At 30.2% G+C, this 72,089-nt stretch overlaps 2 protein-coding genes across 3 annotated transcripts in view; one reads left to right on the top strand and one right to left on the bottom strand.

Annotated features, from left to right (window-relative positions):
• Positions 1–31,517, top strand: part of LOC129915744 (structural maintenance of chromosomes protein 2) — a 34,181-nt gene extending 2,664 nt beyond the window's left edge. The window contains exons 3-10 of the mRNA XM_055995410.1: positions 5,779–6,508; positions 6,570–6,745; positions 15,628–15,879; positions 15,938–16,084; positions 21,814–21,936; positions 24,227–24,420; positions 28,922–29,070; positions 30,031–31,517. Coding sequence (XP_055851385.1) covers positions 5,779–6,508; positions 6,570–6,745; positions 15,628–15,879; positions 15,938–16,084; positions 21,814–21,936; positions 24,227–24,420; positions 28,922–29,070; positions 30,031–31,319 — 3,060 coding nt within the window. The 3' untranslated portion in view covers positions 31,320–31,517. The remainder of the gene's footprint in view (positions 1–5,778; positions 6,509–6,569; positions 6,746–15,627; positions 15,880–15,937; positions 16,085–21,813; positions 21,937–24,226; positions 24,421–28,921; positions 29,071–30,030) is intronic.
• Positions 31,518–39,048: 7,531 nt separating this feature from the next.
• On the bottom strand, positions 39,049–70,321 carry LOC129916309 (zinc finger protein ZFP2-like). Of its 2 annotated transcripts, none has more exons than XM_055996175.1 (7): positions 70,187–70,321; positions 69,772–70,127; positions 54,929–55,311; positions 54,747–54,860; positions 39,913–40,163; positions 39,301–39,848; positions 39,049–39,250 (listed from the first exon to the last, which is right to left on the bottom strand). In XM_055996175.1, exons 1-7 carry the CDS (start codon positions 70,191–70,193, stop codon positions 39,191–39,193), a joined length of 1,719 nt encoding a protein of 572 aa, XP_055852150.1. In that variant the 5' UTR covers positions 70,194–70,321; the 3' UTR covers positions 39,049–39,190. The 2 variants fall into 2 exon arrangements, with proteins under 2 accessions (XP_055852150.1, XP_055852157.1); XM_055996182.1 differs by having other exon boundaries at positions 69,772–70,124; positions 70,187–70,315.
• Positions 70,322–72,089: the final 1,768 nt, after the last annotated feature.

The following is a 72,089-nucleotide window of genomic DNA, read 5'->3' as shown; positions in this document are numbered from 1 at the left end:
TATCAGGGCAAGGATTCTTATGTGAATACATATTTTTTTCCGCATTATAGAAGTATTGGAATTAGACAGTTTTTCGAATCAAGTAATTTCCTTTAAAATGGCATTTATTTGTTAGTGCATATTTTTGCATATTTTGCTTTAAATACATATAAACGCATATTTCGGTTTTTAGTGCATATTTTAATGATAATCACATATTTTTGCGTCATATTTTTGAAAAAGGGAAGAATATTTTTCGTTTCACTTAATTTTTAATTTGATTCAAGGGTGTAGGTACGCAACTTAATCATTTTGATTTCATCATCCATGAAAGAACGCATTTTGCAGCACTTAACATAATTCCAACCATCACAGTTTCTAGTTTTACTGCAGTAAAAAACCTACTATGCAAATAATTTTGAAAATTTTGAAGAAGTTTTCAGTTATGACTTTATAAAAAAAACTAAAAAAAAATGTAAAACAATGCTGAAAAATTGTTTGGTCAAAACCTGACGATAAAGAGGTTTTGGTAAACTTTTCGGGTAGAGAGATACTTGTGTTCCTTTTCCATGTTCAAAAGTTATGTCAGGCCAAATAGGCAGACTTTTATCATTCAAAATTTCAGGAAATTTATTCAAATGATTTGTTTGCATGTGCACATGTTATTTAAATTTATTTTTTTTTGTTTTTTACTCTTAATACAGTAAAATAAGGTGAAAAAAGGGGTAAATCTCGGAATGAATGCTAATAGAAATTTTTTTGCTCAATATATTCGTTTTGGCATTCTTTAACATACCTCAAAAGTCTAGAAAAATCTAATGTCCGCAAGTCGAGATTTTCAAGGTCAAAGCGCGAAAGGAGATTTTCAAAATTAGAAATAATAGACAATGGTATTATATACACATATGATACATGTCTTCGAGGTATTTTTTAATGCTGATGCCAAAAAATCTTAAATCAAGATTATCTGACGTCTCTGAAAAAAAGTTATACCAGTTTTTCATATGCAACCCATATTATTATAACAGTTGCAAACTTACTACCGAAAAACCCCTAAAAGTTATGGTAGAGGAACCAAATTTTGCATGAAGGTTTTCATATCCATTATTATTAAGAATAAAAAAAATGCAATGAAAAAACATTCATATCTATGAAAAATTGGTATTTTTAAAAAAAAGGGGAAATTTTGGGATATGCACTAAAAAACATCCTGGTACAATCTTGGAATTAGTGCTAATAGGCTAATTTTTTTGTTTCTATTTTTGTTTGGATATTCTATAACTTACATATGTCAAAAATCTAAAAAAATCTCATGTCCGGTTTTTCGGTAGTAAGTTTGCAACTGTTATAATAATATGGGTTGACAGATGAAAAATTGGTATAACTTTTTTCAGAGACGTCAGATAATCTTGATTTAAGATTTTTTGGCATCAGCATTAAAAAATACCTCGAAGACATGTATCATATGTGTATATAATACCATTGTCTATTATTGCTAATATTAAAAATGTCCTTTCGGGCTTTGACCTTGAAAATCGCGACTTGCGGACATTAGATTTTTCTAGACTTTTGAGGTATGTTATAGAATTCCAAAACGAAGATATTGAGCAAAAAAAATTCTATTAGCATTCATTCCGAGGTGAAACCCTTATTTGACTGGATTATCTAGAAGATTTTATATTTTCTATTTATATTGTTATTTTGTTTAAATTTTGACGGAATTCAGTTAATTTTTTGGTTTTTAATGTGGTTTTTTAATGCATATTTTCATTGTCTTAAGCGCATATTTTCAGATTTAAGGTGCATATTTTATGTACATATTTTGGGTTTTTAAGTGCATAATAATCGAATCCGTAACAAAAGTGTGAAAACAAAAAGTATTCACGACTTTTAGTATTAGGTAGGAAAGTATGAACAGATAAAAGTATTCAAGGAAAAAAGTATGCGCGACAAAAGTTCGAAAAATGGAAAACTATTATTTTGACTGGGTTTTGATCTGGCAATAGTTACAAAGAGAAATGAGAATTTGCGAAAACAAATGTGGCGATGGACAATTCTGATTGGTCAAGAAAGAATAAATAGACGAATTTATTGTTAGATAGGGCTGGGGTCTCAGAAAAAAGAGAGTATACAGAAATATTTATTCATGAGGATAGGATAGGAGGTCTAAATTTAATTTTCAGTCTCGCAGCTGCGATGAGCGAGACAAGGTTAAGAGTGCGCTCGATTATTTTTTTTATCCGTAACAAAAGTGTGAAAACAAAAAGTATTCTCGATTTTTAGTATTAGGTAGGAAAGTATGAACAGATAAAAGTATTCAAGGAAAAAAGTATGCGCGGCAAAAGTTCGAAAAATGGAAAATTATTATTTTGACTGGGTTTTGTAAGAGTTAGAATAAATAGACGAATTTATTGTTAGATAGGGCTGGGGTCTCAGAAAAAAAGAGAGTATACAGAAATATTTATTCATAAGGATAGGAGGTCTAAATTTAATTTTCAGTCTCGCAGCTGCGATGAGCGAGTGCGAAGTGTTGGAGTGCGCGAGATTATTAGTCCTTTGAAATATTGCAAAATTTTGACCGAACCTTGCATTTTAGGTAGGACAAGATTTTTTTGTTTTGATGTGTAGAGTAGGTTAATGGGAGTATACAATCTAGTTTTCGGGGTTGAAAACCCCGTTTAAACTGTTTTTTAATAATATCTTGCGAACCGTTAGTCCCACAAAAAAATGTTTAAGATGGTTTTTGTAGATAATTTAGTTCTCTACAATTTTGATTAAGGTACTTTTTTCTGTAAAATTGGAAATAAGAAAGTTGTACTTGAAAATAGATGTACATTTTCAAGAAAAAATACTTTGAAGGGCCACAACTTTTTTTCTACAACTTTTATTGAAAAAATTCTTTTGACAATTTTTAAAGATCATTTAATTTCCAAAAATTTGATGTGCTTATTTTACAGATTTCGTTTACATAAAGGTGCTGCAATGGTTCTACAAAAAAAGGTAACAATTTATTTTGGTACTTTTATAACATATATTTTATTTTTTTTACTTCAATACGAATGATTTCGAAGGAATATGTAAGCTGGGTCAAAGCAGGAAGAAAATCGTATAGTATAGGGGATTTCAGGTCCTGGGGGACCAGGGCAATTTTCTAAAAAATATTTTACTTTTGAAAAAAAAAAATTGTTTAAAACCAACGATTATTTTATTTTTAACGATTATTCTATTTTTAATTAAACCTGTTTTATAAAATAGTTAATGAAAAAATAATTTTCAAAATCAAGTCTTTGAAGAAAAATTACGAAAAAAATATTTCGAACTAATTTTGTTCGAACGATTAACCTTGAATTAATAAAACTATCAATTTAAGGGCTGCAAATTATTGCTTTATTTATTTAAAAAAAAAACTTAAAAAATTTTTAAAAATATTAAAAATTTAAAATAATTGAAAATTTAAAAAAATTAAAATTTTAAAATTAAAAAATTAAAAAATTAATATTTAATACTTAAAATTTAAAATTATATACAAATTTACTCCTCATATCTATGTTAATATAAACTTTTGTCTAATATTTTGTGTAATATTTATTTATTTAATTTATTATTTCAAATTTATTGTAAATCTTTTTGATACATCTTCTCTTTATATAATTTTATTTATTATACTGAAATGTCATTTCCGGCAGACGGCAGCATTGTCATGTCCGTATTTCCAATAGAAAAAAAAAAATTGTAATTTATCTAATGAATAAAGGAAGAATCTAATCTCTCTAATCTCATAAATAAAAAATGTCTTGTGCACACATTAAATTCAATCTTTATCTGAGTTGAAATTTCACGAAAATATCTTATAAAGGATATTCTGTACGAATGAAACACAGTATTTAAAACCATCAACTTTAACCATTTTTCCCCCCACTAAAAATGAGTTGAGATAAATACTTTGGAGCAATAAAATCTCAGTTTTTTAAATGAAAACAACACAAAATATGTAAGCAAGCAGTTGATAATAATGAAAAGAATTTTAAACCATGTTTTCTGATCCTTAAGTTTCAAGAAAATTATTTCTTCCATTTGAATATCCTTATCCAGTCACAAAAAAAACAAAAAATAATGGGGTTTCTTAGTAGTTTCTTAATAGATTTTTTCTTTTAATTTCTCGAAAATGACAAAACTCTTTTGCATTCGGTTTTTTGTTTTTGTTTGAAAACACATAACAGCATTGAACTTTGAAAACTAAATTATCACTTAATTACATAACATTTTGAACAAAATTAGTTCGAAATATTTTTTTCGTAATTTTTCTTCAAAGTCTTGATTTTGAAAATTATTTTTTCATTAACTATTTTATAAAACAGGTTTAATTTAAAATAGAATAATCGTTAAAAATAAAATAATCGTTGGTTTTAAACAATTTTTTTTTTTCAAAAGTAAAATATTTTTTAGAAAATTGCCCTGGTCCCCCAGGACCTGAAATCCCCTATACTATACGATTTTCTTCCTGCTTTGACCCAGCTTACATATTCCTTCGAAATCATTCGTATTGAAGTAAAAAAAATAAAATATATGTTATAAAAGTACCAAAATAAATTGTTACCTTTTTTTGTAGAACCATTGCAGCACCTTTATGTAAACGAAATCTGTAAAATAAGCACATCAAATTTTTGGAAATTAAATGATCTTTAAAAATTGTCAAAAGAATTTTTTCAATAAAAGTTGTAGAAAAAAAGTTGTGGCCCTTCAAAGTATTTTTTCTTGAAAATGTACATCTATTTTCAAGTACAACTTTCTTATTTCCAATTTTACAGAAAAAAGTACCTTAATCAAAATTGTAGAGAACTAAATTATCTACAAAAACCATCTTAAACATTTTTTTGTGGGACTAACGGTTCGCAAGATATTATTAAAAAACAGTTTAAACGGGGTTTTCAACCCCGAAAACTAGATTGTATACTCCCATTAACCTACTCTACACATCAAAACAAAAAAATCTTGTCCTACCTAAAATGCAAGGTTCGGTCAAAATTTTGCAATATTTCAAAGGACTAATACTCTCGCGCACTCCAACACTCCGCACTCGCTCATCGCAGCTGCGAGACTGAAAATTAAATTTAGACCTCCTATCCTTATGAATAAATATTTCTGTATACTATACTCTCTTTTTTCTGAGACCCCAGCCGTATCTAACAATAAATTCGTCTATTTATTCTCATTCTTAACCTTGCCTCGCTCATCGCAGCTGCGAGACTGAAAATTAAATTTAGACCTCCTATCCTTATGAATAAATATTTCTGTGTACTATACTCTCTTTTTTTCTGAGATCCCAGTATCTAACAATAAATTCGTCTATTTATTCTCACTCTTAACCTTGCCTCGCTCATCGCAGCTGCGAGACTGAAAATTAAATTAAGACCTCTTATCCTATCCTTATGAATAAATATTTCTGTATACTCTCTTTTTTCTGAGACCCCAGCCCTATCTAGCAATAAATTCGTCTATTTATTCTTTCTTGACCAATCAGAACTGTCCATCGCCACATTTGTTTTCGCAAATTCTCATTTCTCTTTGTAACTATTGCCAGATCAAAACCCAGTCAAAATAATAGTTTTCCATTTTTCGAACTTTTGTCGCGCATACTTTTTTCCTTGAATACTTTTATCTGTTCATACTTTCCTACCTAATACTAAAAGTCGTGAATACTTTTTGTTTTCACACTTTTGACGGGTTCCCATAATAATCCTTGCCCTGATAATTATATTTTACTTAAATACAATGCCTATATGAAACCTTTCTCACCAGATTCTGTCTATGATTGAAGAGGCTGCAGGAACTAGCATGTACGAAACAAAAAGAGAAGCCACAACAAAGCTGATTGAAAAAAAAGACGCTAAAGTGCGGGAAACTAACACGCTTTTGCAAGAAGAAGTCGAACCCAAGCTAGAAAAATTACGGCAAGAGCGAGCAGCATATCTTGAATTCCAAAAAATTTGTCGTGATATTGAGTATCTTACACGTATTCACATTTCGTTTAGATATCTTAAGCAAAAAGAAGCTCTTAAAAGTACCGAAAAGAATATTGAAACTCTTTCAAATCGTATTGAGTTTTGTAAGAAAACAATTTCAGACAACGATCAGGAAATAAAAAATTTAGAGCAAATTGCTAAAGAAATTCAACACAAAATCGACAATGAAAGCGGCGGAGAGTTGAAGGTGTTAGAAGAAGAACTCTCTGCAAAAATGAAAGCCGAAGCCCAATCCACCGGTAACATCAAAGCTGCACAAGGAGCTATTGATCAAGAAATAAAAAAAGTAAAGGCTTTGGAAAAAAACATCAAAGACGACAAAAATGCACTCAATCAAAAAGAAGAGCAGATGAAAAAGGTTGAAGGTCTTTTTCAAAGTTTAAAAGAAGCTGATCAACAAGATTCTAAGCTATATGAAAATGCTCAAAAACGGTACGAAGCTGTAACCCAAGGTTTATCCACTAACGAAGACGGTGAGGCTTCTTCGTTGCAAGATCAATTAATAAGTATGTATAAATTCTTTGTTCAAAAGTCTTTTTATCTAATTTTCTTACCATATTTTAATAGATGCTAAAAAAAATGCTAGTGAGGCGCAAACTACTATTAAAACTTCTGAAATGGAATTAAAACACTGTAAAACCTTACTTAAACAGAAAGAAAACGAGACGCAGACCAATGATGCTTCATATGCAAAAGATAAACAAATGCACGATAAAATTAATGCAGAAATTAATAATTTGCAGGTATTTGTGAATGAAGTATAATTGTTTAAGATAAGTCTGGGAAGTTTAAATTTAAATTTCTTCTATAACACAGCCACACAAAAAAAAAATAAAATTTCTGACCTGTGGTTGCGACTAGGTTTTTCATATAGTTTTTGGGTCGCGGAAACCGAATCCAAAGTCCGTTTTGCTCCATCACATCATGTTTTCGAGATAACCAAAACCAAAAAAACAAAATTTCTTATCTGGGGTTGCGTCTAGGTTTTTCATATAGCTTTAGCCGTATCACGTCAGGTTTTTGAGATATCCTCAAAAAATGTCAGATGAGTTTAGACATTTTTTGAGGATATTTAAAAAAACTGACGTGATACGGCAAAATAGACTTCGGATTCGGTTTTAGCGACCCAAAAAGTATATGAAAAACCTAGTCGCAACCCCAGATAAGATCTTTTGTTTTTTTGGTTTTGACATTTTTTTGAGGATATCTCAGAAACCTGACGTGATAGGGCGAAATTGACTTCGAATCTGGATTCAGCGATCCAACAACTATATGATTAACATATTCGCACATCCAGATCAGAGAATTTTTTTTTTGTTTTCGTGACATTTTTTGAGGTTATCTCGAAAAACTGACGTGATGGAGCAAAACGTACTTCGGATTCGGTTTCCGCGACCCAAAAACTATATGAAAAACCTGGTCGCAACCCCAGGTCAGAACTTTTATATTTTTTTGTGTGGCTGTGTAATTTATAAGTATTGTATGTAAGATCTTAATATTATCGTTATTATTACATTTTTTTTTTCGAGCCAACTCTAGGCTTTAAGATCATTTTAGACAGAAACCGCAATAAGAAGTAAGCATATATGATAAATTTATACAGATGTCTTATAGACCAGTGCCAATAATTTTTGAAAATAAAAAAATTATTAGCAGCATATGGGTGGTGGGAAAATTTAGGATAAATGGTATATGAAAGGGGAAAAATGAATTGCCCACAAAAAAATTGGGGGAAAGGGGGTGGGTGGGCGAAAAAGTGGGGTGGGTGTCAAAAAAAACTTTTTGACTAGTGCATTCGAACAGGGAAGAAAAAATCGAATGCCTTGTTCGAATTCACTAATCAAAAAGTTTTATTTTATAGAAATCAAAGTATATTTTTCTAATAGTTTTTTATGCGCTGAGCTCGAATCCGAAGTCAGAAAAATTTTATCACTTCACGTTTTTGACATATTACCATGCCAAAAATCAGAAAAATAGTGTTTTGGACGTTCAAAATTCAATATCTCAAAAACTTTGCACGTAAGAGCTGTTCTAGTGCTTGATTCAAATTTAAAAGGTTAATGACCATTAGAAAAGTATAATTTGGTTTCTATGGAAAATTATTTCTCGCCAATATTACTGTCATTTACGGAAAAATCAATCTTAAAAATCGTTTTTTTGTCTTTTTCAATTTTTCTCAATATTTTCTAAAACAAAGGTATAGTTTTTCCACACAATCTTTAAAAACCTGTTTTAAGCTAAATAATTACATTCCAAAATTTTCAAAAATCAAAAATTTTTTCGGTAACTTTTTTGATTGAAAAATAGGCTATTTTTTCAAATTAAATTCGTCAAAAATCCAAAAATTCACTTTTTACTCAAAAAACATTTTTAATAGATAGAAAACATAACAAAGTAGTTTTTAACCAAGTTTTGTTAAAATCCAACCATTTTGGTAAAAGATAAAAATAAAAAATAAAAAAATCGTATTTTTGCATTTTTTCCAATATTTTTGAGGTTATAGAAAAAAATTGTTTGAGTAAAAGTTGTAGACATTTATATTACCTACAACTTTTGCATTTGACTTTTTTCGATTGGACGTCTAGTTTTGACAGAAATCGTAAAAAACCATGATTTTTGACACCCACCCCACTTTTTCGCCCACCCACCCACTTTCCCCCAATTTTTTTGTGGGCAATTTATTTTTCCCCTTTCATATACCATTTATACAAAATTTTCCCACCACCCTTATGCTGCTAATAATTTGTTCAACTTTTGTCCTCTGAAAACCGGATTGGCACTGGTCTATTATCCTTATGGCGAGAAATGATAAATATATGAAACTGGAATCAACAAAATAAAAAAGCTTTTTCAAAAGCTTTAACACATTCAATTAATGCACACTAAAAAACTAATGTAAAGAAAAAAGTAAAATTATTTTTTTATTTTATTTTTCTCAAATATTCCCACTCACATTCGAAAATGTGGAGTTTCCGCATGAATTTGGACATCTGTATCCACATCCGCAATAATCAATGCCGATTTTAATGTGGCTAAAAAGAAGTTGTGAAAAGAAATAAATTGGACGGAGCGGGCGAATGACGCGTTCCAATGGGAGTCACACCGACTCTTTAAGGATAAACACAGAAAAAATGCTAAGAGTCTTAATTTTAATAGAGATCTTTCATTCCGGACAAAAAAAAGAGCCAATGTAGATAAAAACCCTCTTCATCGAGAAGACTTTTGCTGACTTTACATTGATTTGCTTGCAGAAACGTAATGGAGGAAAGATATATACATACTTATGTATGAAAAAGAGGCATGATGCAGACGAACATGCTAGTCATCGCCATAATCTGCCTATAATCTGCATTGAAGATCTCTTCATTTTCATCTATTCCCTCTGTCCTACATCTGTGTTTCTTAAATACTGTGTCCCCTTTCAATGCAGACGTATGTAAATCCACCATTTAACTTCAATTTGTTCTCACTCCACAAGGCAGTGTTCCTAAGGAATAGTTATTTAATAGCGCAGGCTTAATGTATCAACGTCTGTGTAACAGACTTGATGCTGAAAAGGTAGTGGTATTACTTTTTTTTACTTGCGATATAGGTACTATATATCAAGTTATGCATTCGTAAAAAAAAAGTTGAGATAACATTTTTCCATGACATAACGATGGTAGAGAATGCCAAAAACGTGGGTCTCGGAAGTCCGTCTGTCTGTCTGTAAACGAATCTAAAGCCTAAACGGATAGACCGATTGCTGTCAAACTTGGTATGTAGAGTTACTTGGCGACTCTCCAGAGGGGTTTTTGGAATTAATTTTTTTGGACCAAAAATAACGGTACTTGTCATATACTGATTTTAGCAAAGTTGAAATAGCTCAAAAACGGCTCCAACGATTTTGTTTAAAAAATTCAAATGCAAGTTTTAAAACAAGGTCTATCTTTGACTGAAAATTGAATTACATATTGAAAATCATTTTTAACGGTACCTGCCATAGAACCGTTTTTTTTTCAAATCCGATTATCTCTGAAACTGCTTATTCGATTTCAACGAAAATTTTTGTAAAGAAGCATTTATATAATTTTAATATAAGCCAAAAATAAAATTTCGAAAAAAATAATTTTTGCATTTTTAAAAAAATTTTGAAAATTTTTTTTTGAAAAATCAAATTTTCGAAAACGGGATATTGAATTTTTTTGAAATTTTGGTCTTATATGTTGATTAGTGATTTCTACAAAATGGCATACCACTTTTATTTTAAAACTTTTTTGCCAAAAAATTATTTATAAAAAATTAGTTTTTTTAAAAAACGGCTATAACGATTTTGAAATTTCTTTTTCTAGAAATGCATCTTAATATATCAATCAAAACTGCATATTTGTTTTGGAGGGCAATTTGATTTCAGATTTTATTTTATATTTTTAAAAAAACGAATTTTATTTTTTTTTGTACCTACATACAGGGTGTCCCAAAAGTTAACGTCGAAACGAAAGCTGTAGATAGGGTAGGTGGTGACAGTTATCAGAAAAATAATAAAAAAAATCGCAGCCATTTATTTTGTGAGTTATGGTTATTTGAAAAAAGTCCAAAAACTGGTCACCCTGTGACGGTTTTTCATGTGCCGTGACTACAAATCTTAATTTTTCTCAGTTTTTTCTTTTGTTACGGAACCTTGAATAAGCCTGCTACCAAATGTATAACCGATAATAACCGAGATAAAATGTATTTTCTTAAGAAATCCGACTATTTTATTAGGTAATTTTTCCATATTATTTAAGTTTTGTACCCTTTCAGAACCTTTCAGAATACAAAAATTTAAATAATATGGAAAAATTACCTAATAAAAAAGTCGGATTTCTTAAGAACATAAATTTCATCTCGGTTATTTATGGAATATTCTCAACAATGTTATACCATTTTGAAAAGAGAATTGTACACACCAACTTTTACGGTAACTTGCCAAAACATCGTAGTGCATTTTTTTTACACTACGGTTCATTGAATTAGAGTCATGTAACATTTTTTAGTACTTAGTTGGGCAAAAAGTAAGATTTGCTCTATAACTGATGCAGCTGAGTTAAAATTTTTGAAAACATTTGGTAGCAGGGTTATTCAAGGTTCCGTAACAAAAGAAAAAACTGAGAAAAATTAAGATTTGTAGTCACTGCACATGAAAAACTGGGTAACCATTTTTTTGACTTTTTTTCAAATGCCCATAACTCACAAAATATATCGCTGCGATTTTTGTATTATGATAACTGTCACCACCTACCCTATCTACCATTTTCGTTTCGACGTTAACTTTTGGGACACCCTGTATAATAGTAGGTACCTACATTTTCCAAATTTCTATATAAAAAGTCTTAAAAATTTAAGCAATTTTAACTCTAAGAGCAAGTTCGAGCGACCCAGTCGTGCATTTTATTTAAAGTCTAATGCACCTATTACGATAATGGAGAAGTCCGATAAAGTGGATCTCGCGTGCAATACTTCGATGTAGTAAATATAATTCTATTGTAAATATGTTAAATACTTTGATGTGGATGTTTGTTAAACAGCGTATTTATTTCAATGTTTTCTTTTTTGTGATTAAAATCAAAAATAGTTTATTACCAACATACTTGTCAAAATATATTCATAACGTCAGAGATGTTCAACCATATATGTTAAGAAATAGAGAGGATATACAACTGCAAGCTTTTAGATATGCAAGATTTCAAAACAGTCTGATTTATAAAGGGTTTAAACTTTTCAATGATCTACAAAATAATGTTAAACAACTAAGTAATAAGTATGAATTTAAAAAAGAAGTAATAAGTTTTGTTAAACAATCTATTTAAATGCCAATGCAATTGTAAATAACATATTATATTTTTATATGCCTATTATAATATTTTTTGTAATTACACTGTGCAAGTTTTTTGAAAAAAATTTTTGAGACAGGCGCGCGATTAACTGTTTCGCCCTATTTCGGACCCGAGAAATCCATTGGCATCATTAGTTTTTCGATTTATCGGTACGACTTCGAACAAAATTTTTTTTGAAAGTTTTTTCAATTATTTTGAGAATTTTCCACTGTTTTTAGTCATTTTTCAATCAAAAACATTGCTTATATTGCTAATAATTCTGCTCAAACGTTATTTGCTACCAGTAGAAAGACATTTTTAACAATTTTGAACAATTTATTTGAAAGTTTAGTGATTTTTTTTGAAAAAAATAAAAAAAAATCGAAATTTTTTACATTGTTATCGTTTTTTCGCTGTTTTTGTTCTCTTTTGCACAAATACATAGCATGTTTTCCATTAAAAATTAATTTAACTGTTAATTTAGTGTTGGTTAAACTTTGACATACTATCGATAGCATCGATAACAAAAAAATATCGAGTATATCGATACTTCACAAAACTATCGATAGTTTCAATACTTCCAAATTATTATACCACAAGGCTACCGATATTATCGATAGTTTTTTCTTAAAACTATCGATACAATCGACAATGGAAATTATCGATATATACCAAACACTATGTTAATTCGTTGTTTACATCCAATGTCAAACGAAAACTTAACTTGTAGTTCAAATTGTGTTTAATTAATTTCAAAGCTATCGATAATATCGGTAGCCTTGTGGTAAAATAATTTGGAAGTATTGAAACTATCGATAGTTTTGTGAAGTATCGATATACTCGATATTTTTTTGTTATCGATGCTATCGATAGTATGTCAAAGTTTAACCAACACTAAATTAACAGTTAAATTAATTTTTAATGGAAAACATGCTATGTATTTGTGCAAAAGAGAACAAAAACAGCGAAAAAACGATAACAATGTAAAAAATTTCGATTTTTTTTTAATTTTTTCAAAAAAATCACTAAACTTTCAAATAAATTGTTCAAAATTGTTAACAATGTCTTTCTACTGGTAGCAAATAACGTTTGAGCAGAATTATTAGCAATATAAACAATGTTTTTGATTGAAAAATGACTAAAAACAGTGGAATATTCTCAAAATAATTGAAAAAACTTTAAAAAAAAAATTTGTTCGAAGTCGTACCGATAAATCGAAAAACTAATGATGCCAATGGATTTCTCGGGTCCGAAATATGGCGAAACAGTTATTCGCACGCCTGTCAAGAATTTCGACTTGCACAGTGTTATTAATAGCAAATTTAGCTAAATAAATTGGGAGAATTCTCTCGTTAATTAATTCCGTCTGTATGTCCATCTGTACACATTTCCACAGCCTAAACGGGTAGACGGATTTTCTTCAAATTCTTTTTATAGAATTCTGAAAGTTGTTTTTTTTTTATATCTTGCTTAGAAAGTTTACCGCCCATACAAATTTTTCAAGTTATAGCAAATTACTCGAAAACAGCTAATACGATTTTGATAATTTTGCAGACGTAATAAAATTTTCTCAAAAAAGTCAAATAAAAAAAATTTTCATTTAACAAAATTTTGCCCTAAATGTCGGCTCTTCCACAACATCAAAAAAATTTCTTTAAATTTATATGGAGCCAGCTCTTAAAATCTACAAGTCTGCGGATGTGAAGAAATCCACATCCGCAACATCCCTAATAGGTACACACGCACACGCACGTGTAAAAGTACTTAAGTAAAAATTTTCAAACATATTTCTGGATGGAAAACTTAAAAAAAGTTAATTTTTTGATCTACAAAACAATTTATATACTCTTTTTCACATTAAACTTGCGCTAGCGAGACAAAAATTACAAATGGAAAGAATAATTTCACATAAGGGTGCCCGGCGGTTGCAGCGCCTTACCATCACCAAACAAAAATAAATACACCCCTGTTTGTGAGATTTTCAATTTGACAGCTGTATTGAAAAAATCCAAGAAAAAAGGACACTTATTTTAACAAATTTTATTATTTTTATGACTTAATTCTACCAGAAAACAATTCTAAATTATTCTACGATAATCTATTTATATGAATAAATTCACTTTACATACATTTATGTTGCAAATAAAGTGTACTCACATGCGAAAGGAAAGGGTCTCTGAATGGTTATAAAAATATCTTTTGCACAATTTTACACAGCAATACATAATTGTTTTTATTGTTTTATTTGTTTTTTATTAACTAAGACTTATTTTCTCACTATTTAATTCTAGAAAAGTTTTTGCAATTGTGTTAAAGAATGATTTTAAAGGGTTTTTGAATTTGAATTACACTTTTGGTTTTTATTCTATCACACAGCAGAATGGCTTGAATGACAGCGTTGGATTTATTTTTGACGTTTTTTTTTCACGCTATCCTACACTATAAAAGTGATATACACCCATTCCTCTACTTCTAATTCTTAGTTCTGATGCTACATACCTGATGTAAGCTACATACCTAGCATACGTTACTAGGTGACAAAACTGAAAATATATGTCAAAAAACTCATATTTTAGAAGCAAGGTACAAAAATTCGCAATTTTTTGAATTTTTACCAAATAATTTTTTTTTTTCTTTTTGGAAGACTACTTAAACAAAAAACAAAACAAGTAGTTATATAAAGGAGCATATTATCTGCCAGTTTTTCAAAGACATTTTTTTCGAAAGGACTCATCGTTTAAGAGTAATAGGCAAAAAACCGATATTTTCGACATTTGATACATTTTAAAACCAGGATATCTTAAAAATATCTCGTAGAAAAAAAAGTGTCATAACATTTTTTTTTAGGGAATTACAAAACCTACAAGTCATACTTTTACTTTTTTTTTGATAGCTTCTCCCGTTTCAAAGTTATATATGAAAACTTACAGTTTCGGCATTAAAAATTGAATAATTTTTTATGCGCACATGGGACTTTTAGGGATTTTTGACGATTTACTTTAATCGAAATTTAAATGCTCTGTACCAATTTTCAGCTCTATGCGAATTATTTCTGGGTTGAATGTCTACGGACTAAAAGTATCTTAGTAGATCGTGTGAAAATTTATGCCGATCGATTCAGCCGTTCCCGAGAAATTTTCCTCACCGACTTTGAAAACTGTTTCGAGAAAAACGGGTTTAAAAGCTTAGACGTCTTTACAAATGACCGAAACAATGTGATATTTTTGGATAATATTCTTAAGCTGCGTATTAAATTAAATTTAAAGGCGCCTAGGAATATTTGTGGAATAGCAAAAACTACCAATGCCGCGGGCGGCTGCCGCGTTAGACAAAAATTAGTTTAAAATTGATATGTGCTGTAGCAGGAATTGTTTTCGTGTACCTATATGTATAACATAAGTTACACAGTTACAATTTTATTAGTTTGTTAAAAACTAGTCTTTAGTTCTTGAATCTGGTAGGAGGTGGATTTTTTCTAGACTTTTAATGTAAGTTATAGAATGTCAACATAAAGATATTTACAAACTTCTTACATTCTTTTATTCCCAGACTTAGCCTTCTTTTCACATAAATTTATTGTACTATTAGCCGGGAATCTATTAATATACAAATAAGAACGATTATTTTATTATTTCAAAATAAAGATATTTACAAACTTCTTACATTCTTTTATTCCCAGACTTAGCCCTCTTTTCACCTAAATTTACTGTACTATTAGTCGGGAACCTATAAATATACAAATAAGAACGATTATTTTGTGTAATGAATTACTGATATGATAATATTTTCAGTTGCAACTAAACAACATGAACTACAAAGAAGGTTGCTTTGAGGAACTGCAAGAAAGAAAAAATACATTAGTTCGGCAAACACGGACATTGAAAAATCACCTAGACGGAAAAAATTCTTATAAATATGACCTACAATACCGTGATCCTGAGCCTAGTTTTGATCGACGTAAAGTAAAAGGTATGGTAGGGAAATTATTTTCTGTACGCGATGAAAAAAACTGTCTCGCTCTGATGATGTGTGCTGGAGGAAGTGTACGTATTAAACACGTATATTTTTTATTTGTTGACTAAAATAATTTTATATTCACAGTTATATAGCCACGTAACAGATGATGATGTTACTAGCAAACAGATTTTACAGAAAGGCCAGCTGCAACAAAGAGTCACAATTATTCCTATAAATAAAATATCATCACGGCCAATTGATCCGAAAGTTGTGAAGTTTGCGCAAAACTTGGCAAGTATTTTTGAATGATATACTTTTAGTTTTTTTTTTGACATTATATACCTACTCCTTTTTTTATTACACTCATTTTTTTTATATACAGGGTGTCCCAAAAGTTAACGTCGAAACGAAAACGGTAGATAGGGTAGGTGGTGATAGTTATCAGAAAAATAATTAAAAAAATCGCAGCCATGTATTTTGTGAGTTATGGGCATTCGAAAAAAATTCGAAAAAATGGTTACCCTGTGACGGTTTTTCATGTGCCGTGACTACAAATCTTAATTTTTCTTTTGTTACGGAACCTTGAATAACCCTGCTACCAAATGCATTCAAAAATCTTAACTCAGCTGCATCAGTTTATTACTTTTTTGCCCAACTAAGTACTAAAAAATTGTATATGACTAATTCAATGAACCGTAGTGTAAAAAAAATGCACTACGATGTTTCGGCAAGTTACCTTAAAAGTTGGTGTGTTCAATTCTCTTTTCAAAATGGTATAACATTGTTGAGAATATTCCATAAATAACCGAGATAAAATTTTTTTTCTTAAGAATTCTGACTTTTTTATTAGGTAATTTTTCCATATTATTAAGTTTTGTACCCTTTCAGAACCTTTCAAAATACAAAAAACTTAAATAATATGGAAAAATTACCTAATAAAAAAGTCGGTGTTCGTAAGAAAAAAAAAATGTATCTTGGTTATTAATGGAATATTCTCAACAATGTTATACCATTTTGAAAAGAGAATTGAACACACCAACTTTTAAGGTAACTCACAAAATATATGGCTGCGAATTTTTTTTAATATTTTTCTGATAAATGTCACCACCTACCCTATCTACCGTTTTCGTTTCGACGTCAACTTTTGGGATACCCTGTATGGGGACACCCTGTATGGTGCATGGAACAAGAAGTTCAAAGACAACTTTTTCGGTACGAGCGATCCGTTAAATGATATTGTGACTCTAAAAATGTAAATAAAAAAACTACTGTTTTTGAAATACAGTCAAAATCGGACTAATCTTTATGTCCCAATAGATGATAATTCAAATAGTTGCGATTGGTTGCAACGAAAAAGCGGATTAAACGAAGGAATCATAACCGGTTTTTACTGTATAATGACTCTTAAATTTGTATAAACTCTTAACTGATACGGGAGTATGGAAAAAAGGTTCTATGGAACTTCTAGCAGGCAATATTTTTGTCTATTAAAATGGCAAACAAAAATACGCTTTTTCGACTTGTGACGAATTTGTAAAAACAATGATATTTAGAATGTCAAATAATATAGTAATTTTATAAAAATCTTTTTGCTCAAATTTACCGTTAAAGAATGTGAAAACATACATTTTTAACGCTTTCTTTTATCGCGCCTTAAGGCGGTTACAATCCATCGTGGATTTGGTCATCAGTCAACAAGCTTCTCCAGCAAGCTCTATCCTTAGCTAGCTGCTTCCAGTTTCGCAAAAAGAAGGTCCTTGGAGTTGAAAACTTTCCGTTGTCCATGGGCTCCACATGCATGACCTACCCTTACCAGGCGCTACACTTTTCACGTACAGTTCGCTGTTGTATATTCTTTTCGAATCACCATCAATGCCTTAGTGCTCATGAGAGAGCTTTGCTTGTCAATTGCCTTTTCCCACCTCAAAGTAATAGCTGTCATGGTGACGTTTTGTTCAATACGTCGGTGTTGAGTGTCCTTTTTTGACGGCAACATACAAACTCGGTTTTGTCCGTTTTTTTTCGCTTCCGCTTCGATACTAACAATAGCTTGCAAGCAGCTGGACGGACTATTGAAAGTTGGTACCTGTGGTATTGACGTTAGACTGTATATGATCAATCAATTGGTGGTAGTATTTAAGGGGTAATAACACCTTGTAAACCATGAAATCGAGCGTCATTTTCATCAGCGTATAAAACAAAGAAGAAATATTATTTTCTTTTGGTGTTTGTTTAGTTTAATTAAGTATATTAATAGGTAACAGAATAGGCCAATGTTAAATTTTTTAATGATGTGAAATTTTTTAAATGGCGGTGTAGTTCAGGAGGGTAGTAAAATCCTGTGCTCCCATCGGGCGACCAACTAACTCCTACAGTTTTTAACCGATTGGGCTGAAATTTTGTGTGGAGCTTGAAAATACTATTTTCTAGTGAAGTACGTAGGATTTTTTTGAAATATTAAAATTTAACGATTTTATGGTCTTTTTTCAACGAATTTTGTTTTTTGGAATGAAATAATTTTTTTCAAACTAATGCCATTTCTTTAAAAATTAATATTTCAAAAAAATCCTACGTACTTCACTAGAGAATAGTATTTTTAAGCTCCACACAAAATTTCAGCCCAATCGGTTAAAAACTGTAGGAGTTAGTTGGTCGCCCGATGGGAGCACAGCAATCCTGAACTACACCGCCATTTAAAAAAATTCACATCATTAAAAAATTTAACATTAGCCTATTCTGTTACCTATTATTATACTTAATTAAACTAAACAAACACCAAAAGAAAATAATATTTCTTCTTTGTTTTATACGCTAATGAAAATGACGCTCGATTTCATTATTTACAAGGTGATATTACCCCTTAAGTTGTACTGTATTTGCTCATTAATTTTTGTTTTTTTTTTTAATGCTTTCTAAACATATTAAAATATATATATATATATATATATAGTTTACAACACTATGAAAACTCTAAAAATTGAAAACTCTATTAAAAAAAAAAAAAAAAATAATAATAATAATAATAATATGTAATAATAATCCAATCTTTTTTTCTCTATATCTATCTCTGTATATATATATATACAGTGATGGACAAAACAATAAGACCACTTCGCCTTACTTTAAAAACAAATCATAAAACACACATTTTTCATTGTTTTTAAAAGAAAAAAAATTATTTATATTAAATTTACAGTATCAGGAACTTAAATCAATTCATTATCTAACAAGATTTTTTGTTCAAATAAAAAAAATAAATAAATACGAAAATAAATTGATTTCTAAAGCGGTCAAAACAATAGGACCACTACTCAAAAAATGGAAATTATTTCATATTTCAATTCTTTTTGCTGTCAAAACCAATATATTTTCGAAAAGCCCTTATTTGCCATCACCGCACATACTTTTGGAGGCTTTAATTCGACTAATTTGCGAGAAGTGCGTCTCGGTATTACATACCAAGCCTCTTGAAGTTTTTGTCACAACTCATCCTTATTTCTCGACTTTTTTGCACCCAATGACTTCTTTACGATAGCCCACAAATTTTCAATTGGACTTGGGTCCGGCGATCGGGCAAACCAAGACATAACATTAATTCTATGCTCCTTAAGCCATATTTTAACTGGGCCCAATGTATATTTACGGTCATTATAATGCATAAACTGCCATTTTAAGGACATTTTGCACTCCGTATATGGAAGAAAAACTTCTTCTAAGAAATTGGGATACAAATGCTGGTCCATGTTTTCCTTAATCCAAAAAATTATACCTACTACGTGCCAAGAAAAATACCTCCACACGATGATGTTTCTACCACCGTGTTTAAGCGCTTCCGCTTCGATACTAACAATAGCGTGCAAGCAGCTGGACGGACTATTGAAAGTTGGTACCTGTGGTATTGACGTTAGACTGTATATGATCAATCAATTGGTGGTAGTATTTAAGTTGTACTGTATTTGCTCATTAATTTTTGTTTTTTTTTTTAATGCTTTCTAAACATATTAAAATATATATATATATATATATATAGTTTACAACACTATGAAAACTCTAAAAATTGAAAACTCTATTAAAAAAAAAAAAAAAATAATAATAATAATAATAATATGTAATAATAATCCAATCTTTTTTTCTCTATATCTATCTCTGTATATATATATATACAGTGATGGACAAAACAATAAGACCACTTCGCCTTACTTTAAAAACAAATCATAAAACACACATTTTTCATTGTTTTTAAAAGAAAAAAAATTATTTATATTAAATTTACAGTATCAGGAACTTAAATCAATTCATTATCTAACAAGATTTTTTGTTCAAATAAAAAAAATAAATAAATACGAAAATAAATTGATTTCTAAAGCGGTCAAAACAATAGGACCACTACTCAAAAAATGGAAATTATTTCATATTTCAATTCTTTTTGCTGTCAAAACCAATATATTTTCGAAAAGCCCTTATTTGCCATCACCGCACATACTTTTGGAGGCTTTAATTCGACTAATTTGCGAGAAGTGCGTCTCGGTATTACATACCAAGCCTCTTGAAGTTTTTGTCACAACTCATCCTTATTTCTCGACTTTTTTGCACCCAATGACTTCTTTACGATAGCCCACAAATTTTCAATTGGACTTGGGTCCGGCGATCGGGCAAACCAAGACATAACATTAATTCTATGCTCCTTAAGCCATATTTTAACTGGGCCCAATGTATATTTACGGTCATTATAATGCATAAACTGCCATTTTAAGGACATTTTGCACTCCGTATATGGAAGAAAAACTTCTTCTAAGAAATTGGGATACAAATGCTGGTCCATGTTTTCCTTAATCCAAAAAATTATACCTACTACGTGCCAAGAAAAATACCTCCACACGATGATGTTTCTACCACCGTGTTTAAGCGTTTGTCTTGTGTATTGCGGTTTGAATTCTGCGTTCTCTGGACGCCTTATCCATCTTTTGCCATCTGATCCCACTTATTTGACTCTACTTTCGTCGGGCTACAGAACATTGCGCCATTTTTCTTCATTTTCTGGACCAATCCAATTAAAATGGTTTTTGGCAAAATTGATTCGGTTTTTGCGATGCCTCTTGCTGAGGAGTGAAACTTCCCTGGGGACTCTTTGGAAGAGTTACTTTTCTTATGGTGTTCTTCTGAGTGTTTTTTCACTTATTAGCAAGTTTAGCTCTAATTTCATGTGCGAAGATGACCTGAAAGTGTCTTTTTATGACAATCGCATTATTTCTAAGACGTGTTTTTTTGAAGTTTTTCGCTTTGTTCCTATTTTAAAATGTTCTTTTGAAAGCTCTAGAGCTTTGAATAGAAACGTTTTTAATTAACCAATAGTTTCGGCAATTTCCCGTTTTGATTTGCCTTCTCTTGTCAGTTAATGCATCAATTCTTTCACGGTTGAAGAACAATGGACTCGACGACCCATTTTAATGTTTTCCTAAACTTTTTTTTGCTCCACTAATATTAAATGATCTCACAAGAGTATTCTGTTTAAAATATTGTTTAAAATTTGAATCCTAGGTAATCAAAAAATAAATTAATTCACTTGGTCCTATTTTTTTGTCCACACGATTTGAGGGTTCTTTTTAGTTTATAATTTTTTTTTTTGCATCAAACTATCTGTGCATGTTCTTTTTCTTTTATTTCATAATAGTTTCGTTATTTAAAGCAGAATATAGTAAAAGGAGCCGTTTTATTTCATTGGAATAAGAGATAGGGAGCATGTTTTCAAAGTGATAGAGGTGGTCTTATTGTTTTGTCCGTCACTGTATATATATACATATATATATACATATATATATATATATATATATATATATATATATATATATATATATATATATATATATATATATTTTTAATTACATATATATATATATATTTACTATAAATAGTAGATAGCCCTGGCAGCTAATTCTAGTTTAAGCAATTATTGAATTTGTAATTTACTTACTATTTAATAAAATTAATAATAATAATAATTAAATATATATGTTTTTTAGGTGGGCGAAGAAAACGTTAATTCAGCTCTTGCACTGATTGAATATGACCGATATTTTGATCCAGTTATGAAATTCGTTTTTGGACAAACCCTCATTTGTAAAGATCTGAACATTGCTAAACAAGTAAGTACAGTTTCAGTCTATAATTGATTTATATAATCCTTGGGCGGCGGGCGCCCCAGAGATAGTAAAAAAAATTCTCAGGTAAGTTTTCAGGTGTTAACATTGAAAAAAGTTAATCAATAAAGAATCCAATACTGTATCACTTTATTGTATCCTTATTTAAGTCTGAATGTTTAAAAAATAATCGACGAATGGTTAATGTTTCATAAATTAATTTATCAACAAGTCCAGCTACGTAAAAACAGAAAATATAGACGTTTTTTAGGAAAAAGTAGTTTTGGTTTTTTGTTTGTAAAAATAAATAAGAGCATCCAATTTTAAAAACTAAATTAGTACTTAATTACATAAAATTTTGAAAAAAAAATTAGTTTGAAATTTTTTTTCAATTTTTTTTTTCAAAATTTAGCTTTTAAAAATTAATTTTTCAAAAACTGTGCCATACAGTGGCTTTGTTTGAATTTTTTTATAAAAGACTAGGACTTTCTCTTTAAAAAAAGGTATAGCACGTTATTGTAGGTGTTATCGTTGATTTTAAATATTTTTTTTTCCAAATTAAGTCAATTTTTTTTTTAAATTGCCCCTCCCCGCTAAACGAGGTGGAATAGACCCCCCCCCTCCTAAGCGATGTTTTTCTTGTCTCGACCCAACCTAAACGCTCTAGCTTTTTGGCACATTACTCCTGAATCTCCCTGTATATATCTCTGTCAAAACAAACAATAATTTTCCTGTTCCCGACCTCTTTACAACGGTGCTCCCCAAGGATCTCCTCTTTCTGTGATATTATTTATATTAGCATTGAATAATTATATGTATATAGAAGTGACACCGATAGTTTCTAGCGCCACACAATTTTGTTTTTTTTTTCGGCAATCAGATGTCCTAACAAATCCCCAGAGACAATGGAGCTTGTCCTAGACTATTCCCATTTGAATTTTCTAAACAGTAGAAGCTGTATATTTCTATTTAATGTGATTAAAAACAAAGAACCAGTATATCCGTTTGAACAAATAAATATTGCTGCATCTAGTAGAAAAACAATATTATTTTACCATCTTTCAATTATTTGGAAAGCAAGAAGCTATTTTTCTTTCCTTCAATAGACAATAGAGCTATTACCTTTATCCGACACATGAAAGTTTCAAAAAATCTATATATAAATATGTTCAAATTAATAACAATAACACTGTGCAACAAAATAAAAAAAAAAATATACACCCGAAAAATTACATAGTGTAGGCTGTTTGTATGGTCGCATAATGCATACAAATATTTTTGTTATATTTTTGGAACCCTCCATTTTTTTTTAATTTACAAAAAACCATTTTTACAGACTTTACGATGTAATCTATTAGCTGCGTTCCTTTGGAAATATTTATCTACTTTTCAGTACTTAAAACTACTTTGCTATACTGAAAAAGTAGTTCAAAGCAGTTTTAAGTACTAAAAAGTAGATAAATATTTCCAAAGGAACGCAGCTATTAATATCTCAGTCATTTTTCTAACAACTCTCAATATGTTATATGTTTTTGGAAAGAGGATTTCCAGACATTTTGAATGATCTATAGTTTAAACAAATTAAGTGTAAGTTTTTATCCCATAAATCTTAAAAAAGTGATTTTTCCTCAATTTTTTCAACTTCATCCATTTTTTTTTTGCACAATAAAACAAACAAAACAATAAAGTAAGGTTATATTCTGAAAGAATATACATTTAGGCACAAAATGACGTATTTTCTATTTCGAAAAAGGAGCATAGATTCCGCAGTTTTGGTCAAATTCAATAAAAAAAAAATACGTCAATTTGTGCCTAAATGTTTATTCTTTCAGAATATAACCTTATTTTATTTTTTTGTTTGGTTTATTTTGCAAAAAAAATTGAGTAAAATTGAAAAAATTGAGAAAAAATCACTTTTTCAAGATTTATGGGATAAAAACATAATCTGTTTAAACAATAGACTTTTCTATACATCATTCAAAATGTCTGGAAATCCTCTTTCCAAAAACATATAACATATTGAGAGTTGTTAGAAAAATGACTGAGATATTGATAGATTACATCGTAAAGTCTGTAAAAATGGTTTTTTGTAAATAAAAAAAAAATGAAGGGTTCCAAAAATATAACAAAAATATTTTTATGCATTATTCCACCATACGAACAGCCTACACTATGTAATTCGTCGCCGTCGGGTGTATTTTCAGTGTCGCACCGTGTAATAGTTTTGTTTGCGTAGCTTTTAAATTTTTACGTTTTTAAACTTACTTTTACGTTGTTTTTTACTTTTAATTAATAGGTTACATATCATCGCCAAATATACTGCCGTTCAGTCACATTAGAAGGAGATGTAGTAGATCCTGAAGGTACATTATCTGGAGGGTCAAAACCAAAAGGAGGAAATATTCTTCAAGAATTGGCCGAAATCAAGCGTTTAGAAAAGGATATTCAGAACTACAAAACCGATTTGCAAACAGTGGATCAAGAATTGGCGTGAGTGTTTTTGTCTCTTTTTTTAATAGCAGTTAATAAGCAAAATAATATATATTATTCGCCTCGTGTATGTATGTATTGCAGTTTTCATATCAAAAGCATCCACCGGGTGTTCATCAATAAATGTTCTTAGGCCGTGTGTGAATTGCGTTAAATAGTAAACCCCGTGTAAAATTTTTGACACTATTGAGGTGAATAAAAAATTTTCAGCAGTTAAAAATTTAATGGGCTCTGGGACCTGGTTAAATTAGGTTAACATTTTTTTTGCAGATGGTTTTGTTTTTTTATTAAAAAGGAGTTTCATGGCAGAAAAGAGGCAGAGAAAAATATTAAACAACAAGCCATACAGCTTTATTCACCTCAGACAATTTTAAGCTTCATTTTGTGTTTTGGAAATTTTTTTACTTGCTCTATAAGGCAAGTATTGGTTTCGTGTAGAAAAAAAATTTCAGTTTTTAATCAGAAGAAACATTACGATGGTGGAGAAGATCAAAAAAGTGGTTTTCGTCATGCCGTCCGTCGAGCTGTGCGTGTGTGCGTTTGTGCGTCCATCTGTACATCGAGCTAGGGCCTAAACGGATGGATTGATTTGCTTGAAACTTGGTACAGATGGTTTTTGCGTAATTTCCTAGGTCCGTTTTTTTTTTTTATTTTTTTAATATCTCCTTTTTAGCGCATATCTCCCATATAACGTTTTCGAGGTATTGCAATTTTCTTGAAAACGGTTCTAATGATTTTGATTAAATTTTGTATACGTAAATTTTTTTAAAAACATTTTTGAAAAAAATTTTTTAATTTAATTTTTAAACTTTCGATTTTTTTTTTCTCGACACTAAACAAAATCTTAAATTTCCAATAGATATTTAAGATAAAGATACTGAGAACTAAAAGAGCAATTACGTCCGACCCAGTCGTGCATTTTATTTTATAAACAGTTTTATTGTTCTATTAATGCTGAATTAAGAAAGCTTTTAGTCATTAAAAACTGTTAGAATTTGTGGAAGTTATGGTTTGAAAGAATGGAAAGAAATTTCAATTTATTGCAAAAAAAAAAAACAATTTTCATGATTTTTTGTAATTTTATAAACATTTTTAAGGTGTTTGGGCAAAATTGATTTCAGATTCGGATTCAGCTCGTCAAAATACATAAAGATAGGCAGGTCCGGTCAAAAATATTGACACTTCTTTTTTGGCTAGTTTTATCATGGGCAAGAAAAAATGAACAGTATTTAAAATATATATCTGAGCAACCAAAATCGATACCAAAATTTTTTAAACGTAGTTACTTTTTTTATTCAGCATAAATAGAACAATAAAATTGTTTATAAACAAAATTTTTCAAAACACAAAATGAACTTAAAACAGTCTCCGAACTCTAAAAAACGGTGAAAAAATGTTGTACTTTGAGATTCAGCCCATTTAGGTGCATAATAAAAAAAAAGTTTTCAAAAAGAACAAGTACACCTGTTTAGAACTGTAAAAAAATCTGAAATTGACCGAAAAATGTCTGAGTAAAAAATTGTTGAAATCTGAAAACATTGAAGAACGGTTTTTACGATAACTTGAAATTTTGAGGGTCTACGAAAAATTTCAAGTGCCGAAATATGATGTACTCAGTAATAACTACACCCTCTGCTAGGTCATTTTCAAAGTTATTGACATGATTTTTATTTTGTAACACAGTGTAATTGCATTTACCTTTTTCAAACAATTTTAAATGGGTGAACGTAACGTCAAAAACCTAAAATAAAAGGAACTAAGAATGAAAAAAAACGTAAGCAATGAAAAAATTAAAATTTGTGTTCATTTTTATGGACTGCGTTTAATTTATTTCATTCGATTATATGTGAAAGTTATTCCTCCAATTTGTTAATTTTGAGCCGTTTATGTCATGTTATACTCGGCCTTAACAAAACCATGTCGATTTTCACATATAAAATAATAGTCAGGACAATGAAGGTTTTTCTTTCGAAGTCTTCAGATATAGTGGTGCCAGCACGTTAATTTATACAATCGAGTTAACTCTATACAATCGGGTTAGCTTTATACAATCGAGCACCTATTTTGGAACAATCTAGCATTTGCCACTGAAAACCTTCGGTTGAACCAAACTCGATTGTATCAAGTTAGGGATTGGGGTCCCAGCCCAGCTCCGAATTCGATGATTATTTTTTTTAATTGTTTCTTTTTTTCTTAGTGTTTATTAGAATCAGAAATAGACAATATAATATACTAGCCTAAACCCATGCAAATTAGTAAATCAAATCGCTTTTTTGCGGTACAACATTTTTTTCATGAATTGTGTTGGGGTGTATGTCCTTATCATAAAAGTCAATTTGTTGGGATGATAGGATTTCGGAAGCAGCCGCCATGTTGGAAAAGAGGTTTGCACCGTTTTTATTTAATAGCTCCATTTTTGTTTATATTATCTAAAAATGACCAAAGGTAGACTTATTATAGACTATATAAATGATATACAAACGTGAGTTAATTAAATTCAATTTTATCACATATAATATAGTAAATAGTAACTATAGTATCTATGATTTTAAAATTTGTCAATGGTGGGGCTTTGTCTAGCAAGGGTGGAGCAAGAAAACATTTAAAGCTGAAAAAATAAAGACAAAACATTTCGACATCCGGTTTTTTGTGATTGATCACAAATTAATAAGAGGATTGAATTTAAAAATAAAAAATAATACTTCGTAAAATTTTGAAAAAAAAAATGTTTAAAACAAACATTTTTTTTTTCAAAGTTTTGATTTTGAAAACTAATTTAAAAATTATTTACTCGAATATTAAATATATTCTCGTCTAAGAGGAATATTTTTAAGAAAGCTGGTCACCTATGTTCCTATAGATTTATTTTATACCACAGGTGTTTAACTTTTTTAACATTTTGTATCGAAAAACGAAAAGAAAAGGTGAAATAGCTATGAAATTTTTAAACTGTTTATGTACTTATCCAATTACTGTAGAAAGTTATAAAAAAAAAGAAAAAAATAAAATTCATTCATTCGTGGTTGTAGTGAACGAAAACATATAAGCTAAAAAATAATGAAATCTAAGGAAATTTTTTTTCAGAAAAGGGTTGATTATGACGATTACAACTCAACTTCAACCTTTTGAATCGTTATACCTAAAAACGGTGGGTCTTAGGAAAAAAAGTGCCATGACATTTTTTATAGATTATATTCTGGTCTTATCAAAAAATTTCAATACAAAAATTGTTTTTTGTATTGAAATTTTTTTGATAAGACTTACCGTTTTGCCGAAAATCATGAAAAACCCGTTTTTGTGACCTTTGACCCCAAGTAAACCTTTTTCCAGGTCTCGGGTTCTACCAATTTTCAGCTTGCTGGGAATTCATGTAACTCTACCCCTTTAATTTATTCTAATTTGACCGACTATAAGAAATAATTACTGTATCTTAATCATTCTTTCAAATATTCATTTTTAGTAAAAACAAATATTTCTTTTTAAATAATTACTCGATATTTTTTAACAATATTTAAATACTTTTAACAAAGGAATATCGTTTTGAGCTCGCTGACCTATAAAACTAAGATTTCACTGAGATAACTTATTAGAAACGCGAAAGAAAAACTTACCAAAAAAATATTTTTACTCGTTTTTTACATAACGATCTTCATTTTTCGTCCTCCCATAGATGTTCGATAAAATTTATGTCAGGATTTGACGATTTTCAAAAAGGCGATGTTTTGATTTTTCGCGGTATACCTTGGGTTATTAACTTGTTGAAATGAACGAATTACCGGCATATTTCCTTCGGAACACGGTAGCATTATGATCCTCAACGTATTTTTCTTTGTCCAACGCCATTCCAAGAAAAACATTTCCAAAACACAGAAAGACACAACACCACGTTTCACTATCAGTGGTATGCATTATTTTAATATTTCGTCATCATGGAAATAAACGAGATACAAAATTAAAAAATGAAAATCATCGAATACTATACTTTTCATGACGGCGAATTTTCATACAAAATTAAATGCCTCAATCAATTCCTTATTAAAGCTTAGTGCACTGCTTGTAGAAACCAAATTTTCAGTTGGTCTCTACCATGACAACGAAATGCTTGCGAAATCTCAGCGGAAAAATATTTATTTAGAGTATCACAAATAGCAAAATAAAAATAATAAAATAAATCCAAACACAATTCTCTTCCTAATAAATGCAATGAAAAAAAAACAAAAAATCAAAAACAACGGCACACAGTTAATATCCCACGCAATTATTTACGTCCGAAAAAGGTGGAGACTTCTCCAGATAATCTAGCAGTGTACTGCAGGACGAAGTTTCTCCTTTTCGATTTCTATCAGCAGCGTACTAGGCTTAAACACAGAAAAACATATCTTTCTATTTCTTCTACTTTTTCAGAAAACTTAAAATATAGAATTTTAAGAATTAAATCATAAATAAATTAATAAATATAAATTTTAAGTTATGTTTATGTATCATTTTTTTTAAATTTTAGTGCTACTGAGAAGCTTGCTAAGGCGAATAGAGCTATAAAAGAACGCATGGAACTGCGTCAACATGAACTGCATGCGTGTACTCAACGTTTAGCACAAACAACATTCCATCAGCACCAGGAGGAAATTAAAACTCTCAAGGAAAAAATTGGTAAATATCTACATTTCGATAGTCACTGTGTTCAAATAACTATTTCTTGTTAACGTATTTTTGAAAAATTTATATAAAAAATTTTATCTCCCAGCCTTATATGAGGCTTTGAGAACAATAGTGGCGTAATCCATAAAATTAAGTTTTGAGCTACGAGAGATTTAAGATACAGGGTTTTTTAAAACAACACTTTTTTTTAGTGTCATCTGTGCCCTTAATTATGAAAGTGGACTAAGTCACTCCTAAAAATGCCATCAAATCTAGCCTAAAAATAATTATTATTTAAAAGATAAAGTTTATTTGAAAGTGAAATTGCATTAAATAAACTTTTTTATTGCTCCTTAGTGATTTCATTTAGGAAATATAATTAAATCTTTATAAGAAAATTATTATGTAATTTTTCTTTTAACAATGCAAAAAGTGACTTAGTCCACTTTCATAATCATGGGCACATGATGACACTAAAAAAAGTGTTGTTTTAAAAAACCCTGTATCTTAAATCTCTCGTAGCTCAAAACTTAATTTTATGGCTTACGCCACTATTATTCTCAAAGCCTCATATAAGGCTGCGAGATAAAACTTTTTATAGTTTTGAGTCTAGTTAGCTGCATAAATCTATTTTTGTATTAAAATAGATATATTAAGAGACCCTTTTTTATGAAAAACTCATTTTTGAAAAAAGTGGGTTACGCCATAATTGTTCTCATAACCTCTTATGGTTTTCGGGAAATTAAATATCGCGAGTTTTCCAAATAATGTGAGTAGGTTAAATTTACACAAATGCATATTCTGAATATAAACACTGATGGCCTGACATTTCCCTAAATTTCCCTGCAAAATGTACTGCCGTTACCAATAAATTAAACGTGGGTAACATCCCCAGAGAAATTTTTATTAATGATAGCCCCCATTAAATTTTCAATTTGGCATCAATTTGATTAATTTGAAATTTATTTTCAGATATGCTAGAAGAGAATCTTAAAAAAGCTGTTGAAACTCTAAAAATTTCTTCCGCTAAAGTTAAAGATATAGAAGAAAAATTGGCAGATGCTAAAGGCTTTCGTGAACGTGAACTTAAAAAGGCCACTGAGGACATGAAGCTTGCAAAAATTAAAAGCGAGCAAAGTCGTAATGATTGGAAAAAGCATGAACAACAATTCGAAACATTACAGTTAGAAATTGAGGAATTAAGAAAAAGTACTGAAAATTCACGTCAACATCAAGAAGAATTGAACTTGACCCTTGAAAAACTCAAACAGAATTTAGAATCACTCAGAAGCGAATCCTCTGGTCTTTTTGAAGCCGTTAAGGAAATTAAGCAAAAAATAAAAGAACAGAAAGAAAAAATCAATTCGCAAAATAAGGAATTGAAACTTGTTTACAGTAAAAAGGTAACATTGGACAAACAAACCCAAGACATGGCACTTGAAATAAAAAAAAAAGATAATGAGGTGAACAAGGTGCGAAACGAGAACAAAGATAGCTTTAATAAAATCGAAGCTATGGAAGAGAAATACGGTTGGATAAAGGAAGACAGAGATTTTTTCGGGACTAAAAATACACGCTACGATTATTCAAAAGAAGACCCAGTTGAAGCTGGCGTCAAATTAAATGTTATGCGAGATCAAAAAGACAAAATGGAACGAAATATCAACTTAAAAGCAATGATGCTTCTTGATCGCGAAGAAGAGCAATATCAAGAAACTCTACGACGAAAAAAGATTGTTGAACAGGACAAACAAAAAATTCAGCATATAATATGTAAAATGGACGAAAAGAAAAAAGAAAAGGTTGAAAAAGCTTGGAAAGTTGTCGATGATAATTTTAGTAGTATTTTTAGCACATTGCTGCAAGGTGCGCAGGCCCGTCTTAATCCTGTCATGCAAAACAATAGTCTTCTTGGTTTAGAAATAAAAGTAGGTTTCAACGGTGTGTGGAAAGATTCGTTGGGTGAGTTAAGTGGTGGCCAACGCTCGCTTGTTGCATTGTCGCTTGTTCTTGCCATGCTTAAGTTTTCTCCAGCACCGCTATATATTTTGGATGAAGTCGATGCAGCGTTGGATATGTCTCATACTCAGAACATCGGAAATATGTTAAAAGCGCACTTCACTAGCTCTCAGTTTATAATAGTTTCTCTCAAAGATGGAATGTTTAATAATGCAAATGTATTATTCAGGACGAAGTTTGAAGAAGGTGTATCTGCTGTTACAAGAACAGTCAATCAGAAAACAGCAAAGATTTCTAAGTAGAAACTAATTTTTTAATTATCTAATCATAGTTAAAATTTGAAAATAAAATTTGTTTATAAATAAACAACACATGTATATTTACCTGACATCTATGGAAAAAAAAATAACTAATGTCGTTTTCGATTGGAAACACTCAAGGATTCACTCATTCTGAAATCCAATTAAACAGTTTAAATCGCTTCCACTCAATTCATTTTTTTTTTTGTGTTTGTGTGTTTTTCTTTGAAATTTCAAATGTCAAATAATTCATATTAATTTATTTTTCTTTCAAAAAGAATCTTTAAAATTGTTCAAAAACGTTAATGCTCAAGAAATTAATGGTGAAGTTGGCTTCCAAAATATTTTAAGTAAATTTGAAAATTAATTAAAAAATTTATTTCGGACACAATAATTTATTTCAAAAAATAAAACCAAAACATTGATTGAGTGATTCATTTGACTTTCAAATATTCATGTGTTAGTGCTTTTTGAATGAATTCCGATTTTAAATCGAGAATTTCTCTTCTGAGAAGCGTTCTGTCTGTCAGTTTTGTGCGAATAAAACACTTTCAGAAGGCTTCTGAATGATTCCGGAGAGCCAATCGAAAACGCCATAAAAAAGCTCTTTTGTTTTTTGAAGTTTTAAATTTCAAATAAAAAAAAAATTTGAAAAAGTAAACAAAATACAGTCGACTCTATCTAATGTCGTTTTCGATTGGTTTCACTCAAGAATTCATTCATTCTGAAATCGAATGGAACAGGTCAAGTCGTTTCCACTCAATTATGTTTTTTTATTTTGTGTTTGTGAAATTTTAAATGTCAAATATTGATATTATTTTTTTTTTTTTTCAAACGAAAAAATTATAAAAATTATAAATTTGAAGACGACCAAAGAAGAAAATGTTAAAAAAATCATTCCACTGCATTAAGGTACCCATTTTAATCTTTTTATTAATTTTAATTTCATTTAAATTTTTGAATGACAACAAAAAAAGAATGATTGAGTATTTTTTTGTTGACGTTTTAGTGTTCATGTATTAGTGCTTCTGATTTTAAATCGAGAAGAGAATTCTTCTGAGAAGCGTTCTGTCAGTTTTGTGCGAATAAAACAATTTCAGAAGGCTTCTGAATGATTCCGGACGCTTCCGGAGAGCCAATCGAAAACGCCATAAGTCGAATTTTCACAGGACACGAAAATTGGTTCGAGTTTATTTGTCAAAAGAGCTTTTCTTCGAAAATGACAGGACAGAGCTACCTTACGGAAAGGATATAAAATATTGTTTGAGTGTATTTGTTTTTGAAACTTTGTGAAAATTGAAAGCTTGGTCATGTTCAAGCTTTTTGACTCGAATACTTTTTTAAAATGAAAGAGAGATATACAAATAAGTTACTAGGGGGAACAAGAAAAAACATTGTGTTTACTTTTTTGTACTTTTCTGACTTTGTGTTTTAATGTAGTTCAGGCTTTACACAATCATATAAAAAGCATTTCAGTAAATGCTCAGCTATAAAAGTATGAGCTTATGTCAAAATCAAACGAACTACTTTGCCATATTTCCAAAAGCATGGCATGGCGAATGTCAAAAAAACTGGTTTTTGCCCCTTACTCCAGATTTTGGCAGTGAGACTCAATGAGTTTTTAAAAACCTAATCTGTGCAACTAGCTGTACAAAACGTGATAGGTCTCCGTTTTCGAGCTTTTATTTGTCAACAAATTCGCGCAAAACTTTCTGTCACGTTTTAACATTTTTATTTTCTATCACTCTACACGAGTTTTTGTTTATCGATCTCTATATATTAAGTGAAAATTATATTTACTCTGCCTCCCTTGCATCCAAAAAAAAAAAATATGAAAAAAAAAACATTTCATACCAATTTTGAAAATTCTTAATTTTTCTTTGGTTTACTATCTAAAAACGATATTTATTTACAAAATGCTAGAAAAAATTTTTATTTGGCTCAAGTTATGGTGACTGCAAAAAATGGTGTTTTATTTCAAAAGTTTGATCGCTCAGTAGTAGAGTAACCAAAGCTTAAGGGAACCCGGCCAAACAGCTCTGATTTGGATGATCTTTTTTCAAACGTCGGTAATTAAAAATACTTTAAGGTTTTGATTTTTGAAATTTAACTGAAGATTTTTGTTAACAAAATACATTTTTTTCAAAAATTTTATTTTTTTTATAAATTTACTAATGCCAAAAGATTATCTAGAAGCGTATTCATATTTGTTAAATTAAAATTAAGTAAATTGAGAAAAGGGTTTTTGAAAAAATGGTAATAAAACTCAGATTTTTGAAAAAAAAAAAATTATTGAAAAAATTTTAACATGTCCTTTTTAAAACTTTTTGGTAATATGCATTTATTTTACAAATTTTGTTGGCCACATTTAATATGACTTGAAATTATAGGAAGAAATGTCAATATGTAGATATTACAGTTTATGAAAAAAATTAAAAAGTATTTCATTTGTGAAGAACTTTTTTTAATAGCAGTTTTGAAAAAAAAATTAACTTATATTTTTTTAAGTTCAACATTTAAATATAGACTTATTTTTTTCATTCAATAGAACTTATTGTTGAAAGTTAAATAGCAAAAGTTTAAAGTTCTTATTTGCCAAAGTCTTCGAGAAAATCAATTATTTCAATGCAACAATTCATTTTTTATCAAAAAATCCAATGAAATTGAAGTAATTTTTAATTTTTTTTTTTTTCAAAACTATAAGAAATATTACCTTTTCCTCTTCCGAATTCATTTGATAATATTCATGGCCAAACATTTTTTAAAATGAAATCATATTTTACTACGAAAAAGTTTGAAAAACAGGGGCCCTATTTTGTAAAACGATTATCGTTGAAACTGCTTCGTTTTTGTTAAAATGCCATTAGGTATTACGATAATCGTTTTATTTCAACGTTAATGCTTACGACTGTCATTAGCCTATCGTTTGACTTTCGTTCTCGTTTGGCTTGCTTCGGAAAAAAATTTGCTAAACTTCGAAGCCAATTTTTTTTCTCCACTGATTGCAATAAACATACAAAAATATAAACATACTCAAGTATTAAAACGAACAAGCAAATTTTTTATTATTATTAAAGCACCACAACAAAACAAAAGAATTAAACAAACAATTGATCTTAATCTTCATGGCCAATTGGTAATGGCAGAGATAAAGTTCTCGGAAAGATGATTTTCTTCTTTAAACTCATAAAATAAATAGTCGAAGTCACAAAATATGTCCATAAGTTCAATTTTATTATGTTTTTGAATAGAAAATATTATTAAATGGCACAAGAAAAGTGAAAAAAAAAATACCTTCCCACTCAAGATGTTGTTTTTTATCAATTTTTTGACAGCTATTAATAGGCGTGAAGTTGGATGCGCTTGAAAAAAAATTGTTTTTTCATTTTTATCTGGCAATATTTTCAACCATGCATTATCGTTTTATTTAATCGCTCTATGTCGTGACTATCGTTGTCCTGGGTATCGTTGTTTTGCCTTTCGTTTCGTAATACAAAATAGGGCCCAGTCATTTAAAAATTTTTAATAACGTTTTATTTTTTCAAAAATTCTGAGTTGAGGACCATTCTTTCAAAAACTCTTGATTAAATTTAGTGGATTTAAATTTTACAGATAGAAATAAGGTTCTTTTAAAACTATTGCCTGTTTATAATGCATAAAATAACATAAAACTAAACTCAAAAGTAAAAGCCCGCTGCGCATTTCCATGAAAATCAATAATTTCTCGTAAAAAGAGCTCCTACTTTAACATCAAATATCTCTGATATTTTAAAAAGTATAATTCTAAAAAACACTTCTGTGAACTCTACTTACCTCCGCCCATAGGTGATAATTTGTGGTTATTTTTATTTTCACTTAATACGAAGAAAAAAAAACTATATCCATGATTAACCACTAAAACTGGATGAAATCAATAGTATTAAACTTTGCACTTTGATACTTTACTTTTTCACCTGAAATGGCTGTCAGGAAAACGAATGACACACTTAGACCACTTATTGGTCCGTTGTGATACCATGATTTTGCAAGGAAATTCCCACCTAATTAAACCAGTTGGAGCTTTTAATGAAGCGGTGAAGGTTGAAGATGTCAGTATTAAGAAATATTTGTCCAAGTATTTTGTAAGTCTACTGAAAGGGGCAGGACATGAGCAGAAAAGATGTATTGTTTCTTCTTCTTCCTCATCAAGGCAATTTCTACAGAAGTCGTTAGAGACTACGCCAAGCCTTATGGCGTATCTAAGCAATCTGCTTAGTGACAACACCTTTTTTGAACGTTTTGGATCTAGCCTAGGCCAGATCTGCTTGGTCGTTTGGCATGTTATAATGTTTGACCATCTTATGTTTGTTGCCCCTATAGCTTCTTGCTTAAGCATGAGTTTGCACGTTGCGATTGGTATTACCAAAGCAAATGCTTTGTTGGGTAAAATTGGTATCAGAGTTCCATTTCTGGCGAGTTCATATGCTTCGCAGTTTCCCAAAATATCTGTGACCCGGCAGCCGGCACCCAAAATAGGTGAATGTTAAACAGTTCTGACATCTCCATGAGAGATGATCGACAGTCGCGGGCAGTTACGGAGTTTGTGGAAACAGAAGCTGACGAATTAAGGGCGGCCTGGCGGATATCCGATGTAGATATCACGTTTTCTTTGAGCCAAGTCAATACCTCTTTAATCGCTATTATTTCCGCTTGGAACACGCTGCAATGATTAGAGAGACGGAAGGATAGACTGAGATTAAGTCTTTCTGAGTAAACCCCGCCACCTACTCCGTCATTGATTTTAGAACTATATGTGTAGAAATGAATTGAATCATCTCAGAATTCAGAATATTTGTATTGCCAATAGAGTTATTGGTCCATTGAGAGATGGCTTCGAGACGAATAGCAGTGCTCGCGGCCACTTATTTGCTGAATATATCTGTGGGTGGAAGATTGAGTAATATATCTAGAGCCGCGGAAGGTGTCGTACGGAGAGCTCCGCTGATACACATGCAGGCTGAACGTTGAACTTTGCTTAGCTTGTCGCGATATGTTACTTTTTCCAGAGCAGTCCACAAAACTGCGACTTCGTGAGTGAAAATAGGTCTGATGACCGCAGTGTATAGCCAGTGAGTTATTTTAGGAAACAGTCCCCATTTGTTCCCTATAGCTTTTTTGCAAGAGAAGAGTGCCACTGTGGCTTTTCTTATTCTTTCTTGTATGTTGGTTTTCCAGTTCAATTTACTATCCAAAATAAGACCCATGTATTTGGCTTCGCTTGCGAAAGTAAGTGGAACACCATTAATAGAGGAGGGTTTAGTTGTGGAATTTTATATTTCTTTGTAAAAAGGACAAGTTCTGTTTTTTGAGGATTTACCCCCAATTCACAGTTTGTTGCCTATTTTAGTAGCTAATTGAGAGCAGTTTGCATTAGTTCTATTATAGTGTAATGTTTTATTCCGGGTTCACAATAAAACTTATTTCGTTTATTTTATTTCCACTCATCTTTCCGTTCAAATAAGAACACACTTTATTTCAACTCAATTTACCTTTATTATTCGCTCAAACAACTAACAATTTCCAACACTTTATTTCACCTTGCACTGTATTCTTTCACTTTCAAAATGCTGATGACTCAGAAGGGTTTAAAAAGTAATCAAAATCAGTTAATATCTTCTCCCTCCAATTTGAGCTTGAAACTTGAAAAAAAAAAATTAAAAAACTGTATTTTTAGAAAAACAAATTTGACCATCTTAACGCCTTAATTTTTTAATATAATAGCTTTAGACAACTCTTTTATGAGCTAAATATTAAGTAGAAAAAAAGTTGTTCAAATTGGGTAAGCGATTCCAGACTTCTGGCGCTGAAGCATATTAGTATGAGAATTACGAAAAATCTTGAAACTTTTATTTTTTCAAATGGCGGATAGAATGAGTGTTAATAGAATTTTCTTTTCCAAAACTGTACATAATCTAGAAATTTTACTAAATGAATGTAAAATAGACGTTTGCTCTTGGATTTATGTAGAACTGTTCATATTCAAAGAAAAAAATTTTAAAAATTAAAACAAAGACCACAAAGTACCATATTAGTAAAACACAATTATGGCCTTTTTTTATGCTATTTCTTGGATTTTTTGTTTATTAGTAGAAGTTAGTAGTTATTTTTGCAAGAGAAGAGTGCCACTGTGGCTTTTCTTATTCTTTCTTGTTTAATTTACTATCCAAAATAAGACCCAGGTACCTACTTGGCTTCGCTTGCTAAAATAAAGAGAGAGGGTCTAGTTGCGGACTCATATGAAGGGTCCAAGAGAAAAACAGCACAAGTCCATTCCAACTCATTTCGAGAAAAACGCATTCTAAAATTTTGTTCTCCATACAACGTAGTACTGAAAGCACACAATTTATTTATTTTTTCAGCAAGGCATTAATTTGTTTTATAAAAGTAAGGATGCCATCAGATTTGTGCTCAGTAAATAATACAAGACCCCATCATTAGTTTATTTTTGACAAAAAGTGAACATGTGTCATTTTTCCCCTGGACCCTTCATATGTATAAGACTTGAAAGGCTTTTTCTTGAAAAACTTGTCTACACCTCTGATCTCTATAACACATATATATAGAGATCAGTGATTGAACCCCTCTATCAATTCTCTAAAGGTATGTTAGTGTTATTTTAACACAACGCACAGTGGGTCACCTCCCATACAAAGTGCGGTCAAAAATATAATGACCATTTTTTTTTAATGAAACACCTGTATTATCATTTTATATGATTTATTATTGCAAAAAAATGCATCAAGTCAGTTTTTTAAAATTTTGGTTATTTTCAAGAAAAATAAAAAAAGGTAAAAAAATTTTTTTTTTTGAAAATATAAAAAAAATGGTTAATGCCGGAAATGGACCTGCCTATCAGTCGAGCACTTTACCCTTACCCTCTAAATCAGTCTTTTATAAAAATAATAGTGCCAAAAAGGATTTTTTTTAGTTTTACGTTGTAATTTTTTTTTCTCCGTGTATCGTCATTTAAACTTGTATTACTCGAAAAGGGGAAAAAAAGGGGAAAAAACGGCGCTATTATTTCGAAAGGTAGGACGGTATTCTTCATTTGAGAACTTAAATTGGAGAGGGCACTCGAAGGCAAACCAACTAAATCTCTAATTTAATGAAAATTGAGCTAAATAAAAATGGTTAAAATTGCTTCGCTAACGAGCCCCATTACAATTAGCCTTAATGTTATTTAACAATATAATTTATGTTTTTAGAAAGTATTAACCTTCTCGTTTAATATCCATAACAATTTAATACTGTTCACAATTTTTAACACCCGCTATCACTATCGCAAGTTCACACCTTATAACTGCAGCGATTAAAAAACTGTACCTTTTTTTATATACCGACTTTGAATGGCTTTTAAGAAATGAAAAAAAGGGTAACCGTCAAATTTTTTTTGGTTTTGGTTCGATGGGAGATTATAGAACGTTGTTTAATCATTGGATTTTAAAAAATTGACATTTACTTTTTTTATTTTTGACCTATGGCGGGACCCACTGTGCAACGGGTATCTTTAAGATACTACTCTTTGAAATACTCTTTGCAGTTGGAGATGTGTTTATTTCCATTCAGAGAAAATTGTCACATTTCGCTCGGATGCAAATATTTTTTTTTTTTAATATCTTCACGTCCCGGCTCCCTGTTTTCTTATACTTTGCGTGCCTTTCCAACACAAAGTATGTACATCAAAAGAAACGCATTTGCCAACAATAGATTTTTTTGATTTTAGTATGTAAAAAAAATACCAACAACAAATTGAATTATTTTCATTTTAAATCTAGTACTGTAATGAATGGTTCAGTAAGTTAAAAATATGTGACATCTTTCATACAAGAAAAATTTCATTTCTGTATTAACCAATCCGTTACAATCTCTTCAGGTTGAAAATTATCAATAATTATCTGTAAAATAAACTTCGTATGAATGTTTTATTTTTCACAACATCATTTACCTCTTCCCCTGGTAATATAGCTTGCGTAGAAACTTCATCTTCATTCTTACAATAATTCGTAGTATCTGGTGATTCTCCGTCGTTGGTAGAATTTTGATATTCAAGTAAATCTTTAGAGTGTTGCTCTTTCATATGAAAACGTAGGGCAAACATACGAGCATATACCGCGCCACAAGTATCACAGCGATGCTTCAAATTTTCGTTAGATTTATTTGCTTTGTTGTGGGTTTTCATATGCATTTTAACAGCGTATAAACTTGAAAACGGTCTATTGCATTCTGGGCAGTTGTATGGTTTAGTATGACTGTTTTTATGGCCGCACAGTTGAACTGAAGTTCGAAAAGATTTTGGACACATAGGACATTTGTATGGACGATCTTCAGAATGAGTGTTTAAGTGGTGTGAATACACAGCGTAGGACTTAAACCTCTTGTTACACTGAGCACAAACAAAGGGTCGGATATCAGTGTGTGTACGCAAATGCAGGGTGAGGGAATATGATACCCTAAATGATTTTCCACATACTTCACACTCATGAGGTTTTTCTCCTTAAATTAAAAGCCAACCAAAAATTAAAATTTGATCATGTAAAAAAGGTAAAAAAGCAATTACCAGTATGAATACGCTCGTGTTTTACTTTCTCATGAGGCCTCAAAAACTCCTTCCCGCAGTAGTTACACGCAAATTTTGCTCCAGGCTTCGTTCCTTGGGCCGATCTTTCTTTTGTGGGCTGATCAGCATGCAATTGCATATGCATATCATAGCTTACTTGATTTTCGAACTGGCGATTACATATGCTGCAGTTATGTTCTTCAATATTTTGATGCATGTTCTGATGAACAAGAAGGAGTGAGTGATTAAAGCTAAAAAAGATTAAAAATAATATATTTATTTATTCCTCTTGCCTTCTGGTTGATACAAAACCCATTTCAGGTTAACGCAACTAACTAATGACCTGGGAACGGATTTTCCTAACTTCGCTTTTTTTTCTGCGTTAGAAAGTACAGACTTTATACAAACACTATTCATGTCCCTTAATTCCAAATATACAGGGTGTCCCGGGATGAAATAAGAAGATTTTATGGGATGATTCTTGGGTATATTCTCAGAAAAAAATTGTTCTACAGCAACTCTCTATCTGCAAAGTTTATACCCTTTAGAAATGATTTAAGAAAACGCTTACTTTGGTATGCCTTTACTCGTGTTAATGGTAATAACTCCGTTAATACTGATGAGATAGTCAGATAGATATATAATTTTATTTTCAAAAAAGATATTACAAAATCATATAGTATGCTGGTATAAAATTAATTATGACAATAACTTTAAGTTGCCTGTCAGGTTGAAAAAGTAAATTTAAAAACTAGAGTAGTTTTGATTACATTAATCATGAAAATTCATTTTAAATTAGAGTGCGATATTTAGTAGCAGCTTTTAAAAAATTGTATAGGTTTGGGTAGCAGTTGCCATTTAGAACGTTGAGAAACTGAGATCTGGAGAGTGCGTCACTACCAAACAATTTTCTTCTGTACCCTTTGAAAATTGGACAGGTTTCCGGCGAAGTGAAAGGTATTTTCCGATGCATCCATATTACAAAGTGTGCACATTCCATCAGTATCTCTCTGGAACGCTCTTCCATTAATATTCAGAAGCCCACAACGGGCTTTGAAGATGAAGGAAATCTTGTCACGTGAGTTTGAGTCATCAAAATAGTTTGGAACTTCCGAGTACAATAAGTTGCAATATTCATCATGGAATTGAGAATGTGTGGCACTGGTGGTAAATTCGTTCCAGTGTTTTTCTTTCAGCTTCGAAAGAAGAATACTATGCAGTCCATGCCATTCATGTAAACTTATGTCAAAAGAAAAATCCATCGACACTCCAAGAAAAATATCCAACCATTCTTTAGCCCAGAAGATTTTTTTGGCAATAACAGATTCAGATAAGATTCTAGGTAATCAACCATTTGGAAGAGATAAGGTTCTTCTTATGTACGAAAAGTGTATCTTTAGGTTAGAAAAGCTTTAAGTAGACCAGTTTCGATATGTAAAGCATAATTAGGTGTGTTATCTGGTAGCAGGAAACATCTCTTTATAAAAAATCGTTGCAGCTTTTCAACTTGGTTGTATTCACGATATCCCCATATCTGTGCACAGTACAACATTATAGCTCTGGAAGCAGCATCATATACTTTAAACGTAGTGGAATGTTGCACAGATGTATCCCTCAGTAGCTTCGACCATGTCGCATTGAAATTGATGGAGTTTTTAGATGATCCCAATCTGTTATTTAAGTGCTCATTCCAAGACATATTATAATTGAAAACTACCCCTAGATATTTATATTGGTTTGACACAGTTATTTCAGTACCATTGAAGAACCATTTTTCACAAGCGGCTCTTCTACCTCCATTTCGAAATATTACAACTTCAGATTTGCCAAGATTAACTTCAAGGTTCCACATATTGCAGTATGTTATGAAGTCAATGATAAGTTGTTGTAAACTGGAAGGATTATCCGATAAGAGAACAATTTCATCAGCGTACAAAAGGGCATTAATTTGAAGACCATCTACAATTAAACCAATAGGTAGTTTGGCATTCAGATCATTTAAGAAGAGAACAAAGAGCAGAGAGCTAAGTACACAACCCTGTCCAACACCTTGGTTAGTGGAGAAGAAATCCGACAAACCCATACCATCTCAAACAGCAGCCGCAGTATTTAGATAAAGAGACTGTATAATGGCAATCATCTTCGAAGAGATTCCGATATTCGATAATTTGTAAAATAAGGCATTTCTATTTTTGACTAAGTTGAAGCTGTATAATGCAAGAAAGGTTGTAAACTTGGTCAACAGTAGAGTAGTTTCTCCTGTAAGCTGCTTGAAACTCATTTATGATATTGTTTTTTTCCAGCCAAGATGTCAATATATTTAGGAGAGCAGTATTAAATAACTTATAAAGCGTGTATAGAAAAGACAGACCTCTATAGTTAGACAACATATTAGAATCTGCTTTCTTAAAAAGCGGGTATATAATAATAATAATAATAATAATAATAATAATAATAATAATAATAATAATAATAATAATAATAATAATAATAATAATAATAATAATAATAATAATAATAATAATAATAATAATAATAATAATAATAATAATAATAATAATAATAATAATAATAATAATAATAATAATAATAATAATAATAATAATAATAATAATAATAATAATAATAATAATAATAATAATAATAATAATAATAATAATAATAATAATAATAATAATAATAATAATAATAATAATAATAATAATAATAATAATAATAATAATAATAATAATAATAATAATAATAATAATAATAATAATAATAATAATAATAATAATAATAATAATAATAATAATAATAATAATAATAATAATAATAATAATAATAATAATAATAATAATAATAATAATAATAATTAGTTTATTAGTTCGTTGAACTTTTTAACAAATACAATTTACAAATTTTTAACAATTTTTCTGTTACGTGTTTTAACGTTCTTGCAAATTTACAACATTTTAAAATCTATATTTTACAACATTTTTAAATCTATATTTGTGAAATTCAATATTAATTTTAATTAGTTTTTAACTTTAATTAGGTTTTAACTATTTTGCAAAAATATTTTAAGTTTATTTTTAAAAATTTTAAATCTTGATTCATTTTTTCAAATCATTGGGCAAGCTGTTGAAGAGCTTGAGTCCTGCATACATCAAAGAGTTCATAGTACTGCTTCTGTTGCATCGGATTGGTCTGATGTTTTGATTGTTTCTTAGATTATATGGCTGTACTTCAGAAACCATAATAATGTTTTCTTCTAAGTATGAAGGCATCATTTCGTTCTTCATTTTGTATATAAATATCATCGTATTGAAAGTTATTAGCTGGTCAACATTCATCCATCTTAATGCCTCTAACATTTGTTGTATTGGTGTATATCGGTTGCACTTGAGAATCGATCGCATTGACTTGTTTTGTAGAAGCTGCATACGTTGTTTTGTTTGATTTTGGCATCCATATAAGATTGTCGAGCAATACAAGAAGTGCGGTAGTACTATGGCATTGTAAAGCATTATTGCATTGCCCATAGTTAAAACAGGTCTTATACGTTTAAGAAAACCAACTTTTTTAGCAATTTTTGAACAAATATACTTGGCATGATCTTTGAAGTTTAGTTCACTGTCTATTATAACTCCTAAGTACTTAACGTTCTTAACACATTCAATTTGACAATTGTTTATGTACACTGAGATGGGGTCACAAATTTTTAACTTCATACATACATTTAGTTTTATTTACATTAAGACTCAGTTTATTTGCTCTTAGCCACAGGTTAACATTGTCTAAGTCTTCATTTATTTTTGAACACATATCATTTACATCATTACCGGTAATGTATATTAACGTATCATCAGCAAATAACACAACTTTACAGTATTTCAGAGTACATTTAACATCGTTTATATATAATAAGAAGAAAACTACACCTAATAAAGCGCCTTGTGGGACACCTAATTCAACACTAATGGAGTCCGACATCGTATCACCAAACCTTGTCTTTTGGCTTCTTCCACTCAAATATGATTGAAACCACTTTAATTCAGTCTCTTTTATTCCATAGGATTCTAGCTTTAATAATAATATTTTTCGGTCAATCGTTTCGAAAGCTCGTTTGAAGTCAAGAAACACAGCAATTATCCCCTCCCCTTTATCAATTTGTTTCCTCCAATCATAAGTTAAGTAGTTTAAGGGCTGTTTCACAAGAGTGTTTACTTCGAAAATCAGACTGTTCATCAACTAATAATTTATTATTTTCAATGTACTCTGTAAGCTGTTCACTAACTACACGCTCTAACACTTTTTCAAACATTGGTAACATATTAATGGGACGAAAGTTTTCACTATTTGTAGTGCCTTTCACCTTTTCCACGGGTACGACTGTAGATTCCTTCCATCCGTTAGGAAAAATTCCATGTAATAAGGATGTGTTAATTATCTTCATAAGCACTGGTCCTATAATTTCGATTGAATTATAAATAATGTCTCTATTTAAACCGTATATATCTTTTTTATTATTGCACTTTTTTATAATATCACAGATCGATTGTTCATCACAGAATTTAAACTTAAATCTAGTAGCTACGCTTATCACAGGAGGTTCATATTGCACAAATGGAATAGATTGATTTATATCACAGACACTTTCTATAAAATATTTATTAAACTTATTTGCTATTTGAAGTTGATCTCTGACTTTTTCTTGTCCAAATTCTATACTCGGGTAAGTTTTCTGCTCATCGTCCTTCAATACAAATGTTTTAAGCATTTTCCAAATCCCTTTTTGATCACCTGCTCTGTTTTGAATCTGGTCGGAAATGTAATTATTTTTGGCAGCTTTGATTTTCTCCTTATATAGTTTGCATATATTTTTGTATGTAGCCCAATTGTTCTCATTATTACTCAAAGTTGCATTCCTGTATGCTCTAATTTTTTCTATTTTCAAATCTTGTAGTTCTATTGTAAACCACTTACATTCCCTATCAATTTTAAAATTTTTTTCAACTGTCATTGCGTCAACACAACACTTTATTTTACTGTCAAGCATTTGAAAGAGTTCGATGCTATTTTCAATTAAAAACAAGTTATCAAATCCTACTTCTTCTAATGCACTGTCAAATGTAACCTTCGAGTATTTGAATATTCGACATTTTTTATTTTTGATTTTTAAGCTTTTAATGTTATTTATTTCAATTTTTATTGTTTCATGGTCAGATATTTTATTATCACAGTCGATTTTCACATCTATTCTATTGCACAAGTTAATTTCCGTAAGCACGTAATCGATGAGCGTTCTAGAGTAATTAGTTATTTTTGTTGGTTCCTTCATGAGTTGTAACAACCCTTCATTTGTTATGATTTCTTCTATTTTTGATTTATTGTTATCTTCATTTAAGTAGTCTATATTAAAATCTCCCGTTATAATAACGTTTCTATCATTTTCAAAACACTGCGAATACCAATTTGTATAAACTTCCAAAAATTCATTCACAGTAGAACTTGGTGATCTATATACTACCCCGATTGACCATTTTTCTTTTTGTATAACAATATTAACTTTTAAAAACCATGCAACATAATCAAGTTTACTTACATTCTTGATAGAGTATTCTATACCGTTTTTAATATACATACTCACGCCACCAGTAAACCTTGAAATTGATGTGCAAATCACATGTGCATAGTTGTTAATTTTAGTTTCAGAGTCTTCTATATCCAATGTAACGCGAGTTTCAGAAAGGATTAAGATATCAGGGGCTCTAGTATTAATAAGTAATTCCACTTCACTTTTATTTGCTAGTAGGCTTTGTACATTTAGGTAATATATAACGGTTTTCGAATTTTTTTCTTGACCTAATTGCTACCACTGTTTTTTTCTCTCTACACTTATTTTTCTTTTATATACCTCACAATCATTGTCAAAAGCATGATGATTAACATTAAAATTTAATTTAAGATCATGATTAATTTTTACACAGTTTACACATTTCATTGTTTCAGCTTGGCACTCCGATCCCATGTGTGAACCACCGCATTTAAAACACACTCTATTTTCTATGGTGCACTTTTCACTCATGTGATTAAAGCCTAAACATTTATAACATCTTTTTACATGAAAACCTTCTTTTACCAAACACTGATCCCATCCGACACTAAGTTTACCGATTTCCATCACTTTGTTATAACTTTCAACATCCAGTTCAATAATCGGAGTGAAAGAGTCCAGCCTACTAAATTTATTTTTCCACATAGCTTTTACTCCCATCTGTGAACACTGTAAAATTTCATTTTGGTTTTTGAGACACTGTATAACAACACTGCTTTCCATCTGTTCTGACATGTTTATTATTTTTATTCTAGGCTTTCGGTTTTCTAACACATTCACATTGTAGTTATTTCCCATATTTTCTTTTATATTATCTTTTAATTTCTCCACTGTTTTTTTGTCACTACAAGCTACAATTACAGATCCACTGCTTAGTTTTTTCATTCCTGATACCTGTGCACCACAATTTGAAGGGTTTACTTTTGCTTTAATTTCACTTTTTGTTAATTCTGCACTTTGATTTGATTTTGGCTCAATTATAACTGATGCACTTTTTTTTAGAACATTTGCAAATGTATTTTTCTCACTCATACTACTACCAATAGCTTTCTTGATTTCGGAGATAACTTTTTTTTCATTAGTGACAACACTATTTTCTCTTTTTTCTATTATGTTATTCATTTTTTCACTTAATTCACTATGTTTCTTTTTATTTCTTTAATATCACTATCAAAAGATATACGCTTAGATATTAATTTTTCACGACATTGTTCGCACATTATTATTAAATAGTTCGATTTTTTAATTGTTCCGGTATCATATCCCGCAAGTCCAATACACTTTGTATGAAGTGCACTCATACAACCACCTTGACACATAACGATCCCCGTTTGTCTGGTTGCTTTTGTACACACAAGACACTCCATGATCACCAACACTCTTGTATTGGCAACGGCAAAAAAGAAAAAAAATTTATTTTCACAAATTTGATTTAATTTTTAATTGTTTTTTTCCATTTAAATAACAAAAAATTAGTTAAACGAATTTTAAAATAAACAGTCGCGATTGCCTTTTTCCACCACTTTTTATTTAAATTTGAAGAGCAGTTAAAAGCACGTCTTTACTCATTCAAACACAAACACAATTGACTTTTTGAAAGACGATAGTATTGTTGCAGTTTCAAAAATTTCGGTAAAATCTTGGATTTTCTCGGAGCAAATTTCAACACAACTGATAAACAACACAACACAATACTGACGAAAAAAACTTCATTAATGTCTAGATTTTTTGAAATTCTATTCTACATTGTATCTACATTTAAAATATGTTCATATCTTTTTTAATTGCAAACTTGTAAACAACATTTTCGTTCATTATTGTTTTCTTCATAAGAATCAATTTATAAAACACTATGGTTATAATACATTTATGGGCCCCAAAGTCAAAAATTATCATGTGTGTAAAAAAAAAAATAATTCCATTTAAAAATTAATATCGGAGCATTTAAAAAAGATATCAACATTTTTTAGTTTTTGAGTAAATTGAAAAATAAGAAAATACAAAAAAATATAAATAAAAAAACAAAAATTTGATACAAACATGGTTTTCTTATTTTTCAATTTTCTCAAAAACTAGAAGTCATAGAAACATATAGTTTTCAGTGTTTGATAGGAAATCAATTGAGGCAATTTTCTGTATCACTCATTTTTGCACTTAAATTCACAGTCTTGACAAATTTATTTTTCAATGTGTTTTTTAAAAGTTTTTTACCTAATTTTAACTCTTAAATCGATTATTTCAAAAACGATTGATTCAAATATTTTGATTTAATATTTAAATTTAAGTGTACAATTTTAAAAAAGGTATCACTCATAACTGTAAGTGTTGACGTTGTTTTTAAATATTTTTTTTTTAATTTTAAGTCATTTTTTAGAAAATTGCATCTTTCCACTCACCTAACAAGGACTTATACTTTCCAGAATCGGCTGTAATTGCACAGTTCTTCTTAAAATCTCTTAGACAAACACATATATAAATTTCGACTTTACGGAATAAAGTTTAATTTAATGCAAGTAAACTGCACACCTTTAAGTTAGTCTGGCAAGCACTTGTGCACCTCAAAAAAGTCTGGCAATTTTTTTTTTTTTGAACTTCTCGATGTCTTAATTCTATAAAAATTTCAACCTTACAATACCAACTTTTTTTAATTTTTTTAAACTCAATTCCATAAAAATTTCAACCTTACAATACCAACTTTTTTTTTAAATTCTTTTTACACTTTCAATGTCATATACACTCGGTCACAAAAGTAAGTATACAGATACACCCCTAACTTTGTATAACCAAGACCGCTAAAAAAAAAACCGAGAAAAGAAGTAGATCCGAAAAGAAAGGGAGGTACTGGTAAAAGCGGCAGTGAATCATTTATGGTATGGGGATTTTGGCAAATTTTTGGGGTGGGTTACTTGGTCTCCTTGGGGAAACAATGGATGGGTATTCTTTTTTAGATATTTTATAGACAAACCTGCACCAGAGTGTCGAATAATTAGGCTAAGATGGATTGTTTATATTCAATAAAGGTAACCACCCTAAGCGAAACTCGGTCTTTTTGAGTGAATTTTTGCTCAAAAACTTTCAAAACCAGATCCAAACGCCCCCCAGTTACTCGATTCGGATGCTATTGAGCATCTGTGAGAACATTTGGTGAGAAAAGTAAGGAAGCATTCAAAGGATTAGCTGAAACGAGTCTTCTAGGAAGAGTGGATAAGATTCGGCCCCAATGTTGCAAAAAATCTAGTAAAATCAATGCCTTCAAGTGAGTTTGACTTCGTCAAGTCTAGGAGGTAGTCTAAAATGTATTAATTCCCAAAAAAAAATTAGGTATTTATACTTTTAACATCGATTTTCATAGTTTTTTCTTCTCTGTATACTTACTTTTGTAATGCGAAAGTTTGTACTGTGTTTAGTTTTTTGTCAGTTTTTCATTTTATATTGTTTATTTGCCATTTTTTTTTGTAAATATGTAGGCAATGATTAAGGAAATAAAACCACATTTAAATTTTTTTCGAAAATGTCTTAGATTCTTTTTAGTTAAACAAACTTAGGGGTGTATACTTACTTTTGTGACTGACTGTATGTCCCCATTATAATGAAAGTGGACTAAGTCATTTTTTGCATTTTTTAAGGAAAAACTTGCATAATAATTTGTTTACAACGATTTAATAGTATTTCTTTTTTGAAGTCACTGAAGGAGGAATAAAGAAGTTTATCTACTGCAATTTCGCTTTGAAATAAACTTTAAGCCTTAAATAATAATTACACGGTGTAACACTCAAAAAATACGCGGGCGGAGACCTATCAGGTTTTGTAGAGCTAGTCGCACTGAATACGAAACGGTATTTGAAAATCCCCTAACACCCCCAAAATCTGGAGTTACGGGCAAAAAACGGTTTTTTGGACCTTCACCCATTGAAAAAATTCTAGCTTCGACAATTTTTTACCCATTTTCGATTTGCTTACAGTTTCTGATAGAAAATAAATATACCTTTTCAACAATGTATAAAACATGTAACTTGGTTAAACCACTAAGAATTTATAAGCTGTCAAAGTTAAAAAATTCAATTTTTTTCGTCATTTGCCCAACTTCGGCATCAATTTAAAGTATATGTTTTCAAAACAACATGCTATTTAAAAAATATATTCTGAAACTATATCTATTTCTCAATCAATCGAGGTATTTTTTATGAAAATCACTTTAAAATTGACTTAGAAAAAAAAATTTTTCGATTTCAACCCAAATACAGAAATTCGAACTTTTAGGTATAGAACAAAAATGTTGTTTCGGCACGTAGTAGGATAACTTGGGCGCCAGGATTTGATAACGGGTTTTTGTAGAGGAGCTCAATACAAACATTTTTTTCTTTGGGAGGGGGGTCTATCTCCCCCCGTTTAGGTGGGAGGGGCATTTTTCTAAAAAAAAATTATCAAAATAAAAAAAAATTATTAAAAAACAACGGCAACACTTACAGTAATAAATGATACCATTTCCGAAAGGAAAAATTGTACATTTGGTTCTTATTTTTAAATCAATATAATATAACCAATAGTTTTTGAAATAATCGATTTCAAAGTTAAAAATAGGTGAAAAAAAAAATTTTTAACTCATTTTATACTATTTTTGTCCAGACTGTGAATTTTAGTAAAAAAATTACTCACACAGAAAACTGCCTGAATTGATTCCTTATCGAACCGTAAAAACTTTATGTTTCTATGTCTTTTAGTTTTTGAGAAAATTGAAAAATTATTTTATCAGATTTTTCTTTTTTCAAAATATTTTTTGTTTTTGTTTGTTTTTATTTTCCAATTTTCTCAAAAACTAGAAGACATAGAAACATATAGTTTTCACTGTTCTTTAAGGAATCAATTGAGGCAGTTTTGTGTGTGAGTAATTTTTTTACTAAAATTCACAGTCTGGACAAAAATAGTATAAAATGAGTTTTAAAAATTTTTTTTCACCTATTTTTAACTTTGAAATCGATTATTTCAAAAACTATTGGTTTAGCCCAGGGAAATTAGTAATTTAAATCGCATTTTTCGCGGGACAAAATTTTTTTCATGAAATGTGTTCGGGTGGTTGTCCTTATCATAAAAGTCAATTTGTTGGCATAATTGGAGGTTGGGAACAGCCGCCATCTTGGAAAAGAGATTGGTATCGTTTTTATTGAATAGCTCCATTGTTATCCATTTTAACAAAAAATGACAAAGGTAAGACTTATTAACAATAAAATTATCTAAGAAATGATATACAAAACAATTCCGTGAGTTGATTAAATAAAATTTTATAGTTGGTCAAAGTGCGGGTTTGTATCGCAAGGTTGGGACAAAATGACATTTTTTCATATATCTGACGAACTTTTGATTTGTTTGGATAATTCTTCAAGTATGAGTTGTAGTACTTATAATTACCTATAAAATGAGCCCACAATCGTTTTTGTCACCATCGTATTGTAGAAGTATTCTAACTCCGAAACTCTCCATGTACTAGTCAAAAGTATGAAAAAAGCAGTTTTTTTGCTAGTAGGCCGAGAAAATTTTAGGAGTAGAGGTATAACCAAAATATTAGTACGCAGTTTTGCAGCCATAGGCGTGTTAATGTCGATTTCAAAGGTCTGACAACTCTAATTTTGTGCTTTATACGGTTTTTGGGGGGTTAAATAATGTAAGTTTTCCAGTTAATGTGAATGGGCTAAATTTATACTATTTGAAATTATAAATGTACAAGCTGATGCTCTATTATTTTTCCTAAATCTGAACACCCCAATCTTGAGGATGTGACCAATAGAACTATATATAAGCCGTTTATACGATTATGTTTTAGAAGCTTTTTTTGTTTAGATTTTTGTTTGTTTATTTGAATTGAAAAGCCTGATATGGTTAGTTAAAAAAGCTTATATCGTGAGTTCTATTAACCCCATAGCCGAGATTGAGGTGTCCAAATTTAGGAAAAATAATAGAGCATCAGCTTGTATATTTATAATTTCAAATAGTATAAATTTAGCCCATTCACATTAACTGGAAAACTTACGTTATTTAACCCCCCCAAAAACCGTATAAAGCACAAAATTAGAGTTGTCAGACCTTTGAAATCGACATTAACACGCGTATGGCTGCAAAACTGCGTACTTATATTTTGGTTATACCTCTACTCCCAAATTTTCTCGGTCTACTAGCAAAACAACTGCTTTTTTCATACTTTTGACTAGTACATGGAGAGTTTCGGAGTTAGAATACTTCTACAATACGATGGTGACAATAACGATTGTGGGCTCATTTTATAGGTAATTATAAGTACTACAACTCATACTTGAAGAATTATCCAAACAAATCAAAAGTTCGTCAGATATATGAAAAAATGTCATTTTGTCCCAACCTTGCGATACAAACTCGCACTTTGACCAACTATAAAATTTTATTTAATCAACTCACGGAATTGTTTTGTATATCATTTCTTAGATAATTTTATTGTTAATAAGTCTTACCTTTGTCATTTTTTGTTAAAATGAATAACAATGGAGCTATTCAATAAAAACGATACCAATCTCTTTTCCAAGATGGCGGCTGTTCCCAACCTCCAATTATGCCAACAAATTGACTTTTATGATAAGGACAACCACCCGAACATATTTCATGAAAAAAATTTTGTCCCGCGAAAAATGCGATTTCATGCCCATATTTTGACTAATTTCCCTGAGCTAGTTATATTATATTGATTTAAAAATAAGAACCAAATGTACAATTTTTCCTTTCGGAAATGGTATCATTTATTACTGTAAGTGTTGCCGTTGTTTTTTAATAATTTTTTTTTATTTTGATAATTTTTTTTTAGAAAAATGCCCCTCCCACCTAAACGGGGGGAGATAGACCCCCCTCCCAAAGAAAAAAATGTTTGTATTGAGCTCCTCTACAAAAACCCGTTATCAAATCCTGGCGCCCAAGTTATCCTACTACGTGCCGAAACAACATTTTTGTTCTATACCTAAAAGTTCGAATTTCTGTATTTGGGTTGAAATCGAAAAATTTTTTTTCTAAGTCAATTTTAAAGTGATTTTCATAAAAAATACCTCGATTGATTGAGAAATAGATATAGTTTCAGAATATATTTTTTAAATAGCATGTTGTTTTGAAAACATATACTTTAAATTGATGCCGAAGTTGGGCAAATGACGAAAAAAATGGAATTTTTGAACTTTGACAGCTTATAAATTCTTAGTGGTTTACCAAGTTACATGTTTTATACATTGTTGAAAAGGTATATTTATTTTCTATCAGAAACTGTAAGCAAATCGAAAATGGGTAAAAAATTGTCGAAGCTAGATTTTTTTCAATGGGTGAAGGTCCAAAAAACCGTTTTTTGCCCGTAACTCCAGATTTTGGGGGTGTTAGGGGATTTTCAAATACCGTTTCGTATTCAGTGCAAAACCTGATAGGTCTCCGCCCGCGTATATTTTGAAACCATATTTTTGTAACACCGTGTTATTTGTATGCTAGATTTGATCGGTTTTTTTAGGAGTGACTTAGTTCACTTTCATAATTAAGGGCACATATATGTATACAGAGTGATTCAGGAGTAATGTGCCAAAAAGCTGGAGCGTATAGGTTGGGTCCAGACAAGAAAAAAATCGTTTGGGAGGGGGAGTCTATTCCCCTTCGTTTGCCGGGGAGAGGCAGTTAAAATAAAAAAAAAAAATTACTTTATTTGGAAAACAAAATTATTAAAAATCAACGGTTACACCTTAAATGACGTGCTATACCTTTTTGTAAAGATAAAAACCTCAAAACTTCAAAATCAAAATTTTGAAAAAAAAATTGGAAAAAAAAAATTCAAACTTTCGCTACAATTTTGTTGAACATATTTTTTGTCTAAAACCTACCGTTTTTAAAATAAAAAATGTTGTGACGTTTGACCCCTTATATTGGAATTAGCGGACAGAGGAAACTTCAGGACTTTTCACAGATTGTAAACCACCCTAACACTAATCTGTTTACCAAAATTCAGCCTGTTACAATTTTTTTCCTTGAAAAAATCTATTTTTCCTGGGCTAACAGATATTTAAACATTTTACACTATGAAAGCTCTACTCCATTCGGATATATGTCAGGATTAGGCCTGTGAGGATCAGAAAATGAACAGAATAAATATTTGAAGGGTCCAGAGGAAAAACAGCACAGTCCATTCCAACTATGAAATTCCGAGAAAAACGCATTTTAAAATTTTGTTCTTCAAACACCTTGGTGCTAAAAGCACATAAGTAATATCAGTTGTAGATAGAGCTAGAGCATTACTACAGAAAAATTTTTTTTAGAATATACCTACCCAAGAATCACCCCTGAAATTTAAAAAGTGAAAAAAAAAGGATAGAAAATGTAAGCTAAAATTTAGCTCGATCTTTTTTTTTTTTGTAAAAACTTTAAAAAAACGTAAAATTTTCGTGTTAAAAGTAAAAACAATAATTATAGTTCTGGCTTAACGTTAAAACAAGTGTCAAATAATTGTTACTCTGACTGGTTCAATTAAGGTTAAATTTTTTTTGCAGATGGTTTTGTTTTGTTTTTTTTTATTAAAGAGGAGTATCATGGCAGAAAAGAGGCAGAGAAAAATATTAAACAATAAGCCATACAGCTGAAATTTTTGTATTCTCAATAGCGTCAAAAATTTTACACGGCCACAATTCACACACGGCCTAAAAACCTGGAGTAGTACTCCGTAATACTAAAATTACTCCGGAGGAAACCATTTTTTACACCTTTGTGGCGTAGAGGAACACAAAACAACTAAAAGTCCAAAAATAAACACTAAAATGGTACTCTCAGTGGAGTGAAGGAAAACGACATTGCATTCCACGTGGGAAAAATTTTTCCAGGTGAATAACTTTGCGGGTGGAACTCACAACTAGAGAATAAATTTAATTAAAAAAAAAAACGAGTTTTGAAGAAAATTTACTTATCATGTTTTGAAAATAAATAAATAAAATAAAATATATACTAGCCGTGTTACCAAACATTTTATGCTGTAAACAACATCTATTAATAACTTTAATTTATTTACAAATAATCCTTATTTTTGAAGGGTCAAAAATGTATAAGTAAGCCAATAAATAAAAAACTTATGTTTATCCTTAGCAATTATATGTTGTTGTTTCCCGTGCAAATTTTTTTTTTAAGGTACCAATAAAAACACGGCTACTATCTGAATATTTTGGAACTAAGTTTATAAAATCGACTAAAAATCACCCACCTCTTGCTGCAAATTTCGCAAAAAAATTTGTTCTCATCACGTGAATCAGATCCAATAGGCAAAGCATCTTCTATAGTTTTGGTTTGTGTTTTTACGTGCATTTTTGAATGTAACCTTTTAAGAGAAAATGCGGACGTAAATCGTTATTGCATGTTTAATTTTTTGTTAATTACGATACTCACTTAAGGTTTTTTTGTGATGAAAATGTTGTATTGCAAATTGAACAATGACTCAACCCAACATGGGCAACTTCATTTTTCTTTTTTATCTTGATAGTCTTTTCAATTTTTTTTTGTTTATGAGAGCTTTGGTGTTTTCGAAGCATATTTATCAAAGAAAAAGATTTAGGACATTCATCGCAGGAAAACAAAGATTTACTTTTTTTTTCTTCAACAATTTTACATTGGTGATTTTCCAGGTCCTCATCTTTGTCCAAAACGGCTTGACAGGTTTCACAAACAATAACATTTTTAAAAGCAGGTTTTGTTACACATTGATGAGATTCTGCATCCTGCATAGTTGGGAACGTGCATTCGCAAGAATGGCAAATTATATCGGTTGTTTCCTGTAAAATTAAATAATTGATAAAAATCTTTACAATGGGTTGAACGAAAAAATTAACAAATTTTAGATCGTGCAATCCTGGAGTTTAATATATAAAGTACCTGGGTGACCGAGCTTTGCTCGGTATCCTTAAATGTTATAACTTTGAGTGAAAAAAAAATCAAATGTAAACAGCAACTTTTTGGAGTGGGTTTGAGTTTGCAATGACCAGTTTTTTCGCGGATTACAAAACACCACATTCCCACTTTATAATCCAATTTATTTAAGTTTGAATATACGATCAGCAATGAATAGAAGGGTTACAGGAATCTGCATTATCGAAAATGCTTACATCAATGAGATCCCTTTTTGTTCAAATTTTAATTTACGGGTCAGAAAGTTTTGGATGGTGAATATAGTTTTTTTTTTTTTTGTATGGCCTTGTCGGCAAAGCTTAGTATCAAGAAATACTATTTTTATCCCTGTCTCTGTTCTATTCTGTATCAGTGGATTAAGATTAAGATTAGGGTGAAAGGTGGGAATAATTCGCCTTATCACTGCGGCCTCTGATGGGCCTATTGTGATGTCCTCTTTTTAGAGTTCACGTAGAAATCCTGAGTTTAGAAAACTTAGTATGTTTTTGGGTGAACTAGCTAGTATGAACTAGTATCAGTGGATGCTTTACTCCTTTCTTTTTTTTACTTATATAGGGTGTCCCAAAAGTAATGCATCAAACGAAATATGCTGATTGGGGAACTAAAGGGCTCTCAGAATTTGGAACCTTGTTCCTCCCAAATTCTTACGGGTTTCAATTTAATGCAATTCTTGTGAAATTTCGAAAAATACCTACTTGACAACAGTATTTTGCTTCCTGCGCCCATTATTGATATTTGTTTTTTTTTTTTAATTCTTTTACGAAAACATTGCCAATAATTAGGAACAATTAATTAATCAAAATATTTTTTATTCCATACGCCATATTTCGCTGCAAATTAACTAACAGTTTCAAGTTTTATAAAAAATCTATTTCTAACTTTTAAGTTGCAGTTAGATCACAAAATATTACAATTTGAATTCAACAAAACAGGGTTTTTCAGAACAAAAAACAACCAACTGAATAAATGATCAATACATGATCAAAAAAGTCATGATCTAAAAAATTTTGTTTAGTTATTGTAACAAAAAGAAAAAGAACAATGCGTAAAACATGGAACCATCCCTCAAAATTTTATTGAAGTCGTTGAATCTCTCTCTGCGAAAACAAAACTAATATAAGAGAAAATACTTCCAAAATGTCTAGAGGACCTCAAAATTTCATCGAAATCTTTAAAGTTTAAAAAAAAATTCTATGGTAAAAAAGTGGGCGGATTTTTCCAAAAATACTTACAAAACTTTTAACTCCCTTAGATAAAGAAGCCCTTAAAATGTCATCGAAATCGTTAGAGACGTTTCCGAAAAAAAACTTAAATGTTAAAAAAGTGGGCTTGGCAGTGGGCAGATTTTTCCAAAAAAAAACTTCCAAAACTTTTTACTTTCTTGGATGATCAAACCCTGAAAATTTCATCGAAATCGTTAGAGCCGTTCCCGAAAAAAACTTATATGTTAAAAAAGTGGGCTTGGCAGTAGGCGGATTTTTCCAAAAGTACTTCCAAAACTTTTTACTCGCTTAGATGAACAAACCCTGAAAATTTCATCGAAATCGTTAGAGCCGTTTCCGAGATCCCAATTTTATATATATTTATATATATATGTACATTAGAGTGGAGCGTTTTTGGACTTTTCTTTCAGATCACTGCGTGCAACTCATGGTTTATGCCTTGTGCTCTTCTGAACATATTCTGATACTTTTTTTTTATTCGACAATGGAAAAATAAAAATCGGGAAGCCTCTGAAGATTGCTCGTATTTCACGAAAATCGATATTTTATGAGGCGTTAGAACCCATCTGAATTGACTTAATCTTTTTCATTTCACTACCAACTGCTCATAACTTATGCTGAGTGATCTCTAGAACCAGATCTGATCCCCTATTTTGAGTCGTTAATGGAAAAAACGAAATCGGGAAGGCTCCGAAAAATGCACATTTTCGCAAAAATTCAGATTTTTTAAATTGTATAAAATCCCACCCAGAACAAATTTCTCTTACAACTTGTTTGTGTTTGCTTGATTTGTTAGAACCTCATTGAACCTTATAAGCTATGGAGCACTCAAACTGAGAACTTTTCTGTAATAATGACGTCGTTTATGGGGGATTTAAGAAAATGCTACTTTGACATCCCCTGACCCATTTCAATAGAATTTTAAATTCTAATACTACCCTTAAAAACTTCGTTAGTAATTTAATTTTTATATAAAACACTAACCTTTGTAACTGCATTTAATTTATGTCGATATCTTGTTTCAATCCTTAGATATTTGACATTTAGGTGTTTCCATAATTCTTGCCCATACTAAATTCTTGCACATGCTAAATTTTTATTTCGAAGTCAAAATGGCGTAATAATTATACCGTTTAACGATTCATTTTTATGAATTTAACATTATTAAAAACAAAAGTTTGTGGAAAACAAAAGATTGTATGGTATTTAAGAAAACCGTCTGCAGGTAAAGTTAAAAAAAATTAAGCATGGGCAAGAATTATGGAAACACCTAAATGTCAAATATCTAAGGATTGAAACAAGATATCGACATAAATTAAATGCAGTTACAAAGGTTAGTGTTTTATATAAAAATTAAATTACTAACGAAGTTTTTAAGGGTAGTATTAGAATTTAAAATTCTATTGAAATGGGTCAGGGGATGTCAAAGTAGCATTTTCTTAAATCCCCCATAAACGACGTCATTATTACAGAAAAGTTCTCAGTTCGAGTGCTCCATAGCTTATAAGGTTCAATGAGGTTCTAACAAATCAAGCAAACACAAACAAGTTGTAAGAGAAATTTGTTCTGGGTGGGATTTTATACAATTTAAAAAATCTGAATTTTTGCGAAAATGTGCATTTTTCAAAGCCTTCCCGATTTCGTTTTTTCCATTAACGACTCAAAATAGGGGATCAGATCTGGTTCTAGAGATCACTCATCATAAGTTATTAGCAGTTGGTAGTGAAATGAAAAAGATTAAGTCAATTCAGATGGGTTCTAACGCCTCATAAAATATCGATTTTCGTGAAATACGAGCAATCTTCAGAGGCTTCCCGATTTTTATTTTTCCATTGTCGAATAAAAAAAAAGTATCAGAATATGTTCAGAAGAGCACAAGGCATAAACCATGGGTTGCACGCAGTGATCTGAAAGAAAAAACCAAAAACGCTCCACTCTAATGTACATATAAACAATTTTAGCTCGTTTAAAGTTATAAGATAAATTAAATACATTTTTCCTTATTCCGTGACCTTTCTTTAAGGGGGGAAAAACCTCTGGATTTTTTTTTATTTTTGCATTATTAATTTTTTGCCTAAAAAAATCATTTATCAACCAAAGAAACTATTTTAGTGGTCTTAGCCTCAAATGAAGTCTCAAAAGTCCCCAGATAGTCCTGAAACCCATGGGTTCCGAGCCTACCACAGCACAAAAATGAAAACTTTCAACGAATTTTTCTCGAAACACGTTTTTTTCCGCGCCGTGCAACGTAACTCAAAAACTAATGAAGCCATCGACTTGAAATATAAAGTGCAAATTACTCATTAACTCATTGGTCATCGCATGAACCTAAAAGTTTAATATAATTTTCACAATAAATATTTTTTTTAACAATTTGTTTATAAAAAAACATTGTGTTTTTTCGTTTTTTTGGTCTCTAATTTTTATTTTACACTTTTTTTTGCAAAATTTAGGTTTAATGGAAAAAAAATTCTCTTTTGATTATAAATAATTAACTGGACCTGGGCATTGCATGGCGCAAATGCGAGGCATCAAATTTAAACGGCTGTAGAGCCGCCATTTTGTTTTTTTATTACTTCAAAAAAATTGTGTTAACACTTCATGATGTCAATAATATCATGTATTTTTCCAAATTTTAATTAATGCTTTCAGTTTTCAAAAAAAAAATTCTTAAAAAACCCGTCGTCCAGAGGGATTTCCCCCCTTAATAAATAAATTTTCCTGAAGAAGTGTCTAAGCACACGTGAAAAATCGACACAAAAGATATAAAACGAAGAAGCTACAAAACGCTTAAAGCTCTGTATTTTTAGTTTTCATATTTTCAATTAAGCTAAAAGTGATTACCAAGTTTAAGTTTTTCAAAAAAAAATAAGACTATCTGGTTTCCTTACATTCGATTTAATTCTTTGTTCCACTGTAGTGTGAGCTTGACATCAGGGAATAACGATTATTTAAACTTAACTTAAAATGCGGATTTTCCACTTGAAAAAAACTGGTAAATTTCGTCGGCGTAAAGCAAAATTGTTCTAAATCCACTTTTTACCGAAAATGATGCAGTTTTACTAATTTTGGGGCGCTCTTACCGAATTGGAAAACCGTTTGGGACAAAGAACAATAAAAACAGGGAAGAAGCCTTTTGAAAATGAGTACGAGTATTCTTGATTGTTCTAAGTCCCATCATATTTTGTTCTAAGTCCACTTTTTATTTAAGGAAAAAACGTACTTGTATAGGAATTGTTCTATGTCCAATTTTGGGTTTTAGTTTTAAAAAGTATTGAAAAATAGTATGCACCTACTAATGGGGTAAACTTGGATATTTTATTCAAAAGAAAAGAACAAACTTTATAAAAAACATAACTTGAATGGCAAACGAGCAGAAAATTGTCGCTTTAAACCAACTTGTATAGGAATTATTCTATGTCCAATTTTGGGTTTTAGTTTTAAAAAATATTGAAAAATAGTATGCACCTACTAATGAGGTAAACTTGTATATTTTATTCAAGAGAAAAGAACAAACTTTATAAAAAACATAACTTGAATGGCAAACGAGTAGAAAGTTGTCGCTTCAAACCAATTTGAAACTTAAAAATCGTCCCCTGTAAAATTTTTTTTTTATGACTTAGAACAATTTTGCTTTACGGCGACGATTTGTAAGTTATATCAATATCAGTTAACCCTTTGTAACCCAAGATCGCAAATTTTAAAATTAATGATGTCAATCGACTTGCCTTTCGCTATAATAAAACACGTATTTTTTTTTTAAATTCAATATCTTCATTATTTACTTAGTTATTTCGAAATTTAAGGAGTAAAAAAATAAGTTTAAATAATTTACATATGTTTGTGGATAAATGCAAAAATTGAAACAAAAAACTATCCAATATTTATTTTTAGGCGCATTCCTAAAATCCAAAAATAAAACCCCGTTAGTTTATCCGGGAAAAATATTTTTTCTGAATTTCGTAGTTTTAACACAAATTTGCTTGTTTTCAAAAAAGCCGAACTTTTAACTTTAACTGCCAATTAAAAACTATAGGTGCCATTTATTACAAATATGGTGTACTATTTCGATAAAGCAATATCTAAAAAATATGTTATAAGCTTCAAAAAAAGAAAAATATAATTTTTGCAACTTTTGTGGGATCTTTGTTGGTTTGTAACAGATAATTGTCCCATGATTTACGGAGGTAACTAAATTGAAGTTCCACTTCAAAAAAAATTTTAGTAAACAGGGTCTCACCTAAAGTCTGTTGGATGTTTAAGTTAAGTCTAAGCCGTGCACTCTGAACCGCGTGGCGTGAGTAAATGGGCCGTATGCAATAAAAATGAGCTTAAGCTGTTATCTCACTTTTAAGTACATATTCTTGAGATTAATCTCATTTTATTTAGATAGATATGTTAAGATTAAAATTTTATTTTTTTGGTCATGATCGAAAATCGAGGCTTTGCTAGATCCTCGGGTCATTTTTGACCCATTTTTGGAAAGAAATAAGTTTTTCTTGAAAACCTAATTCGTTAAGATTTAATGTTTTATGACTTTTCGTAAAGTTTAAAGTTTAAAAAACTTGTAATTTTCATGAAAAATATCTAAACTATTAAATTATAAACCAAAGCAGTAATAATTATTCAAATATTTAACATTTATTCTGAAAAAGTATTGAGGTCAAATTTGACCCGAAACCCTCTTACGTTAGTTTTTTTGAGGACCTTATGAAGGTTCTTAGAATCTTATGGTCTAAGTATTTTTAATATAAAAAGCAGTTTTTTGTAGAAATTGGTCTCTGAACCAAGAAATAAATTTATATTTGATGTATTCAAAACTTACTTTCTTAATATAATGATAGATCATTCACATTGATACTAAGATACCATTTCGAGGAACGGTTTTCTAGTATGTACTTATTTTGGGGTTTTGGAAAAATATATATGTTTGTGCTTTGTGCGAACAAGAAATGTGTTGAGCTAGAAATTTCTCTCATAAAACAAAGTTGATTTTTTAAGAATTCGGTCCTCCATGATTCTGATCGATATTTCCAAAGAACAAATAAAATGCACGTACTTTCTCTTGCAGTTCAAGCACTTTTATGTTAGTTTACTTGTAAATTATAAGAGCCGCTTCTTCTACTCGTATATAATTTCACTGTGTTCGAAAATGGAAGTTTTTTTTTCCGACAGAGAGCTCTCTTATCTACTAAAGATAATTCGAGTATGCTGAACACGATGGCGTAATTAGTTTTTCTGGATTAGGTCAAATAAGAAAGATTTTTGCGTTTGAAATTTTGTTTGCACATGCCAAAACTGAGGGTAAAAAACACCATATATTTTTCAATTTTTGATTTTTTTATCGATGAAAAATGATGGAAAATCTATTTTTTCGGACCTATTATTCGTAAAAGAAGTTATTTGAAAAAAAATCTGTCGAATGACTTTTTAAATCATTATTTTATGGCAAAAAAAAGTCGAATTTTTTTCAATTTTTCTTATATTTTTCTTATTAATTAAATTAAAATGCAGCACTCGGTGGCAACGATTTGATCTTGTATTTCAAAATAGAATATGGCTTTGTTTACACATGAAATTTGATTTTTAAAGAAATGGCATTAATTTGAAAAAATTATTTTATTCCAAAAACAAAATTCGATGAAAAAAACTCATAAAATCGTTAAATTTTAATACGTACTTCACTAGATAATAGTATTTTTAAGCTCCACACAAAATTTCAGCCCAATCGGTTAAAAACTGTAGGAGTTAGTTGGTCGCCCGATGGGAGCACAGGTTTTACTATCATCCTGAACTACGCCGCCATTTAAAAAATTTCACATCATTGAAAATTTTCACATTAGTCTATTCTGTTACCTATTGATATACTTAAACAAACTTAACAAACTGCAAAAGAAAATAATGTTTCTCCTTTGTTTTATACACTGACGAAAATGACACTCGATTTCGTGCCTTACAAGGTGTTATTACCCCTCAAGTGAAAAACCCCCTTAAGTTAAAGATGGACTGTGACAAATATATTATGTATTGTGTATGTAAGCTCATATATTGCAGATGACAGTTATAGTAAATATGTTTTAATTTTAAAACAAATTGAAAGAAAAATGAGTTTTTGAACTTAAAAAAAAATTTAAATAAAAATATTGAAACCATGCCCGTTTTTTAATTAAATACATATCTACATCTACATATCGCTGGCCAAGAATTATAAGGTTGTATGTTTTATGGAAACCCCTGCAGACATACAACCCTATAATTCTCAGCCAGCGATATGTATAATATTCCAGAGTACTAACACATAAAAGGTGTGTACAAAAAAATGTTGAGTTCTCTGTTCGTTGTTTTCCCGCTCCAGGGCACTCTGAGTCATGTCAATCAACTGTCACAAAAATCAGAGTTTCTCGGGTTTTATTTCACATCGAAAACCTCAGAGTTTTAGTTTCATCAGCTGATTTCTGTTTTGCCATTTTTTTCTTTATTTAGTTTCTCATTTCATGAATTTTGTGAAAAATCTTTTATTTTCCACACAAATTTTGTATCCACACACGACAAATCACTTTTCGCACTCCAAAATTTTTTTTTTCTTAAATGACAACAGCTGATTTGATTTTGATAACTCTAGATTCCACGCTCTGACAAAATACCCAGAGTTATTCAGGATGCGTTCAGAGCGAACATCGAACACAGAGAAAATAACTCTGGTTGAAAAGGGAGCTACAAAAAACGATTGACAACGAATTCGGAGCGACCCAGAGTGCCCTAGAGCTCACAACGAACAAACCTATTTATACCTTCATAGTTAAAAAATGTGTTTTCAAAATGGAAATGGAAATGGATGGAAAATAGATTTTCCATCATTTTTCATCGATAAAAAATAAAAAATTGGAAAATATATGGTGTTTTATACCCTCAGTTTTGGCATGTGCAAACAAAATTTCAAACGCAAAAATCTTTCTTATTTGACCTAATCCAGAAAAACTAAGTACGCCATCGTGTTCAGCATACTCGAATTATCTTTAGGAGATAAGAGAGCCCTCTGTCGGAAAAAAAACTTCCATTTTCGAACACAGTGAAATTATATACGAGTGGAAGCGGCTCTTATAATTTAGTAGACATGAGAGCCCTCTGTCGGTTTTTTGAACTATCACATTGTTTTTTTTTTAATTTTTGTTGATTTAGGGGAAAGGCTGACATTTAGACCAATTTTTTGTTAAAAACAAATTTTTAGTTTTGTTATTAGACTTTTTTGAGAAAAAAACAAATTGCAATTTTATTGCAATTGCTTTGAATATTACGTATTACGTCATTCCATATGAAATCAACAAATTGGAGCCAAAATTTTAATAAAAAAAATTGAGGACAATCTTTGAGGTACTAGAAACGAAGTAAAAAAATTCGATCAATTTCACACTGGTGCATAACGGGTTGTAGCTTTTTACTTATAATATGCATATATAGTAGACTGGGCCAAAAAAATAAAATATTTTTTTTTTTGAAAGTTACTTCGAAAATCTTGTTCAGGATGATGAAAAAAAAATTTGGTTAAAATTTGAGCCGTTAAAAATAATTTTAAGAGGTCTATCATCGGTGTTTTTTATTTTTATACATGATATCATGTGTTACAACAGAACAAAGATCAAAGTAAAAAAAAAATTCTGCTCATTTTTTCTTATATAAAATTAAATTTCCTGCAAAAAAGATCTGATTGAAAATTTTCGTCAGACGAGCCGTATTCGAGTAATTAAGCTTTTTAAATCGAAGTGTTTTTTCAATTTGACTGTTTCACTTTGGAATTTTGTGATGAGCAAATAAGTGAATAGAAAAATAAAACCACGACAGATTCTTATAGGAAATTTAATTCTCTACAAAAAAGGTCTTAGTAATTTTCCCTAAATTGAGTTCTGAAGAAGTTATTCACGATTTAAAAATTGATTTTTTAATTTTTTTCTATATTTAAATCGTGAATAACTTCTTCAGAACTCAATTTAGGGAAAATTACTAGGAGACCTTTTTTGTAGAGAATTAAATTTCCTATAAGAATCTGTCGTGGTTTTATTTTTCTATTCACTTTATTGCTCATCACAAAATTCCAAAGTGAAACAGTCAAATTGAAAAAACACTTCGATTTAAAAAGCTTAATTACTCGAATACGGCTCGTCTGACGAAAATTTTCAATTAGATCTTTTTTGTAGGAAATTTAATTTTATATAAGAAAAAATGAACAGAAATTTTTTTTACTTTGATCGTCTAGCAGTTCTATTGTAACACATCATATCATGTATAAAAATAAAAAACACCGATGATAGACCTCTTAAAATTATTTTTAACGGCTCAAATTTTCACCAATTTTTTTTTCATCATCCTGAACAAGATTTTCGAAGTAACTTTCAAAAAAAAAATATTTTATTTTTTTGGCCCAGTCTAATATATAGGGTAGTGTATGTGTATTTCATGTAAAAAAATAAAACTGAAACAGAACAATTAGAAACAAATGTTCACAATTTTTCTTCAATTTTAAGATTTTCACCTGCGCTCTACGTTAATACGGTTGCAAATCCAGGATTCATTTTTTTTAAATTAAAGTATGAACCCTTCCGATACCACAAAATAATTATCATTGCCCTTTAATAATGTCTTCTTAGAAAAAACAAAATTTGAAAATTCATGTTTTTGAAAAATGCTCAACTTTGGCCTCAAAAAATCCAAAAATTAAAATTTGATATTTTCAGTAAATATAGGATGCTTTCATAATTGCATGGTTGCTTTGTTTACATGCGGTCATTTGCGATCAGAAAAACTATTTGCGCATGTATTTTACTTTGAATTTATGAACACTTTTTCTGATTTGCGTCATTTGGCAAATTTTTTTAAGTTTCAATTCAGCCTCTTCTCCAAAACAAACATATCTTCTTTAAGAAGAAAAAACAACTTTTTTTTAACATTCCTCTAAATATTTACAAATTTATTATATCCAAGAAATTCCCGGCTATTTTTGTTATTTTGACTTGAACTTTGAATTTCTAATCAATATTTTGACAAAATTGAGAAATAAAAAAAAGCTGTATCAATTTTACCGCATTTTCCTTCTTTCTTTGAGTTTAAATTCATTGCGCATGGGAATTTTTTCATTTGCACATTTGCGCTGCAAATATTTGCGTTTTACATTTATGAACACCTGACATTTGTCATTTGCATTAATGAAAGCTTTGCATTCGTCAGACTTGCGCAACCATGCATTTATGAAAGCACCCATAGTATAAATCATTGTGAATCATGGTCACTTAGTGTTTATTTTGCTATTTTCAGTTCTTTAGGAAATATGATTTTTTTTAAAGAAGTACTTTACAAAATAAAATAAAATAGTTAATAGTCCAGTCAAATAAAGGTTTGAAGCCTAGTACGCCTAGTACGCTCCAAAGCCAACAGCGAACATATTAAAAAAAAAATAACATCGGGTATTATAGCAAACTAAAAATAATACAAATACAAATCAGAAAAGTCAAGAACAAACATCAGAAAATAAATTTTAAAGCAAAAACAAAAATTGAATTTCGTTCAAGATTTCGTTAGCGAAATTTTGTATGGAAAATTTCGTTTCGCATCAGGATCAGTCTCGGAATGAATGCTAATAGAAATTTTTTTCGCTCAATATCTTCGTTTTCTATAACATACCTCAAAAGTCTAGAAAAATCTCATGTATGCAAGTCGCGATTTTTGGGCGTCAAATCGCGAAATGAAGATTTTCAAAATTAGCAATAAAAGACAATGGCATTATACACACATTATGATACATGACTTCGAGGTATTTTTTAATGCTGATTCCAAAAAAAAGTTATACCTGTTTTTAATCTGTCAACCCATACTATTATAACAGTTGCAAACTTACTACCGAAAAACCTTTAAAAGTAATGCAATTAAAAAAAACATACATATATATACATGAAAAAATGGTATTTTTTGGGAAAGGGGGAAATTTAAGTATATACACTAAAAAACATCCTTATACAGTCTTAGAATAAGTTCTTGTTTTACAAATGTTTACTTTTGCTTTTTTGTATATTTGTTTCCTTAAAAAATTTCTATAACCTATTTCAAGCTTACAGCTAACTATAGATAAATTAATAAAAAAAATTAAAGTAATAAAAATTAGCATAATAAGCATGTTCTCGTAAAATGCAAAAAATGAAAAAAGCTTGAATTCGAACATTTTTTTTTGTTATTGTTTACAATTTTGGCTTTTTTATTAAAATTTACACTCTAATTACTCAAAAATTGTAAGATTTCATGTTACATTGATAAATCTTACGGTTTTTAAGTAGGTAATTAAAGTGTAAATTTTAATAAATAGCCCAAAATTGTAAACAATGATAAAAAAAAATGTTCCAATCAAGCTTTTTTCATTTTTTTGCATTTAACTAGAACATGTACTATAGTATACTTACATATGTAAATTTTTTCTTACACCACCAGAAAGTAAAATTTTAACAAACGGAATGCCCACCGACTTTTTGAAAAAGCTGATATTTTGACACGTGAATTTTCGATTGAAATTTTTTTTGCTCAATATCTTCGTTTTCTATAACATACCTCAAAAGTCTAGAAAAATCTCATGTCTGCAAGCCGCGATTTTTGGGGTGGGTAATTCCATGAAAGAGTGGACACGAATTTTGAACAAATTATGCAGTTTTTTTTACTTTTTGTAATAGTAACTTACTATTTACAAATGGTAACTCTTTATGCAAGTTACAAGAAAAGATTCTTTGTTGTATTCCCTTAACGGTAGAAATTAAATTCAGGGAGTATAAATAATCTTAAAGCATTTTTAAAGCATAAGCTGCCAACTAAAGAAGAATTTCACATGAACATGACGGAAAAACAAGCCCAAGCAAATGCTAAAAATAAAGAAATTTTTTTTGTTAATTATAAAAGTAATATAGTTATGCTCCATTCATGGATAGTAATTTCTTATCAATTTATATTAAAATAAAAAAAAATTGTTTATGAATTGGAAATTTTTGTGTATGTAACGTGAGTTACCATGGAATTGCCCGGGTCAAATCGCGAAATGAAGATTTTCAAAATTTCTTACACCAACAGAAAGTAAAATTTTAACAAACGAAATGCCCACCGACTTTTTGAAAAAAGCTGATATTTTGACACGTGAATTTTCGATTGAAAATTAGGCTGTTTTTTTGATATTAAGTCAAAATAAGGTGAAAAAATAAATATTTTGAATCAAATAAATTACAGTGTATTTGGGACATAATAAGGTAAGTTTTCACCAAATTTCATAGAAAAAATTTATTTTTAGAAAAAGATAAAAATAAAAAACCAAAAACTCGGTTATTTGAATTTTTCACATACATTTTGAGGTTATGTGAAAAAACTGTCGATACAAAAGTTGTAGATCTTTTTATTACCTATAACTGCCATACAGCTTTTTAACATAGAACTTGTAGTTTTGCCGGAAATCGAGATATACCATTTTTTACCATTAAAAACTCAACCCACCCACTTCCCGAACTCGGCTCGCCCGTAATTTATTTTTCCTTTCATTTTTATCATATTCACATCCTTTTCCAATGGGTTTCATCCTACTATGATTTTTTTTTTTACTTTTTAATGTTTTTGAAGGCTTCGGCACTGGTCTAAAATTTGAATCCGAATTTATTAAAAAATTAAAACATATTTCAAAAATGTAATAAAAAAAAATTTTAAAATTTAAACAAACTGCAAAAATTTTTCATATGAAAACTGAAATGATAAATTTTTTATCACTTCACAGTTTCACAGATCGGGAACTGACCCCCAGTTTAATGTGAGTATAATGAAGAACTAAGCTGACATAAGTTGAGTTTCGCCTTTAATTCTCCTGTAATCTAAGTTATTACATCAAGTGTTTGGTGCTTATTGTAATGTTTTCTTATTTTTAAAATAAATAAAATACGACCGTATTCTTTTGAAGCTTAATTAAAAGTAATTTAATTTTTATTTTTCGGAACTGACATTAAAATATTTTAGATTTATAATGTTGCTTATTATTAGAAACTATATTATTTGTTCAGATGCTACACTTATTAACATTTTTTTTAACTGATATCCTCGTTTTATATTTTAGAATCTATTTTGGACCATTAATTTGGAAATGTCTACCTTCCAAATAGGAGTAGGTTCTCAATTCGTTAGTATAGTTTTAATTTTTTTTTCTTGAATGTAAGGCTGAAATTTGAAATTTCAAAGCCAATTTTACTCTGCCCTAATGTTTCTATTGTATTATATGAGAAGCATTACGATCCGATAGAAAGTTAACAGAGTTTGCAACTCAGCTCTTTTTTAAGGTCAGTACCGAAAATTTAAATTGAACACAATAAAGTTTTTTTTTTTAATTGAGACTAAACAAATTAAGCATTTTAATTATGTGTAAAAACATTACCTTTAATTTAATATATAAAAAGTGAAAATAGCCCCATCGTTTTGGAGCACAGCTAATTTTCTTCGCAAAAAAAGAAAAAACAGAGATTTTTGAAACGGAGACAAGGCTTTTTAACCGAAAGATAGTATTAGTTAATCAAAAGAAAATTTGGTGTGATAAATCAAGCAAGTCAAAAAATTCACGAGAAATAAATAGGGGAATAAGAGCTGTATGTATTATGACTCGCAACTCAACGTTCGGGTTAACCTCTTGAATACAATGGCGTAGCTGTGGCTGTAGCTTGTAGCGCAAGTTGAAGAATTCTAAACTTTTCTCAGCTGCCGCCAACTTTTGTTGTTGTTTCCCTCAGTTAAATATTGACAGTACTAAAAGCTTCAGCCACAGCTACACCATTGTATTCAGCCAGTAAGCGAAATGATTTTGCAAATTCTCATATCGTGGTATTCTGATCGATGTTCACAGGTTCACACCGTAATGCAGATATAAGAGGGAAAACAATATCCATTATAATTTTGAACCTTCCGATTTTATTAAAAGCCTACAAACTTTGATTTGCCAAATTCTTCTAGCTATTCGCAAATCATAAAAGGGGTCTAAGACTGAAAAAAAAACACGATAAAATGCTTAATTTAGTTTTATCATACAACTTAAAAGCTATCAATGATTCTTACCAATTTAATATGATTTGATTCAATCAAGGTAATATCTTCATTATCTGAAATATTTTCATTGGATTGCTCAAAAACCTCCAATGTAAACGAGTTTTCTTCTGAATGTTGATCATTAGAACTAAAGTCTTGATCTGTGTTGGAATCAAACTGAGCATTAGAGTTATTAAGTTCTTTATTTTTGTTTTCCGTAGACATTGTGTACGCGTATTGCTCGCAGCCATCAAAAATTATTATTTCTTCTGACTGGAAGTCATTTTCTTGTTTAATGTCAGAAGCATACATAGGTTCTGCAGTTTCGTCAACAATAAAATCTTCCTCAATAATTTCCATGTTACATTCAAAGGCAGTTCGATCTTCTAAAAGATACATTATTTCTATCAAATAATGAGAAGCTAAAAATACCAAATAGATTTACCTGACATTATTTCAAACACTGCAATTGAAAATAACAGTGTTTTAAAGGTATGAACGTCTTACAACTTCACTTTAAACTAGTATTAAATTTAATCGAAGTGAACAACTTCACTCTTGTTACAAATTATCAAAAAAAAAGACGTTTGACACCAAAGATATTGTATATAATGATCGATGCCATATCCATGTATTCAGAGACCCTTCAAGCAAACGAGTCCGAATCGGCTCCGAAGTGAGTCCGAGCTCGACAACGAAACGGGCTCCACGGCGGCTCAAATGTGTGGGAATTGCGTTAAATAGTTAACCTCTAGGAATTTTTTTTAAAATATTGAGGTGAATTAAAAATGTTCAGCTGTTAAATACCTAATGGGCTCTGGGACCTGGTTAAATAAAGGTTAAATTTTGTATGCAGACGGTTTTGTTTTGTTTTCTTTTTTTTTTATATTAAAAAGAAGTATCATGGCAGATAAAAATATTAAACAATAAGCCATACAGCTGAAATTTTTTTATTCACCTCAATAGCGTCAAAAATTTTACATGGGGTTAACTATTTAACGCAATTCACACACGGCCTTAGTATGGAAATCATAATCATCGCGGAGCCGATTGCATATGTGCCTGGCTACACGGTGATTTTTCAATCGCCTAAGCAGTGAGTTTGTAGGCGAGAGGGATGAGGAGTGAAGGGGGAAGATGCTCACGAAGCGAACTGAATTTTCTGAGGGTAGTACAGTTCCATTTCTAAATTTTTCCTCTTTTTGACGTTTGTTCCTAGAAAATGTAAAAGTGGAACGTGATTGGGCTCAACAGTGTGTAGCCACCGCATGTGATTTTTCAATCGATTGAAAAATCACTGTGTAGCCAGGCACTATGTTTTGGTGTGATGAAATTCTCCACTCCGAAAAAAAACGAAGCCGAGCACGTAGCCGAGTCCAAGCACAAAAGAACCAGAAAAGGAATTGAAAAAAGGAATGACGTTTGGCATTTGAAGCCATTTGCAACCAAAAAAGAGAACACGATTTATTTTTTTACACTAAAAATTTTTATTTTATTTTCACAAACATTATTTTCATCATTTTTTTTTTTTTTGACACTGGGCGACTGGAGCTGGAATGGTGTTTGATTTAGTTCCATAAATTGTTGAAAAGAATTGTAGCTGTTGAAGTGTTGGTGTTGGTTAGTTTGCTGGAGAAGAACATTTTCTACAAAAACAAAATTAATTATTAGAAAGTTTCTAATCTACATTTCAGCAATGCATACTTTTATTTTGAGTTAAAATATTACAAATTGTTAAAAGAAATTTAATATTAATTATAATGACTAGCCACGACCATAAAATAAACTATATCAAGAGCGGAAACTGAGCGGTCTAATGACGTTTGCCTACGAGCTGCGAGGTGTGGTGATTGGTGAATGTCGTAAATCCATTGTTGTGTTCGTGTTCGATGTGTGGTGAATTTTTTGAATCTATAAATGTGTGCGTGTTAACGTAGTTTACCAACGTGGTGACTTTCACATATATTCACAGACAACACCGTACACAAAAGGGTTTTGGGGGGTAATGGTCAAAACAGACGTGCAGTTTTTTCCTGCAGCAAAATAAAATAACACGGGCTCTTATGGCAGAAAAATCTGCATGCAGCGCAGAGCTGCATCATGTCTCTATTTCTAAACTCCATGCCAAGTTTCAAATATACCTGCTATTATAAATACTTGCTATTTGGCAGTTAACACAGTCTATCATTCAAAAATTCAAATAACGTTCGTTTTGATTTTCTTAAAATGGAAGAACTAATTGAATTCATAAAAAAACATAACCATCTTGTTTTGTTTTATAAATTCAATTATTTATTCCATTTTAACCGCTTATAATCCATTATTATTGGATGCAGCGCTGCATGCAG

Source organism: Episyrphus balteatus, chromosome 1 (assembly GCF_945859705.1).
Source record: "Episyrphus balteatus chromosome 1, idEpiBalt1.1, whole genome shotgun sequence".
Taxonomy (NCBI): Eukaryota; Metazoa; Arthropoda; class Insecta; order Diptera; family Syrphidae; genus Episyrphus; species Episyrphus balteatus.
Note: the sequence above shows the minus strand (reverse complement) of the source record. Positions and strands in the feature narration are given on the sequence as shown.

What these genes read in the sequence shown, in the direction of transcription:
- LOC129916309 (XM_055996175.1), bottom strand. An exon ending in TGCGAAATTTGCAGCAAGAG is followed by an intron (nt 40,164 to 54,746) that starts GTGGGTGATTTT and finishes AATCTTTTTTAG; the next exon opens with CTTTAATCACTCACTCCTTC. An exon ending in ACACGAGCGTATTCATACTG is followed by an intron (nt 39,849 to 39,912) that starts GTAATTGCTTTT and finishes TTTTAATTTAAG; the next exon opens with GAGAAAAACCTCATGAGTGT.